General features: G+C 45.4%; 5 protein-coding genes across 5 annotated transcripts in view; 3 read left to right on the top strand and 2 right to left on the bottom strand.

The window, feature by feature from the left end:
- Window positions 1-11670: 11670 nt before the first annotated feature.
- Window positions 11671-18793, bottom strand: PDCL3 (phosducin like 3). Its single transcript, XM_063339518.1, has 6 exons — window positions 18666-18793; window positions 17113-17242; window positions 16332-16422; window positions 15511-15654; window positions 14456-14664; window positions 11671-12088 (listed from the first exon to the last, which is right to left on the bottom strand). The coding sequence occupies exons 1-6, from the start codon at window positions 18669-18671 to the stop codon at window positions 11946-11948; spliced, it is 723 nt and encodes a 240-aa protein (XP_063195588.1). The 5' UTR covers window positions 18672-18793; the 3' UTR covers window positions 11671-11945.
- Window positions 18794-23366: 4573 nt separating this feature from the next.
- LOC134517705 (histone H2A-beta, sperm-like) lies at window positions 23367-23786 on the top strand. Its single transcript, XM_063339533.1, has one exon. The coding sequence runs from the start codon at window positions 23367-23369 to the stop codon at window positions 23784-23786; it is 420 nt and encodes a 139-aa protein (XP_063195603.1).
- Window positions 23787-25794: 2008 nt separating this feature from the next.
- LOC134511984 (histone H2A, sperm-like) lies at window positions 25795-28885 on the top strand. Its single transcript, XM_063327312.1, has 2 exons — window positions 25795-25983; window positions 28460-28885. Exons 1-2 carry the CDS (start codon window positions 25795-25797, stop codon window positions 28883-28885), a joined length of 615 nt encoding a protein of 204 aa, XP_063183382.1.
- A 15515-nt stretch (window positions 28886-44400) lies between these two features.
- Window positions 44401-50980, bottom strand: NMS (neuromedin S). Its single transcript, XM_063328520.1, is given in 9 exon segments — window positions 44401-44506; window positions 44508-44538; window positions 44833-44863; window positions 45848-45889; window positions 46353-46388; window positions 49108-49167; window positions 50251-50301; window positions 50667-50722; window positions 50908-50980. Coding segments are annotated over 9 exon segments (486 nt in total).
- A 17432-nt stretch (window positions 50981-68412) lies between these two features.
- CHST10 (carbohydrate sulfotransferase 10) overlaps window positions 68413-70827 on the top strand; it is an 18873-nt gene continuing 16458 nt past the window's right edge. Inside the window, exon 1 of the mRNA XM_063339544.1 lies at window positions 68413-68783. The gene's annotated coding sequence lies outside the window, so the exon portion shown is untranslated. The remainder of the gene's footprint in view (window positions 68784-70827) is intronic.

The raw sequence follows: 70827 nt of genomic DNA on the forward strand, positions 1-70827 counted from the left end.
TATAAGGAATATCATGTTAGGACTAAGATCCTTCCTAGTCTACTTAATGAGTGATAAACACTGAAAAGCTCCTCAGTGGATTGCACACCACTGTGCATTCAGGTGGGGGATGTGAGACCACACACTGTTTCCTGAGATCTGCCACAATAGGACTGCACTTTTGCTTACAGCTGCCAGGAGCTTCAGTACGGTCTGGTTGACTCACAGTTATTGAGCATCACACAGGGCTGCACCTAGATGCGCCCTCGCCAAGTCTAAAAGTTAGTTTTTGCTACTGGGGATGGCAAGTTCTGCTGCTCTCCTGAAAATCCCTCGCACAGCGAAACAAGGGGGCAGAGTTGCAGGGGGAGAGGCAGCGGTGCCAGCTGTGTGGCAACATCCTCTCATGTGGCTCGGGTACAAGGTGGCTCGCTGCTGCTGCTGCTCTGTAGCAGCAGCTACCGAGAGGTTGGATGTCCGCAGGGACTGCGAAGAGGCTCTCATGCCTCTTCCCGGGCTGTCCATCTGATACCCAGACTGGTACCTGCAATGCCAAGCCAGGGATGACTTCCCTGAGGCTGATCAGAAAAACGAAGATCTGTGAAGGGACTTTCGCATGTTTGCATAATCAATTTGGATGGATCATTTATCAATATTCTTCTTTCAAACCAATACAAACTTTCTGGGGGTTTAGTTTCTGGGTCTTTTTTAACACCACTGACAGATATTAGCCCTCAGCTTCTTCACTCAATAAAGTTTTCTCAGTCTAGAGGTGTCTCCCCCTGGTCCAGGGTGCTCCAGGGTTACATGCTTAACCCATATAACTCACCAAGTAAAAGACATCTACTTATGTAAGCATTTCTCCAACAGAGAAGTAGACCATCCCAGAGAAAGGCATGGATGTGATCTTACCTCAGACAGGAACGATGGTTGGACTCGATGATCTTAAAGGTCCCTTCCAACCTAGACAATTCTATGACTCTATGACAATGAGGAACTGGCACACTCTAGTCCTGTGAAGACTTTCACATACCTCACACACTGGGATGGGACTCTTCTGCCACAGATCAGCTGAGCCCATTCCTCAGCCTTTACTGGATTTGGATCCAAGCTCTTTCTGGAGACTGATTTGTATGTGAGGTTTTTGCGGACAAGACGCCTGGAGCTGTGGTGACGGGTGAATAAGAAGTGCGTATGGCCAGCTATTCGTGACCAACACGGTGACAGATGCATTCTTCCTGAAAAAGAGGCTTGTGAAGTTAGTGCTACAGACACCGCGTTCGTGTGCAAGAATAGGTCAGAACGCAGGAAAACCAAGCTGCTGTCTGGTGCGTTAGCAAAAGCTGTTAGAAACCTGTGGGAAGGATTTACACATGCCTGCAGTGAGACGTATTTGAACATACAGCTGGTGTGCATATCTCACTGTGTGTATTCACAGAGACTTCAACCCCGCACGCAGCAGAATTGAGCAGCTGAGGTGCCGCTATTGATATTTCACTGAAACAAGTAGTATGTCTAAAAGTACACGGGCAGCCTGTAGCAAGGAAGGAAGGAAAGGCCCTTTTTGTGGAGAACATTGCCATCTTGTGCACGATTGCATTTACTTTGCACCTGGCATGCTTCTGAGAGGCGACACTGCAGAAGTTTCTCATCCTTCCTGCCTCTCCTGAAAACTCCAGGATGCTTGAAAGTAGCGTTTGAGCCCTTGAATGGAGAAGTCTCCCTAATTAGCATTGGCTTGTTCCAGTCCTCAAGCAATGATAACAAGATCAGAGCTGCTTTCTGAGCTACCAAATTTTTCCTTTTTATCTTGCAGAGCACTTCATTAAGTACATTTAATGAAAAAAGCCAGCTCTATCACAATGAAATCAATAAAACAGTATAAAATCAGGGCTAAAAAAGTTCTACAAAAGTCTGTTATGCTTTAACAAGTGGAATAGCATCATTTACTCACAGACTACAAGTGGAATAGCATGATTTACTTGCAGATTATCTGCAAGTGCCAGCGGCCATGCAGACACACAGTAAGTATAGCAGAGAACTCCTATACAGGAAAATTTGGCATAGATGGACAAATAGACAAAACAACAACTACCCTAGCGTAGTGACTGCCTTCACTGCAGATATAAATTACAAAAAACTCAAAACACCAATATATGGTCAGTAAACATAAATATGTATTTTCCTGGTGAGGAGTATGAGGCCCAGTGAAGCCATGGTTTTTATGTAAGGAAAAGCTGCCACAACCATAGAGAGCAGCTGATCCCATTTCCATGCCTCATCCAGCAGCACACCTCCCCTAAACCAGAGAGCGATGTATACCACTGCAGCCTGGGAGTCCTCCCGCAGAGGTATGTGAAAGATCTGGCACCTCATCCCCCATGAAATCCAGACCATTCACAGGATATGCACACTATGCTGCCTCCTTCCATACTTTTTAAATCATCACCTGCAGGTGGGCATCTCATGTAATCTCATGTCATCTCAGGGGTCAGTACTGGGACCAGTGCTGTTTAACATCTTCGTCGGCGACGTGGACAGTGGGATTGAGTGCACCCTCAGCAAGTTTGCCGACAACACCAAGCTGTGTGGCACAGTTGACACATTGGACGGAAGGGATGCCATCCAGAGGGACCTGGACAGGCTTGAGAGGTGGGCCTGTGCGAACCTCATGAAGTACAACAAGGCCAGGTGCAAGGTCCTGCACCTGGGTCATGGCAATTCCAGGCACAAATACAGGCTGGGCAGAGAATGGATTGAGAGCAGCCCTGAGGAAATGGGCTTGGGGATATTGGTTGATGAGAAGCTCAACATGAGCCGGCAATGTGCGCTCACAGCCCAGAAAGCCAACCACATCCTGGTCTGCATCAAAAGAAGCGTGGCCAGCAGGTCAAGGGAGGTGATTCTGCCCTTCTACTCTGCTCTGGTGAGACCCCATCTGGAGTACTGTGTCCAGCTCTGGGGCCCCCAACATAAGAAGGTCATGGACCTGTTGGAGTGAGTCCAGAGGAGGGCCACAAAGATGATCCAAGGGCTGGAGCACCTCTCCTATGAGGACAGGCTGAGAGAGCTGGGGTTGTTCAGCCTGGAGAAGAGAAGGCTCCGAGGAGACCTTATAGCAGCCTGCCAGTACCTAAAGGGGGCCTACAGGAGAGATGGGGAGGGACTCTTTATGAGGGAGCGTAGTGACAGGACCAGGCATAATAGTTTTAAACTGAAAAAGGGTAGATTTAGATTAGGTGTCAGGAAGAAATTCTTTACTGTGAGGGTGGTGAGACACTGGAACAGGTTGCCCAGAGAAGGCGTGGATGCCCCATCCCTGGAGGTGTTCAAGGCCAGGCTGGATGGGGCTTTGAGCAGCCTGGTCTAGTGGGAGGTGTCCCTGCCCATGGCAGGGGGGTTGGAACTACATGATCTTTAAGGTCCCTTCCAGCCCAAACCATTCTATGATTCTATGATCTCTGATCCAGGTAAGTTTTTGTCTCTTTGCCAGCAAAGTTGGGGAGTGAGCCAGTGGCTCCAAGCACTCCTTGGATCCTGGTCAGCCTGAACACCCGTCCTGCGTAGTCCCACCACCTGCTCACCCTCAGCCAGGATCCCATCTGCACTGACCACCGCACCTGGACCAGGGCATGATGCACTCTGGTCGGCACATGTTCCCCATTTGTTGAGGCAACAGAGTAAAACCCATCAGCACTGACAGGGAGCATGTAACTTCTGTGTCACGGAGGTACCCAACTCCAAGGGGTCCTTTGCACTGGGTGGGGAGGGCAACTGTTTGGCCTTTGGGGGCCCCTCTATGGCGGGAAGTTGAGCCTGCAGAATACTCTCAATTTCCCTCTGCCTGCATTCTAAGCAAGAGTAATATCTGTACCCAGCTGAGCGCCTAGATCCCCAGGGCACTGTCTACATATCAGAGCAAGGTGAACAGAGAACATCCCAGGGCATGTGTCAGGGCCCGGTTTCTTGCATGACTTCATAGGGTAATCCCACGTGCTCCATGCAGATGCGGAGTCACAGTAACAGTTGATGTGGATTTGATGTTAAAGATTTCCCCCTGGTTGAAGCCTGGAGCAAGGGAAGCATACCAGTCTTTTAGCTAGGTGGATGTCCACGTGCTTGCTGGTTGTCCTACCACCAGGAGAGGAGGAAGATGGGGAGGGAGGGGCTGTTTTGGAGAGGTGCTACCAAAGCTCTTCATCACCATTTTCTCATCAGGAACACCAGGAGATTGTAAGGCCTGAAGTATCAGCTACTAGTCAAGAAAAGGGCAAAGAGGTGTTTTCCCTCTCTTCCTCTCTTTTCTATATCTGCATTCAAAGTAGGACTGCTACCAATAAGCCAGTGATGGCATTGTTACAGAACTATTTTTAAAATTGGCCCAATATCTCTTTTACAATACAGTGCAAACGCACAGGGCAGTAGTTTGAAAATGTCAATGTAGTTAAAGGGAAAGTAACATTTGACATCTAAATGGAGAGAGAAGGCCCATCTTATCAGTTGGGCTGGATCTGTAACATATGCCAGATACCTGATGCCATCAGTGCTTAACGTCTTGTAAAACTGCATATAAACATCTCCTCTCACCTGAAAGATTCATAGCTTTTGCTGAGCTTATGCTGAAGACAGCTTATTAGTATGCAAATATTACAGCAGTGCCTTGTCCTGGCTTGAATTAGGTATGATTTTTTTTTACCAATTGATTTTACTTACTGAAAACTTGCCTGATCACTGCTCTCAATAATAGTGGCACTTACTTGCAACCTACCCCCTAACATTTCTTTATGGATCAGCGCATCCATGTTTATCTGCCCTTTTTCTTCCTATACACTGTTCTCTTTTTGGTCTGTGATTTAATGCTCTCATCCCCTCTGCTATCCTCAGTGCGGTCTCCAGCTACACACGTGAAGCCCATCCTTTGAGAACAGTCCTTCTCCTAGTGGTATCCCGCACCAAATATCCCCGAATTTTCCTCATAATGTGAGCTCTCAAATTTTTCTTTATTACCTCTACTTTTCTTCTCTACCAATGGACAGACTTCTCATTTAAGCCTCCCATCTGAGCCCCTCTGTACCTACCTGTGCCTGATGCCCTTCATGTCTTTCACTGTCTCAAGGGCTCTCCTCCTCCCTTTCTTCTCAGAGGGAGAAAGAAGACAAGAAGAAACTCTTTACACACTTCCAGGACCAGCCCTTTCATCTGAACTTGATTCACCATGCAGGATCCAATTCCCATCCTATTCCCCAGCAATATTAAATTTGCTAGCTAGATGTAACCAGAGGGAGTGCACCTCAGCTGAAGAAGTTTGGGGACATTAGCAGATGGGAAACCCAACTCCACATTTTGCATATTCCCCCGGTTTTGCTTCATCCCACCAAACTTCGCACCTTTTTACCACTGTCATTTTCTTGGTAAATAATTGGTGCCTCAGCGCTGCGACAGAGATCAATCTTTGCAAGTGTCTATTGCTGATCTTCTGCCATGGAGGTGGCCCTCACAATCACTCCTCTAATCACCTGAGGCTAGGAACAACTAAACCACAGCAAGTGAGAATCAACTTGAAAGATCCAGGACACCTCTACTTTGAGTCTTACATAACAGAAATAATCTATATATGAGCAGATAATTAATGAAGTTTCCCAACACCCCCAGACAGTCTGTACTATTTCACAGAAGGATGAACTGCAATCAGGCAAGAAGAAGAAAAGTTCAGTAGCTGGCTCTGCTGCCCTCCTTGTAAATGAAAGTATTCCCACGGGAAGAGGATGACACACGCCACAGCAGGAGTCAGGGTCACTTGTCGGGTAGGCAACAACTGTCTGGAAAAGCAGGGCTTGCTCTCGCCAGTAAATGCTGTAAATTTTCCCTCCACAAGAAGCATCTTTGTGTTTAAGCTGTTCCACACACTGGAAGAAATGTGACTTCTTATAGCAAATATAAGGCTTACAAATGTGCATAATTACATTCATCTCATTAATTGTCCATTAACATCTGTTACATGGACTGTTCTGCCTTAGATTATATAATTCCTTGCTTATTTAACATTTGACGTGTTAAATAGAAACAACCTCAGAATTACTTCATATTTTTTCTGCCATTTTTTTTATCAGACCTCAGTTCCTTCAGTCAGCTCTGTAAATTAAAATTAATCTGGTGAAAGTCCTGAAAAATTCGGCAGGGTGTCAAGAGATGAAAGTTTTAACACGTTCTATGAAAACAAGTCAGATTGTTCATCAATCTCCCACACAAGCCTAGAGAGAGTCTCTCGCTGCTTGGATTTTCTCTTCTAATGGTTCTGTCTTCCACAGGAGGGAATGAAGCCTTTCCCTGCATCACAAGAGCCATCTGCAAATAGATAGACCTAAGAAGTTCAACACTTTTTATAATTCTGTGAAGAACTAAATGCATCAATAAAATACTTTATGCCTCCTGCAATCCTTTGATGACTGAATTAGCTAAATGAGATTGAAATGAGTAGTGATTTATAATGGGCTGTAACAAGAAATGAGTTCAACTGCCTTCCAAACAATTGACAGGGAATAGATTAGTTTTAGCAATGTCGTGATTTAAAAGAATGGAGAAGGGAAAGCATTCCCCTTTGATCTCAGTGAGAGCAAAGGTTTCTTCAGACATGATCCGATCCCAACAAATATGCAGCAAAAGGGTCAGATAACGGTACTTTTTTTACCCCCTTCACAAAACAAGAGCTAGTCCAAACTAAGTTACTGACTTTCTATTAGAAGTCTCATTTCCCATTGCTACGCAGCCTGTGAAACAGGAAAGTCCCCGGATTTGCAGAGAATAACAACAAATTATTGTGAACTTGAGTTTATAATACAGGAATAAAAAGTACACCTCAACTTTCATGGGAAATGCTGTAGATCAGAGCTACTTTCTTCATGAACTCTATAAAGACAAATATTTGTGTTCAGCTGTCATGCTAGCTTCTGGTCTGACATTGTGTGCTTATTCTGTACCCCAATCCAGCAGAGCTGGAAGCACGCACTCAGCTTTCTCATAGTGAATCATCCCATCCAAGTTAAACTAATCCCAGCAGTAAGGCCAACCAAAATACCCACCTGAGCATATTTGGTAAGGGAGGTGATGGGCCAGACCCAAAGAGGAGGGAGGCAGGGCTGTGCTGAGCCCTGGGAAAGGGGGCCTGGCCAAACCAGGTACATCACAGCACAGATATTCAAAGCACACTCCTCCATTTCACCTCCTGCGATCCCAGTCCTGCAGACACTTCTGCAGGCTCCCAACCATGGTGGCATTAAGTACCTGGAGATCTTGCCCCTCCATGGCCTTGCTCTGCTTGCCCAATGCCTGGCGCTCTCTCTGTATGTGAAGTGGATGCAAAGCGTTATCCTCCAGGTTCGCTGAGTGCAGATTGTGGGTGCGAGTGGGTCTGGGTAAAAGAAAATCAGAGAGGTGACTGATCCAGACCAGGGCAGCCCGCTACAAACCTAATGTGGCTGCTCACATAACCTGGGTGAGCAGCAGACTTCAGACCTGTACTGTGAAGAAAACTCTTTTTATTAATAGCAGTTCACTTACTTTTCCTAGAATGGTTTGGGTTGGAAGGGAACTTAAAGATCATCTTGTTCCCACCCACCTCCCACTAGACCAGGCTGCTCAAAGCCCCATCCAGCCTGGCCTGGATTATGCCTTCCAAGGATGCAATTATGCCTTCCAAGGATGGGGCAGCCACAGCTTCTCTGGGCAATCTGTTCCAGTGCCTCACCACCCTCAGAGGAAAGAATTTCTTCCTAATATCTAATCTAAATCTCCCCTCTTTCAGTTTAAAACCATTACCCCTCATACTATTGCTACACTCCCTGATAAATAGTCCCTCCCCATCTTTCCTGTAGGCCTCCTTTAGGTACTGGAAGGCTGCTATAGTCTCCCCAAAGCATTCTCTTATTTCACACAAAAAACTCTAGAGTGACTGTCTACTAATGGCAAATAATTTTCCCCTGTCTATGGCCTACAGTTATTTCCCGCCCCCCCAACACCACCTGCTGGCACCGCTGCAGCGTGGGATGAGTCAGAGCTGCTTTCACAGCGGTACACAGGACAGTCCCTGGTACAAGCCTCAGCACTGTTTACAGGATCACTGCCTCCGACTTCTCCCACGATCGCTGACAGAAAGACCCTTCTCGCACCGGTGAGAAGCGAGCATTGATCTGACACTAACTACTGACAGGCTGCAAAAATATTGATAGTGCATTTCGCAACACCGCCCCAGATCTTTGCAAATGAGAGTTCAGGCTCGGCTCGTCAATTATTTTCTCCCATTATATTGCCTCATTCTGCTACGTATATTAATTGGCTGTTTGGGTTTGCTATTTAGCAGCCGGCTTCCTTCTAAGCTAAAGCTCATTCCCCTTAACTGTGTGCTCCCATAGTTTCTGCTCTGCCGAAAGGTTAAACAGATCTCATTATCTATTTCCTGCAGAGACCTAATTTCTACAAGAGGCCTTGAGCAAGGCGCTATGATTGGCAAGAAAGAGAGTAAGATTACAAGAAGCTGTTTTCACACTTAGCCAAATACCGAGAAGCACAGAGACCATTTGAAATGATGCTCCACGTGGCTTTCAGCAGCTGGGCAGAACATTCAGCCTCTTCTGGTTTTCAATTATTCTCACATCTGCCCCTTTCAGCACGGCATCTTCACATGGCATCCCCCCACGTGTCAACACGTTAAGCAGCTCAGGATAAAAGATGGTACAAGTCAAACTTTGTCTCCATTTCTCCTGAATTGTAATATTTTACTCAATGGTGGCTATTTAATGGCAAGGCAGCCCCTGCTGTAGTCCTGGCAGACAGCAGGCAGGCAGGCCAGAAGATGTAATCTCAGCCTCCCCTACCCAATCTCCTGGGCAGGCCTACTTCACTCCTTGTAAAAGAAAAACGTTACTATGACCTAGGGGTGTCGCGTCATTCACAGGCACTGGGAATCTAGTTCTCCATGGCTGAACAGCCTGAGGCAACAAGATGCCCGTACAAGCACCAGTTCCCTTTGGGAACTTAATCCTCTTGGTGTCCCCAGAGCCCACACAACCTACTAGATTCCATACAAAAGGAGAAGGCAGCTGTGGTTTTAGGACCCTGCTGGAAGAGAAAATGGTGATGGAAACAGCCCAAAGCCCTGCCTCCCCTTTATTTACCCAAGGATTTATTGCACCACACGCCAAGGGCACCAGCAATTCAATTCTCAGTTCTGCCTGAGGGGCTCAAACCTGCATGAGGGGCAGTGCCTCATCCACCAGGCATAAGCCCTTCTGGTGAGAGGCCACCATCCCATCTAAGATGGCTTACTTTGCAGATGAGGGAACAAGAATCACTTGTGACAGTGTGGACAAGAGCAAGCAGGGAGCTTTTGAGGAAGACTTGCAGAGTTTCTGGAGTAGAGGGCTTGAGCCTCCCTTGAGCACATGGAAGCACAAGCCATGTACTCTAAGCGGGGAGTCACTGGCTAAGGTCCTCGCAAGCTGGTATGGTCTGGTGAAAAAATGCACTCTGTCCTTCAGCTTTCTTTATTGATTAGCTCCAGTAGGTCTTTGGTTAGTGTCCTAGGGATGCCTGTCTGTCTTTGAAACACCAGTTCTCACTGAACAACAAGCTCTGGACAACTCTCCTCTGCCTTTAGTTATTCTGGCTCAAGGTCTTGCTGTCTGTGCTGTCCTGCGCAGGATGCAAAAGATAGAGTCAAGCACTGGGACAATTTGAGGAGTAAAGATAGAGTCAAGCACTGGGACAATTTGAGGAGTCTTCATCCCTGGCTGTTTCCAAGACCCCACAGGGCAGAGCCCTCAGCAACCCCATCCAAATGCAGCAGTCATCCTGCTTTGAGCTCATCTCCTGCTGTAATCCACAAATCATCAATGGTCTAGAAAACAGTGGAAGGGCAGCTGCAACAGTATTGCTACTCTACCTCGGCAGAGACACTGAGAGGGAGACAATAGAAGAGGGAATAATAGAAGTAAAAAAGCATCCAAAGCGTCGCCTAGTTTTTAAATTAGATTTCAAATTGAAGTTGTCACAGCAGCGATATAAGATGGATTGCAGATTCCACCTCCCCTTCCTAGAAGGTTTGATAAACTTTAAATTAAAAACAAGTTGAGAAGAGCGTGGCAGCTGCACCTGCATCAGCAATTCAGACAGCTTAACGGCAGCAGGTCTGGAGGGAGAGGCTGAGGATAGGACATCCACTCTACACAGATTTCAGAGGGCCTTATTTCAAGCTAGCTTCGGCCTAGCTCTCTGTACCAAACGCCCTTTAGGAGGTGCTCCTCTAGACAGTTTCCTCCAGAAGTCTACATGCTCAGAGGTCACTCCAAAGCACAGCTAAACGAGGGCAAACGAAAGATAAGCAAAATAAGCAGGCTTCTGTGGGGAGAAAGAGTTGTTCTCTTCCTAGATTGTGAGAACATCTAGGTAAGTATAAAAAAGCATCAGCTCTGATAGCATTTTGAACAGTCCAGTGTCAAGAGAAGGGTGGTGGTATGTACAACAATATTCAGTATTTATCAGCTTGTATTCCACTGCATTTGGCTCACTTGCTCAGTGTTAGCATTTTAGCTATTTTGTCAAAAACACACAAAAAAAAATAAAAGGGACTTAAGTGACACTCAAATCACCATTGGGATCTCAAAGAGGAAGCTCTCCCTCAGGATCTTTCAACTTCACATGAAGTTTAAGGAACAGTATGTAGTTCAAACAACAAATAACTGATTTGACTGGAGAGACAGAGTGCAGGAAACATGCTTCAAAGTTGCTATGAACTAAAACGAAACTAAAATAAAAACTGCTGCTTATTGAGCATTGCGTTCTGTACCATCCGCTCACTAAATCCATCAGCAATATAACAAAGTGTCCTTGGGGCAGCCTGGTTAGCAAAAGCTCTTGGAGCTTGTTAGCCCAAGAGCAGAAAAATTGAAAGTGTAGGTGGACATTAAATCCAACCCAAAATAAGCAAGCAGCTCTGAGTGTCAGCAGATCTACAATTAAGGTGGTATTTCAGTTCAACCTCTTCTAAGGCTCCGATTATTATCGCTGTACCTAGAAGAAGACGGAAGGCTTTAATATAGAAAGATGTCAGCTCTTCAAATATGATTTTTCTCTCCCATTTGGCAGTGGCACACCGTAGTATTGCATCAGACTTCTGATTTTGTGGAAGAAGTCAGCAATTTCACACTCGAGCACCACCATCTTTAATTTTCTTTTGTGATCAGCAGGTAAGTGTGGTGTTGGAAGCTCAGCCCCTGCAAAAGGCAAAATAGTGTTGCTAAATTAATTGGTGCATGTGAAAGGGAATTCTGGATTCAGCAAGTCCCAGGAGACACTGGTCATCACTGAGGTTTCTCTTGAGATGTGTGGCGTCCCAGCTCATGGCCTTGTGCTGGCCCTCCTGCCACCACACCTCTGCAAAGAGCCGCACGTCACCTTCAGCAGTGCCCATGTCACAGGTCACCTCCCCTAGCTCTCCAGGCTGCCCAACATTTAGGCACAGTGGGCTGACAGAAGGCCCAACTAAGTGCTACAACCAATTATGTTTAAGACCAGTATTTAGATTAGATTTACACAAGTCAAGCTTGTCAAAACCAGTGCGCTTAAGGCTGCTTCATATTTCAGATTTTTTAAAGAAGTCAGCAATTTAATAAGAAAATAACAACATGAGACCTCTGCTTCTATTGATGCCTGTATTTTAAAACTTTGAGTAGGATTTACTCAGGCTTCGTAATATAAAATGTCTTTCAGGATCCTAAGTGAAGCTGCGATAAGTTTGGGTATTTTTTTTTTTTTAAAGAAACTTTTTTAGTTTCTGGAAGTTTCTAGATAGATGGCTGTCTTGAAACACTACCCTTCCAGGGCTCGGCAAGATCTTCATGAGTGTCTCCAGTGCTCTAGGTGTGAACACTGTCCGCAAGCGTACTGTATCAATCCTGATGCAGACACAGGAGTTAGTCATCCTCTGAGTCACTCTCCCCCCTGGCTGGGACACACGCCCTGATTGAGGACATGAGCTGGTCCTGGATCTGCTTCCTGGGGTTCTCCTCGAGGTCTGTCTTGATGGCGCCCGATTCTGAAATCTTCCACTCCAATTCTGTGCAGAGGAAAATGAGAGCTATGAATGTGGGGAAGTAAACTGGTCTTTCTCCAGCTCTGACTCCTTCTGACATATGCTATCTTATTTGTATCAGTACAACGGCACCTTGCAACTCCTAATTTACCTTCAGAGGTAAAAAAGCACCTCAGATCACCACCATTCCCCACTACCCTTCCCACTCTTGCTTCCCCAGCTGACTTCTCTTATCACCCTGTCGCCAGCGCCAAAAGCAGGGCTCTGCTCTATTCCTCCCCATCCTCTTCCAGCCCCAGGGTCCCAGCCCCTGCCCTGTCTCCCGCACCCGCTGTAGCCAAGTCCTCCCCTCGCAGTCACTAGCACCGGCACAGGTTTCAGATGAGGGCGCAGAGCTCTGCAGGCCACCGCTGGCATTCCCGCTCCCTTTACAACTGGGAATGTAAACGAGGCAATTGATACAGAGCAGCATCTTTAGATAAAGCAATTCTCCTGGTGAAAGGGAATGGCACGTAAGGACGGAAAACAGGTTTGCACATCTTTCGCTGGTGAAGGAATACCGCACGTGTTACAGCTGTTTCCATCATACGTCAAGTTCATCACAGGCAGAAGAGGCAGGGAATAGATTCACCGAGGGGCAAAAAATTGTAGCAATTCCATTTACACATCTGAATTGCAGGTACTTTTCAGGGATGTACTCTGTAAACGCAATTCACCCCTTTCCCACTACGCCATGTACTGATTATTAGTTCCTTCGCAAGACAGTAAGAGACTCCACCATCAGTAGCAGGCCTATTACTATATAGACCCAAATTGGATTACTTCCCAGAAGTGGTAAGAAGTCAATATAACACATTCAATTGAAACCTTTCTCCTAGTCCTGCTGGCAACCCTATCATTAGATCTAATTTCCTTCAGACATTACAGAGTAACGAATGCAACTTCACACTTTCTTTAATCTCCAGTGGAAGTCACCTAGGCTTAGGGGAGAAGGAAGAAAGAAATGAAAGAAAGTGCAGGATTTCAATGCCCAGCTTTCTGCGAGGACTGAATTAAGTTGGCTTAGTCACCTTTGGCCCACCCCCCAATCAATTATTTACGTGCTAAAAATGGGAGAAAGCTAACCGTAGATTCTGCTTCCACTTCTCACTTCAGTGCATAATTAGGCAACCTCTGTAGTCAGGGTTAGTTGTTCTCAAATCAGCAGTCCCATTGGTGAGTTTTTCCCCTTCCGACAGTTCAGGGCAGGGGAGCGTTTTCTACAGGACACACTCAAGATATCCTGTAAACTTCAGGGGTTTTGTAAAAAAAACTCTTTGCATCCTATCCCAGTATAGGCAGTGACATCATTCAGCAGCGACCCTGAAACTCTGCCTAACTGTGGTTCACTTCAGGTTAAGATGCCCTTAAAAGTCTGGCCTTGAAAGAGCTTGAAAGCATTTGGACCAATATGCCTACTCAGAAAGCTGATGAGTATCCTTTTAACAGAAGTAAAATCCACTAGGTTGCATCCAAGTTGCATTTGCTTTCCAAGAAGAGCCTTTTTCACTGCTGACCTCTGTCTTTAAGCACTGCTGCAGGATACCATCCCGATCAACCACCTCCGAACAGCAGCTTTTACTGAAGCCATAGTGCTTCGTGACACCCGCGTCACCACCCTCATCTCCTGAAGCATCTCACGCTGACGAGGCTGCACCACCCAGCCTGCCTCCAGGCTGCTGAGATGGTCAAGGAGAAGTAGGTCTAGGGAAAACTGCAGCCTCCAGGAAAGGTAATAGCCTCTCCCCACAGAACCATGAGCCCCCTGAACCACTGAGGCGGGAGCTTAACGTGCTGCCATCTTCAGGAGATGGCAAGAGGAAAAGGAAGCAGCCCGATTTCAGGGTAGCAGCCCCATTTGGGCACAGGGGTGGGCTCTCCTGAAAGGTTAATAAGGAGCGAAGCCGGCATGTCAGGAAGGTACAACAGACAAATATATGCCATCGGCTCGAAAATGAAACAAGCAGCCCTACAATGCAATAGACAAGCATCAGTTACCAAGTGCATGGACTACCAAGTAAACGGGGGAACAATCAGTCATTCAGGTGCAAGAGCTCCAAAGAATGCGCGTGGGTACTATTTACCCTTTAATATATTCAGGAAAATTTGTTTCACCTGACACAGGGTGTGAATACTTGCACACACATAAGATAAATATCTATATGTGGGCCTACTCAGTCATTCACTGCTTCTACAAGATAGCCTTAATAACATGTTGTTGAGCCATAAAGGTGCAAAAAAAAAAATAATCTGATTTTTAATACCTCCCTTCTCCTCCTAAGCCTCCCTTCTCTCATGCCCAGCAAAGCAGTTTTGCTTTTCCTTTGGAAGACTGGAGATGCAGACACTCACCGTCCCTTGTCAGGTTCATGCCACCGAACACTAAAGGCCCAATGAACTGAGCTTTGATGTCTCCCTCCAGGTAGACAAATATCGTAGGCAGGTTCTTATCAGGGTAGTTGGGAATGCAGGTGGTAGAGATAGCCTTGATGAATTTTACATCTCTGAACTTCCTTGCAAGCCCGCTCATATGTTGATTAATTAAGGCACAGAGTGGAATTCTGTGAAGAATAGCAACAGACACGCATAAGGAAAAAATAAAAGACAAATCAGACACTAACCTGCTCCAGAAGAAAGGTCAGAAACATCAGCTCGATGAGTTATGGAAAGCCAAATGTACCAGAAGCAACAACTTCTGAATACTTGTCTTGTCCAGTATTCCACCATTCAAAAGAAATCGGCATCACTAGAGGCTTTGGTGGGTGGTGGGTTTTTTGTTTTAGGCTATCAGCAATACAACATTCCCCTGTATTACACAGAGAAACTGTTTTCTGAAGATATTTAGAAATTGCGTGATCAAAGGCAAAATAGAAAGAGAATCAGCTCCTGTAAGAAAGTATGCAAGTGACACTGAACTCCCGTGAGGCAATTAGAGACAATGAATACAATCAACTATTTCTGCCCCTTTCCAGAAAATTCTAGCAACTTATCAGACCTTTTTGACAAGTTTTTCCATCATGCTGACATGACCTTGTTCATTCCATTTTTATACCTCTAGAAACCAGGTTAAAGACACACAGTCATCCTTCTGATTCACAGCCCCTCACACTTTATCCAGAATAATTTCCAAAGCTTAGATATTTCAGTGGCAGCAGCTACCTTTATGGTAGCTGTATGACACAAATCACGCTGTGCTGTATAGACGTACAAGAAATACATTTCACGATAACATTGTTTTAGAGCTATGTTCAGCAGTCCTGAGTCAACAATAATGAAATTACTAATTCAATTTATTTTTCTGTCTTAGAACTCCAGGATCAGTTCCTGATTTTCCACAATAACTACACATTTGTCTAGAGTATCTACAGCTACAGTGAAAGGTTTAAAGATTAAAAACAAATTCTTACCCTTGTTTGTAGAGGTGCAGGACTACCCATATACCTTTTCCAGCTTTCGTAACCTCTTGAACATAATCTTTTCCCGAAATCTCCAAGACTTCCCCAAATTTATTCTTCATTTGAGCTGCTTTCATTTCTGCTAACCTTTGCTGCCTGAATAGCAAGCAACGAGAAAAAGAATTTGAGAACAGAGGCATTTTTGACAGAACAGTGCTAAAAGGAGCTGGTTGAAACCTAGACTTCACAGGCACATTATAAACTTCTTCAAAGCCCAGAGCAACAAAAGTAAGTTGACATTGTCAACAGATGCTCTTCTATTTGCATCACAAGTTAAAACCAGCAACATGCGAGAAGTACAACTATGTTTCATGAATTATGGGGTTTTTTCCTTCATTTCTGCCCTCAGCAGACATTTCTTCTGCAGATAGTACACTACCAAACTAAATGGCTAAAAACACGAGAGATGGTAGAGAGAAAGAGGTAATGGAAAACCAACACTGTAATTATGTAAATCTGCAGCACCCTAATCTCATTCATACAAAAACTGAGAAATCTTGGAAGGGATTTTCAAAGCTCTCAGAACCCCCAGCCATGCACTCAGCAGGTGCACATTATCTCTGTAAAACCGGGCTGTAGATAAAGGACACTGAATTTAAACCCAGTTATCCTATTAAAGACACTCAGAAGCTCTACAAGAGACCTGAATCACAACCCATTTTTTCTGTCATCAGGCCTAACAACATCCTTCCTCTTGTCAACAGTTTCTAACAGCACATAAAAGAAAAAACCTCCAATTTCCATTAAAGCCAGGTTCCGCATGCTGCTCTGACCTGTACATTTCAATAGCTTTCTCATCTTCCTCATTAAATTCATCTTCGTTCTCTTCTAGCTCTTCCAGAGTCATGTCCTCATAAGTTTTCACTAGAATGGAAGAAACATCAAATCAGCAAAAACCTCGTTCCGGGATTAAAACTCATCAGCTTTTATCAGTCCAACAGAATTTATTTACCTTAAGGGCAGATTACCTATGGGAAATATGGCTTTTTTGAAGCATTATTGTTACTGGATTTTTAGAAAATATTATGCGCTTTAGACATACAGATGGAAAAACGATGTAAAGTGGTCTGAGCTGAAGGCTGCCTAGATTAGCACACGAGTATCTGCACTAGCTTCCAAGTTTGGTGGCTGCAGCAAAGACATACCGAACACACACAGAGCAGGGATGCCTGGACAATGGAGAAAGGAGGAAGCATACAACAGGTAACATCACGCAATGCTTTTACTTGCACATTCACATGGCAGACTCCCTTTGCGCTATTTTATTTCAGTTTTCAAACATTTACTTCTATAAAAATACGGAGCTGACATCAAGAACAAAGCTTTCCTGTGCTGGAAGAATCCACACGTTCAGGAACGTATTTGTTTGCTTCTGTTAACAGATGATCACCCTATACAAGCAGGGGCTTTGGTATCCCTTACAGACTTGGAAAAGGGCACACTGATTTACAGGCATACAAACATTACTGCTGGCCATTTCTGTGTACATGCTTCCCCAAGGAGGTATTCCACGACTCGTCCTGGTGCTGCTGCCTGAGTTGGCTGGTCACTCACCAAGAGACTTCTGAAGGATGGCAAACTGCTCCTCTTCCTTTGCACGTTCCAGTTCCTCCAGGTTTTCCTTTGGAGGAAGGATCCCTTTCTTGCGAAGGATGTCATTCCACTCCGTGTCTTTATTTGGGTCCTAGAACAGAATAAGAAATGCATGACATGCATTCAAGGTGAACTTTACCACTTCCAGAACTTAACGCAGGCAAGTTTTTTCAAGAGACATAGCACCTTGCTCAACTGGTAACTGTCTGGATGGTGCAAGAAAGTCACAGCGTGCATCCTCCTGATGCGGAAGCTTCTCTGCAGCCCCAGACAAGTACCCTGAACAGTGATTTTATTCCATCCCACCCACAGCACATACAGGAGGTCTTGGTAGGGTACAGAAGTTTGAAGCGTTGCAACCATCACTGCAGCTCTCACAAGGTGAAAGGGGAGGAAATCAGCTGGGTGACGGGGAAGCATGCTGGACACAGTGCTCACAGAGCCTCAGAAGAACAACAGGCCACCAAATCAGCGGACACCACATTGGGACACGCTGATGAGACGACGTGCAGGCACCAGCCTTGCAGACCCAACTCTGGATATATGGGAAGTCTCCTTGGTAGACTCAAGTCAGCGTGACTACACAAGCGCTTAGAGAGAAGCGGGCACTGTCTCTGCCAGACCAGCCCATTGCTAGGGAATCGGATATAAATCTGTGCCTGGACTGTTTCTGAAAGTTAAAGAGACTTGACCGTTAAATAGTTGCAACAATCCTGCAAAACAAGGCAAAGAGGCACCCCTGGATTGTTGAACAGTTCAGTAGAAGTTTTTCCAAGTTTGATAGCTATTTTATTTTTTTAAAATACATGACAATTCAGTGATAAGCACCCGACAGGCTTATTTTGGCTCCCTACTGTCTTGATCTAAGTTCAGTTTGAGAACTGAATACACCCCCTACTGCTTTGCTATGGCTTATATCAATATAGCTTACGCTAGCTCTGTTCTTCTGTCTTCTCTAGACCAAAACACAGGACTTATGGACTACCGGGGGGAGGGGGGGGGAAATAAAAAAAGAAAATAAATACAGAAAACAAAGTAGCAGAGCAAATAGCACACCAGATTACTGTTTTGGTTTTTTTTTGGTCTCTGGCTGTGGTCATTTTTGCCTCGACACTGTACTTCACAGCATCTACCGTCGTTTACCAACATACTGATGAAGTGACAAAAACACCCACCCGCCCATCTGCTTACTACAGTACCGAAATAAATATCGTACTTGGGGAAAAAAAAAAAAAAAAAAGAAAAATCCCCAAAACAACAAATCCACCACAAAACCAAGCCATGGAGCTTCACGACGAGACCGCCACACGACAGACACCTCCGCCCCCAGAAAAGGGGATGAAACCCCCGCCGCCCCGTCCCGGCCGCTCCGGCGCTAAGGGCGGCCCACGCCATGGTGCCCGCCCGCCCCGGCGGCTGTGACCCGGCACGGCGCCCGGCCCCGGCACGGCTTCCCCCGCAGTAGCGGCCGGGTGCGCTGGGCTTCCCCCCCCCCCCCGCCCCCGGCTGCTCACCTGCATCCTGCCGGTAGGGCCGGGGCTGAGGCCGGGGCCGCGGCCCGGTCAGCAGCAGCGGCGGCGGCGGGGCTGGGCAGGGCCGGTCCCGGCGTGCGCGGCGCGGCCGGAGGAGGCGGCGCTCCCCGGCGGGGCGGGCGCAGGGCCGCTGCTGCTTCCCGTACCGCCTAATAAGGCCGGGCCAGGCAGAGCGGGCCCCGGGGAAGGTGTCTCGGTTGAGAGCAGCGGAGCCGGGAGGGGGAATCCCGCCTCGATCCCCGGGCAGGGAGCCCCGGCGAGCAGCGGGATTTAGAGACTCTTCCCCGCCTGTCCGGCCTCCCCCGGCCGGCGGCCTCGCTGCTCGCCGGCCCCCTTCTGTGGGGGTGCCTCATGGAGCAGCCCGGGGCTGTCGGAGACCAACCAGTCCCTCCGGTAGCCGTGGTGGGCAGCCGCTCGCCCCCAGGCTGCAAGCCGCCCTCCCTGCGTGCCAGCCGGGAGGGCGTTCATGCAAAGGTGGCTCATACAAGTCATGAGTCTGTACGGCCTCAGCGGGGCTCTGTGTGAGCTGCCACCCTGCCCAAAGCCCGTCTCTGCAGGGGTTTAACCCGAGTACCATTCCTGGGGAGAAGAGCCCGTACCTTCTCCCTGTACCCCTCAAACCAACATCAGCTCGGAAGCGATGCGGGATGTAAGCCATGGAGGGCAGAGGAATTCCTGCCCGGCTTCCAGGTGGCACAGCCTCCCAGCCGGCACAACCTGAGAAACCCTTCGTCATCCCCAGGCTGTGCCCTCGCCATCGGAGCTCAGCCAGGTTTGCAGCGCGGCTCTCCCCCTGCCTTGGCCCTTCTGTCATCATTCCAGCAGCACCGCCAGGGCTACAAAATCATGTCGTCTAAAAGTATCCTGCAAAACACACCCTGGAATAAGCGGAGAGCAAAACATGGTGGGGGGTTTGGAACTAGATGATCTTTAAGGTCCCTTCCAACCTAAACCATTCTGTGATTCTACGATATCAGGTCGAAAAACATGTAACGTATTCTGAAACTATTGTTTCAGAAGTTAAAAAGAAACAGTGAGCTACTTCCTAGCACCTTTCAGCGCTCCTTTCCCACCTGTGAAGCAAATAGGCAGGAAGAGAAAGCGCATCTTCTGTGGGCCAGCCCTGCTAAAACGAATCCACGGGCACCCTTGCAGTGTGGTGGCAGGGCTGTGAGCCCCTCTCCTCCTGCCCAGCTCCAGGTGGCTTGTCCTTGCTGGGTGGTGTGGCCCTGTAGGGCGCGCAGGGCGAGCAGCGTGGCCGTGAGACGTGGGATGCCAACCAGGCAGTGCGCTGAGCTGGGCATGGCCTCAGCTCCTCTCGCTCGCCAGCCAGCGTCCTGGAGCTACCGTAAACCTGAACACACAAACCAAACTGGGCACTGTCATAGAAAGACTCCCAGTGAATTGTCAGGCATAGGGAACACTTCCCTAGGAGCTTCCAAATACTGTTATTGAGTTTTGGGGCTCTCCTCTGCCTTAGTTTTAAACTGTAACTCTTTCCTTTCCACTTCATTGAGCCTCTTTTCATCTGTTTGTATTTCATACCCTGTTCTATTTCTTCGTTGGCTTCTCTCCTCATTTTTCTTTCCCTGTTCTGTTAAAAAAATAAAATAAAATAAAATAAAATAAAATAAAATAAAATAAAATAAAATAATAATCAGAACTATATTATCTATTCTTATTAGACGTAATTATCAATACTTCAAATATTGTTAGATTGGGTCATAGCCAATTCACATTACAAGAAATTTGTGTCTAGATAGTTACTTCTGTTTTGGTTTGCAGTCTGTATTAAAGCATCACTCAGCAAAGGCTGTGGAATGGATCGAGGGTGGTGACCCCAATCCATTTGGGATCATCACCCCGCTCCCTAAAAATGATGCCCTTTTGAAGAATCGGGCAGAGCTTGTGCTTTCTTCTGACAGACAGGCAGCAGAGGAGAAGGGGGAAGTGGCCCACTCCCCCCTCCCCCTCTTCTTATGCCCTAGCCCAACGGTAAGAAAGGGGGAGCCCAGCTCTGAGTCCCCAGAAAAACACCCCTACACAACCTGCCAGCAGAGCAGGCTTTAAGGGTGCGTTTGTTCTGGGCATGCAGGGAAATGACTGCGTCTCTGCTCCGCCGAGGGTCTGAAACGGAAATTCAGAAGCCCCGTTATAATGTGTTATAACATCATGGACATCCCCTTAACACCTATGTATCCCTGAGTATGCTGGGCGCTTAGCCTGTGCTACGTCTGGTTGACTGAAGGGAAGGCACAGCCACCTTTTCTGCCTCGGAATTAAAAGAAATGGATAGCTGTGCTTCGAGAGGACGTCAGTACTTATGGTGAGTTTTTGGACATGCAGAGGGTACCCCATACCTGTCTCCCAGGGCTGTGAGGTGGAGGAAGACTCAGCCTCACCCAGCTTGGACTAAATGCTCCTCTTTGTGGGTAAAGTAGCTGTATCAGTGATAGATGGAGCCACAAATGTAGGTGATGCGAGAACATTAACTCAGAAAGTAAAGGGTTATGGAATCTTCCATCAGGGCAGCATGTGAGCTGAAGATTTTGGGATCACAATTTCAGAGTCTTTTTCAGGTGCTCCAAAGTCTTTTGGCTCTGACCCCAGTTAGTACCCGGCATGGAAAACCGAAGGTGTAGCTGTCGGTGCCAGTTTTCCTGTACTAATGTTTCGTTAGAGCCTGGGCTTTCATGAGGGCCTGCTGGTTTAATAGTCATCTTCCTTGGCTGAAATGCCATTTGCACCCATGGCTCTTGTATGTTGCTGGTTGGAACCTGTTTTGAACACCAGAAAAGACAGAAAGAGCATGGTCAGAGAGCGTGCGCTCATTTTTTAAAAGGTGTTCAAAAATATTCATTTGCATGAAGCGAGATTTTTGCCCAGGTGAACTGAGAGGAACTAGCCAAGAACCCTTGGCACTAGAAGCCCTCTGTTCCCACAGTAAGCCCTGAGCCCCAGCTAGGGCAGAGAGTCACCAGAATAGGTGGCAGAAGCCCAGATCTTAGGAGCAGCCCCATCACATCACTTGGTGAGGCTTGGTCACATTGCGAACGAAACATAACTCTCTCTGCCCAAGACACATATAAAGCAATACACAGCTTCCCCCCTCCCACCCAACTAAAAATACACTGTATTTATAAAGCATGTTTCCCCTGTGTACTTTTTTTAATCAAGCTTCAGCAGGAAAGAGAGGACTGTTTTTACAGACGGTTTATGGTCAGAAATACTCCAGCCAGAGCGGGAGAGAGCTGGCAGTGCCACAGCGAGACTGAAATATAGCTGTGGCTCAGCTCTTGGAGACAGCCTGGCTTCCAGCCCCTGGAGAATTTGCTTCTAGGCATCTATAACGTATTTCTTCCTCTTCCCCCAAATCAGGGGTTAGAAGGAAGATGAACCACATGTGAGAATGACTCATTAACTGTCCAGGTGATTCACTGATGAGGAAAAAAAGTTGCTAATAAAAAGGTTCTGCCCCAGGAGCAGGGGGAAGGGTGTTGTGTGGCTTCTTTGCCTTTGAGTGCATGCTGTAGTAAAGCACAGACTAGGCTAAAAAAAAAAAATTTTTGAAGGTAATGGGATACATTTTTCATTTATAATACATAGTGAAAGATTTGGGGTTATTGTGGGCTTTAATTTATCTGAGTAATCAGAGTGTGAAAATTATTGTCTGATAACAGGGATAAGGAGTTATGGCTTGGTTTGCTTAGTTTTTATTATGTGCTGGATTTTTTTCATTTCTCCCTCCCAAATCTTATTCTGATTTTTCTTAAATATTTAAATTTCTCTATTAAAAGCTATACAAAAAAAAGCCAGATGTTAATCTAGTGATGGATGTTCCTGTATATTGCGAACAGCTGTGCTGGAAGTTAACTGTGCTACCTACATGCAGATTAGAAATGTTATTTAAATTTGTATTTTTGCCACTCTAATTGTAAAAGTACTCTAACTGGACTAGATTTCCTTAGTCTTGAGTAAATAGATGGTAATTTCTATTCTTCATTCTGCATTGTGCTGTCCAAGTTCTTCCTTTTCCTGGTGCAGAACACCTCCAGTGTTCTTATAGCAGCCAGAGAATATCCCGGGGGGAATTAACTTAGAACTCTGTATGAAAACCCCTTGGAGTATTTTGGGCACAAGATGCTGTGGGCTGCAGGAATTTTTCAATTGTTAGATTTAAAATGAAAGAAAGAACTAACTTGATAATGGAAGAAGTTAGAATACAGATTCCTCTTGAAAGAAGTGGCAGGCTTGGACCCAAATTAGCTTTAAGGCCATAGTTATGGTGTTTAAGAAAATCTTACTGAAGACGACACACTGTGCCTCAATCCCAAATACATTCCAAGCAGCAGGGAGAAGCCTCTCTTCTTTTGAGCCCTTCTTATCGACTTCAGTAAGCCTTTCTTGACAGGTTGTCAGACCACCCTGGTTTTACAAGACCTCACTCCTAAAAGGTAGGCTGTAAAAGGGTAGTAGTAGCTAAAATCTTAGCTCCGCGCTTAACAAACTGTGCTGTGTGGTGCTCTCTTTCCTCAAGAAAAGAACAACCTTTCTTCTTGATGTGGAAGAGCAGAAAGCGTAACTCGCCTTTCTGTCATCTCCTCTTGCTATCGGTTAGCTGTAGCCCAAGCACCCAGGTAATTTGAAGATCTCCAACCCTTTGTGTCTCCTTGCCTTCTCAGAATGTCTGGACATGGAAAGAAACACCCAGTGGCTGGCAAACCTGGAACTGCACTGAAGAAAACCAAATCAGCCAGGGCTGGTCTGCAGTTCCCTGTGGGTCGTGTCCACAGGCTCCTTAGAATGGGGAACTACGCTGACAGGATCAGCCCTGGTGCCGCCATCTACCTGGCTGCGGTGCTGGAGTACCTGAGTGCGGAGATGCTGGAGCTGGCGGGGAACGCTGCACAGGAAAACAAGAAAACCAGGATCCTGCCCAGGCACATCCAGCTGGCTGTGAGAAATGATGATGAGCTGAACAAGCTCTTCTCCTGTGTGACCATTGCTCAAGGAGGGGTGTTACCAAATATCCTTTCCCATCTCCTTCCCAAGAAAACCGTCAGAGATGCTGCTCCTTCTCAGCAACAACATGGTAGCCAGTGAAACTTGCTTTTCCTGGTCTGGTCTGTGCACTTATGGATGACAGTGGGACTCACTAGCACTAATTTGTATGGTTTTGCTTCTTTGTATTTTTCCTATCAATTTTAATGCGTTTTTAAGGCTTGTAATAAAGTTTCTAGAATGCAACACTTCTCCTTTCTTTTCTCATCTCCCCTTCCAGAGATGGAGGAACACAGAAAATTTCCAAAAAAAAAAAAAAAAAAAACAAAAAAAAAAAAAAAAAAAAAAACAAAACAAAACCAAAAAAACCCCCCAGAGAGTCATAGAATGGTTCTATCGGTTGGAAGGGACCTTAAAGATCATCTAGTTCCACCCCCCTGCAGCTGAGGAGGGTTGGGGCACCTCCCACCAGACCAGGCTGCTCAAAGCCCCATCCAGCCTGGCCTTGAACACTTCCAGGGATGGGGCATCTACAACTTCTCTGGGCAACCTGTTCCAGTGTCTCACCACCCTCACAGGAAAGAATTTCTTCCTAATATCACAGAATGTGTTGGGTCAGAAGGAACCTTTAAAGGACATCTAGTCCAACACCCCTGCAGTAAGCAGGGACATCTTTAACTAGATATCTAATTTAAATTTCTAAATAATCATTAATAATAAATATATAGTAATTACTAAGAAATAAAAATCTATAATAATAAATAGTATCTAATCTAAATTTCCCCTCTTTCAGTTTAAAACCATTACCCATTGTCCTATTACTCCCACTCCCTGATAAAGAGTCCCTCCCCATCTTTCCTGTAGGCCCCCTTTAGGTCTAGCATATCACCCAAATAAATTAAAAAAAAAAAATAAAAAAATCAAGGGCATGTTTGCTTTTGAAAGCATGTTACAGGTTACTGTTGTGGAGCAGGTAGAGGAGTAAAGACACATACTGCCGTTCACGTTTATGTGAACTTTTCCTCTGGCACAGATTTATAGTGCAATTAGTTCAGGTTGCTTAACTCTGCTTTAAAGTCTTACTGCTCATAAAGCTGTAGTGAACAACTTCCTCTCTTTAGACTGCTCCGACATGACGCTAAACCTCTGTCCCCTCTATCTTGTCATAACAACCATAGATATAGTTAGCTTAAAACCTGGTGCAATATTTGTGCTGTTGGTAGAGGTGACTACCTTGCTTCTGCCTATCAGTGCAGAAAAACAAAAGTCTGCAGAGCCAAACAGGCCCCCAGGCCTTTGCTGACCAGGTCATTGAAAGTCATGCCCAGGGTTTTTCTGTTCATAGTGGGTGCTGAGGTTTGCTGCTGAGCTGGAAACCAGGGATCTGCTGCGGCTGCATTAGGCTCAGTCTGCCCCCAAGGTGGTATCTCGTGTATTTCATAGCATCACACCAAGATAAGAGCTGGTTAGGACCAGCTTCCTAAACTGCAGCTGGACCATGAACATCTATTTGAATAAGATGTGCCTGTCCTGTTGAGTTTGAGCTAGCTCCTTTGTCCCCTCAAGGCACGAGGGTTTCAGGGCCTGCCGGCCAGACGTCAGAGCTGTAATGCAGCTGAGTTAATGACTTGCACCAAGCTGTGCTTACACAGAAATGGGAAGAGAAGATACCTGATGGAGCGGACGCTGTGATTTCAGGGTGGTGGGCAGCTGGAACAGTCATCGTACGCTGCTTGGTTTTCAAGAGCAATTTGATGAGGTCTTGGCAGGCCTGCAATTAACCCAGCGAAGTGAGAAAAAGTGGAGGATGCTGAAGCAATGAGAAGTTAAAATGTCTGAGAGTAGATCTTAAGCTTTGTGCATATAGCAAAGACGTGCTATATGTAACTAGCCTTGTGCTGAGTATTTACATCTATAAATGGGAAAAAAAAAGCTTTAAAGGAGGTGCATGAGAAATGAACACATGAAACTCCAATTATTTCCTCCATTCGATCATGGCAAGGGAAAGCAGGCTTGTGAATGATTATTTCTTTTGACCAAGCAAAAACCTACAGGTTCACAGTAATGGTAGAAGACTCAAGCAAGGTACTAATTCAGTGCAGTTTTAAGCATGGCGCTTACAGCACCCATTGCTAATCTGGAGAACTGCGTGTCGGTCATCATGCCGCTCCTGGATGCCAGCTGCTCCCGTGAGCCTGCTCTGCACCACACCAAACAGACCCTACAAGGCATGGCCAGTGCTCAAGGAGCATCTAGACATGCCTTCACCTGCCATTTTCTGTATGATAAAAGACGCCAGGTGAGCTGTGTGGCCTTACCTCTACTTACACCCAAAGACAGAGTTGATGTTGAAGTACTGGTCCAACTCAAAAGTCAACTATTTAAGTATTTCTTTGATCAAGAACAATCTTGTTTGCTTTCCTCTAGCCAATAGTTTGACTCTGGGACTGTTTAGTTTGAGGAAGAGGAGGCTGAGGGGAGACCTCATCGCTCTCTACAACTACTTGAAAGGCCATTGTAGAGAGGTTGGTGCTGGTCTCTTCTCACAGGTAATTAGTGATAGAACAAGAGGGAATGGCTTCAAGCTGCAACAGGGTAGGTCTAGGCTGGACACTAGGAAAAAATTCTTCACAGAAAGAGTGGTCAGACACTGGAATAGGCTGCCCAGGGAGGTGGTGGAGTCACCATCCCTGGATGTGTTTAAGACTCATTTAGATGTGGTGTTAAGGGATATGGGATATGTAAGGGAGAACTTTGTAGAGTGGAGATGATGGTTGGACTCAATGATCCCAAGGGTCTTTTCCAACCTAAATGATTCTATGACTCATTTGTAAACTAACCAGACAGCCTAGTGATCTGAAAACTCACCCCTCTGGCTTCACAGTAACACAGGGCAGGTGTCTCCTAACCCAGCTGCTTGGCAAGTTTCTGTTGGGCCAGGACTCAACTTTCCAGCACTCATGTATTGAAGAAAAAAAAAAAAAAATTCAGCTGTCACCACACCCTTGACCCTAGGAAGGACACATTATGCCTTGCAACACAGCTATGCATGACTTTGGAGTCAAATGGACTGTGTGAGAGATAAGGATGAGTCCTAGAAGAAAAAGAACCCACTGCCAGAGTTCCTGAGCTTCCCAAGGCTCTGCAGCGTGGTCACAAAACATCCCTTGCGGTGCGCTGGCACCACGAAGGACAGTGGTACAGGTCCCTGGGTTGAATTCTTGATGCCTGCAGCAAGGTGAGGTGTGCCCCCTTCCAGCTGTAATAAATGAACTGCCAATCAGAGATACTGCAGTTCTCTGAGGTAGTAAATATTAGGCTTGTTTTCAGAGATCAGCTAACAAGGTACTAAGCAGCTCTACAAGGAGTGGTAACAAATTCTCATGCTCTCAGGGACTGCACTGAATTGCTGTTGTGTTGAGACCTTGATTGTTTTTTATTTTGTGTGGCTGACTCATTGCTCACCCAGGTGGCATTAGATTGTGCAAGAGCTGGTAATGAGATGGCTACCACTGGGAAGTTTAAAAGGGAGCAGCTCTTACCAGAAGTTGTGGTTTGGGGGATTTGGGTGGTGGTGGTTGTCTTGTTGGAGAAGGAGGCTAAGGCAGTAGCCTTTTCAGGTGAGGGTTTGTGCTTAAGAAATGACAGTATGCTTTCTTTGTGCTAGATAAGCTCCTAAGTGAAATAATGGTTTTGTAAGTTCTGTGTTTGGTGTCAGGCTAATTAAGGGAGCTTTTAATTTTTTTTAGGATATTTACTTGTGTAGGCATCTTTAAAAGCTTATCTTGCTAATGCCCACAAAAATCTCCTAAAATAACTTTTTATTGTATTTTTAAGCACTTTAATTTGATGCTTGATTTAGTTCTTCCCTGCATCTGGGTAGAGCTTCTAATTACCTAAAAGCAACTAATGTTTAAAACTTAAAAACAATTCTATATACAAGGGCAGAATTTTCTTGTGTTTATTTTCCAGTTGCTTCATGTTATGCATTGAAGAGCAATGGGTACTATTCAGTACCAGAGCCTATATGTCAGTAATAAGTGATGGGGCTTGTTAGAATGGATGCGCTACCGTACAAGAAGATGGTACTTGTCCATTTGTAGTAGCCTGATGCACAGTGTGCTGAGCAGAGGAATTTCAGTGTCTGGTTTAAAGCAAGGCTTCTCTTCCCATAATTATCGTTCCTGATTGTGGCCTGTTATCTTGCAGCCATAGGTCCCCTCACATCTGGAAGACAAGATCCACTTGAAGTGGTTTCCAGTAGATGAAGTTCTCTTCTGTTGTTCTTACTTCAGATAAAGATATGAAGTTCTAGCTTTGGCTCTCACAAGGTCACTGCAGAAACTGCTTAGGTTCTTACTGGGGTAAGTTCAATGAAGCTTCCCTGCAGGGTTTCTGAGCACTTGTCACTATCTTGAAGCCTAGTTTGCTTAACCTTTCTCCTTAACAGCAGTCCTCCTTTGATACTGGGTCGAAAGACTTTGCTCCTAAGTTCTACCTTACTCTCTTGAAAAGTTTTGGAAATGTAGCCAATGGCTGACCTGTAGGTGCCTCTTGGCTGGAAACTTGTCAGACTCTCCTAGAGCAGCAGCCTGACCCATCCTCTCTTTCAAACGAAAGTAAGCAAACTTTCTGAGAGAGGAAAACTGACTTCTAAGGGCATGAGAAAGGCAGTGAAATGAGGACAAAGAAGGGACTTAAATGCTCATTTTCTCTGTCTGTTTGGTTTGGTGGTTTTGGTTTTTTTCTTTTAATTCTTTCTCTTTTTATACTAGATTGATGTTAGAATGTCTGAACATGGGAAGAAAACCACAAAGCTCCTCCTTGTGCCAAAGAGAACCAAATCAGCCAGGGCTGGTCTGCAGTTCCCTGTGGGTCGTGTCCACAGGCTCCTTAGAATGGGGAACTACGCTGACAGGATCAGCCCTGGTGCCGCCATCTACCTGGCTGCGGTGCTGGAGTACCTGAGTGCGGAGATCCTGGAGCTGGCGGGGAACGCTGCACAGGAAAACAAGAAAACCAGGATCCTGCCCAGGCACATCCAGCTGGCTGTGAGAAATGATGATGAGCTGAACAAGCTGCTCTTCTGCGTGACCATTGCTCAAGGAGGGGTGTTACCTAATGTTCTTCCCGAACTTTCTCCTAAGAAGACCACCTCGCTTAAACCGCCCCACAAAAATGTCCAGTTGCAGGAGTTCTAGCTGACCACAGCGCTCCTGACCTTGTGGTGTTAACACTGGCTTTCTCCACAGCTCAGCATTTTTCATGCTGGTTGGCATTTTTAGTCTAAGTCTGTGTACCTTTGCGCATGTCTGATGAGCTGCTAAAGACAGGGTTGCTAGTTAGGTTTCCCGAGCTATGTCCTTCAAAAGAAAAAAAGTCAACAGACTACTTCTATGAATAAATAAGCGTGCAAAGGACTCGTCCATCTTATTCCCTTCTATAAAATATTTGATGCACCAAACAGCAGATTTTCTTTGGCAGTGCAGTTACCTAAGGAAACCTGGTCTATGGTCTTTAAAGCTTGTGTCTCCAAGTGTGTGGCTGGAATCTCCTTATTCGGTATGTGTAGAAGTCTGCTTCATCTCACCACTTCAGACCTCATCATGGGCACAGTTAACTATTCAGGGTAAGTGGATGCATCTGAGAAACTTAAGCTGCACTGCCTTATAATGATGGTAAAGCTGATGATTTATCTTCTCTAATGCTTGGATACAGCGGTAGGGCTGTGCTGTAACTTCAGAGTGTCACTCCACACACCTTGGTCCAAAGATGATGTTGGAATTGTCCTCTGAGTTTCTGCATTGATGGAGTGCAATCCAAGGACTCTTCTAAAGATGGTATATAAAACTTGCCAGTGCTGAGCCTTAAAGATCTTCTAGAAACTCTTCTTAAAAATTAATGCAAATATAACTTCTACCTCTCTGGTAGAACCTTTTTAGCTGCTCTGAGGCTTTTTCCATAAGGATCCAGATCAAGGAGACCTGTGCATTAAAAGGCAATCCAAGGCCTTCCCCAAGACCTTTCAAAACTCTTTATCTTCCACCTATGCAGCTTGAGAGGCTACCTAAGCATTGCTAGTGTTGCAATCCAGCGTGCAAATCTATGGTGGACGCACGCTAGTATTAATTGCTTGCTGTGCTGCAAAAGATCTTGTTTAACAGCTTCACCAGCAGGATGCCACTCAAATTTAAGAGCTTTATAAGTACATTATTAGGTGTTCAAATTATTCTATTCATAACACAAAACAAGAAGGCCCTAGTGTCCACCAGCTTCAGATCTATTAATCCAGCCAGATAAAAAGCCTATTTAGAGAACTGCCTCAAGACTGAACCCACCAGCCTAAGGTGTGGGAGCCTCTGTTTCCCATATCTGCCCTGCAGTAATCTGTATTATGTACATAGTAACCTGTACTCTCTTGTGTAACTCGAATATCTCCCTGGTTGTTTTTTGGCCTTGTGAGAATTTGGCCTTTTTGAAGAATGGGCTGCAGAGAGTTCACCCCTTTGTATAGGCAGGCTAGAAAATGTAAACAAAGGGCAAGAAGTCAGGGAATAAGGTAGGACTGCAGCCAGAGGACCTCTTGTATGTGAAGCCTCTAGCATGTGTGTAAACTGAAAATACCCACCAGGGGCCTTGCTATGAGAATGCGAAGAGAGGAGAGTGTTGGTATTGGGTCAGTCCCAATGTAGCTGGATTCTATAGGCACTGAAGATGTCATTTATAGTGTAGATAGTAGACAAACGTTGTTTTAAGGGCAGCCATTGCTATCTGTGTAAACATGGCAACTTTTGGCTAGAGATCTAGAGGGTGAAACAGTGCTGACCTGCACCATAAACCAAACTCTCCAAGCTGCTGGCTGGGAAAGCAAGAGCAGCTCCTTGGGGGGCTGCTGCATGTTTTTCTACAGCAGCTTCAATCAACGCTGACTGTACGAGCTGTGTCTGAATAAAAACAGTCCCCTGTTTCCTGTCAGGCTGATGGTTACGTTTCACACTGTGTTGGCTCAGAGGCTTGCTCCTGCCTGTCCCAGCCAGCTGCCCACAGCACGGGTGCCCTGCAGCAGCATGGGCTTGTGCAGCCCCTGCTGTGCTGCACCGTTTTGCTGGGCCAACACAGCTGCTTACGGCACCTGCTGCAAGCCAGGCTGCTGCTGGGATCATATTTTTTTTTTTCTTTCCTCTTTAAAAAGCAAAACTCACATCAAACTACTTGTGTGTGCCTTTTTCACAGTGGTGCTGGCACAACTCAAGGGTTTGTATGGGGGCAGCAAGAAGAGACCGTGGGTGGGATGATGGCTGGAGCTGCTGAGGCAGAGATTGTCTCCAGTGTCCCCATGGTGTGGGCTGTGACTGTGAAGCCCCATGGGAATTTCAAAGGTCTGTGCCTGGAGCGAAGCTGTATCACACCAGGTACATGAGTTGAGATGACCCATGGAAGAGGAGGTTTCAGCAAACCCCTACGCCTATAGGAAAAATTACCCAAAAAAAAGGGGGAAAATGAATGGAGACCTTTCCCCAAGTCTCAGCTTTTCTGCAGAGGAAGCAAAGCTTGATGCTGGCTTGTGTAAGGAATTGCCACCTTTCTTGAGGAGGTGTATGGCCTGTGCTCGCACAAGCTGGCCAAGAGGTGCTGCTGCCGCCCAGGGTATGGGACTCAGCCTGAGACCCAGTCAGAGGGAAAGTAGCCATCAGGGTGGTGCTTGTTGGTCTCTCTGTCTTCGATGACAAATAACTGATTTAATACATCTTATATGGAAGTCATCTAGCTTTACCAGGAAGCTTACGTAGGTTTAAGCATGACTGCAGGGTAGCTGGCAAGCTCAAGGCATCCCGTTGCTCCAGAAGCAGCAAACTTGGGAAGATGTGGTCTGTCACAGCTGAGTGCCCCATAGGTGCCCTGGGGTCTGCAGCTCACGCCTGCTAAACTGCAAGGAGGGGAGAGGCATCACCTTTGGCAGCGGCTCACCCTCGTTTTCTTGGCAAAACTCAACAGATGAGAACAAACTGGAGGAATACTGGAACAGGGTGGGGGCACGGGGCACTGACAGGGAGAGCCACCTGGAAAGAGCATCCCCAGAGTACACGTGAGTCCCAGCACCTATCGTACAGCTCTGCTCTGTCTCTTGTAATTAGAGCTGACCTATAGACATACTGCTTCCCGAAACACGCCTTGCTGTTGCTCTCCTGGCCTCTGTGCCCACTACTACAGCTTTTCTGTTGCGTTTCTAAATGTAGAACCACCAGTGCATTCATTTCTGCTTTTTTGTGAATTCTCAAGACAATTGAAAAGACAATGCCCAACTATATTAATATAGGGGAACTCATTAATTCTCCCAATTCTGTTTCTCTCCTGCAGCTGTGAAGCATCTTTTGTCTTTCTTTTGAAGATACACACACTTACAATATTATGCGTGCTTCAATGGGGTACTTTCAATCTTTTAATAAAAAAATCCATTGTTGGTTTAAATACATAATAAAACATATATTCAGTCTTCTTGTGCATCCTCAGCCCTGTTCATTACCGGGTCGTGCATTACTCTACCCCAAATAAATACCCTGATAATATATGAAGCACGAGATTTGTGAAGGCTGTCCTAGCAGCTGGGTCAGACTCTGCTCCTGTTTCCACCACTGCTGCCGGCTCCACTTCTTTCCCAGTCTCTCTTCCTCAGCTCACCTTGCTGTCACAACTTATGTGCTTCCTTGACTTCAGGGGGCAAATTGCTTATTAACTAGCTAAATGTTTGTTGACTGTTTTGAGGGTGTTGAGTGTTAGAACTACTGGAAATGGTTGCTTTGTTTATACGAGCAGCTCATTAGGCTCCCAGACAAGGGGTTATGTGAAAAGAGTGCGTGGGAGAGAATGGCACAACCGTTTCCAGTATTGCAATAAAAAGTGTACTCTTTCCAGCTTGCTCCAACTGCCCATGCAGCTTTCTTTGCAGTGCTGTGCGTAGCATCTGTGAGAGTATTTTTGCCAGCAGTATCACGGTGGGGTTTCTTAATTGTTCTACCCAAAAAAAGGACAAGTTCGCTTAAACTCAGCTAGTAACCATTTTAACATTTATTACGCCTGCAGTAACTCGGCAGCTGGGGAGAGGAGTCAGTCATGCTCTTAGAAATGTGTAGCTTAGGAACCAGCAAAACGTGCAAGCTGACCCTGCGTTATCTCCGTGCTCTGATCTCCCTTGAAAGCAGGGAATGGGGGACATGGTCACTAGGCTGATTTTAAATGCATTTGTCAAAGTGGCAGACCCAGGAAGAGCATTGACTGCATAAACTTGCTAGCTGCACCCTTTGGCAGAGTGCAAGCTCTCTAACTGCCAAACCGAGGAAGGCGCACACGTGTTCTCAAACATCGCCTGGTCTGGGCTTCTCTTTGTGCAATTTAGGTGTCTTCCTATACATGCCCCTTGGTCCAGGAGGTTTTCATGAAGCTGCCTAAGACTCAGATTGGCCACTATACTTTCTTTCAGACTTGCTGCTGCCAGCCCAAGGCATTAGCAAGCTCTGTTGCCGACAGCCTGCTCTGGAGCTCTCTTATCCCTGCACCTTGCTTTGCACCATGTATTGAATCTAGAGCTCTGAACTCCCACTAAGGCAGTTGCCAAAGCATTGCCTTTGGAAGCTGGTGAGGGGTCTGGAGCACAAGTCTCATGAGGAGCGGCTGAGGGAGCTGGGGTTGTTCAGCCTGGAGAAAAGGAGGCTGAGGGGAGACCTTATCGCTCTCTGCAACTACCTGAAAGGAGGCTGTAGCCAGGTGGGGGTCGGTCTCTTCTCCCAAGTAACAGGCAATAGGAAAAGTGGAAATGGCCTCAGGTTGCACCAGGGGGAGGTTTAGACTGGATATTAGGAAAAATTTTTACACTGAAAGGGTTATTAAGCATTGGAACAGGCTGCCCAGGGAAGTGGTTGAGGCACCATCCCTGGAGGTATTTAAAAGATGTGTAGATGTGGTGCTTAGGGACGGTTTAGTGGTGGTTTTGTCAGTGTTAGGTTGATGGTTGGACTCAATGATCTTAAAGGTCCCTCCCAACCGAGACGATTCTATGATTCTAAGGTCTCATGGTAAGCCAAGGTACCATGCAGAGGCAGCGCAGCAACCGAAGGAGGAGCCTGACTCTTTTACTCAGCGGTTACGTAAATTGACAGGGACACTGACATTTCTTTTTTCCTTTTTTTCCCAATTTCTAGTCCTGTTGTGATCTCAGCCCATGAGTACACTTCTAGATATCATGCCATGTAGCAATAAAAGGCAGAGTCAACAGGCCTACCTTGCATAGTGCACAACATCAGAGAATTTCAAGTTAGTAACCTGAAAATAGCTCTTCTTCATCTTCAAGAGGAGAAACTTGGCTCTTTGTCCTTGTAGCATGCGCTGAATCCAGGGCACTGGTTAAGCTGGAATTAATGACACAAAGGAGCAAACAGTGAGGGGCTGTGTCAAGCTGTCACAGCACTTGGCTGACTTTTTCTTTTGAAACTGAGATACAGCTGAGTCTTTCAGACAAGCCCAGAAGACAGTGAAGATTGCTGCTTGAACTGGGAAACAGCTCTTTTTGTGAGCTTCTCTTTTCATTCAAACATCATGCAGTTGCTTGATGAGGCTTAAATCATCCTTGGCTAGCTGAATTCATCAAGGAAGGTGCTCACTGCTGTCAGGGCACACAAACATAGCCCATGAATCTGTCAGGGAAACATTAAGCATCTGTCACTCATCCTGATCCTTCTCCCTTCCCAAGTTTTAACATCCGTACTTATTTCAGATTTAATTTTCCCTTTTTGATCTCCCCTTTCAGGGTCATTGTAACACATCAGATAACACACCTGGGACCCAACTTGTACCCTGCTCACTGGGACACCATTCAGTAGTATACCTGGGAAGTTTGCCTCAATGTGCTTCCTTACCAGTCTGGGAGCTTTTTTTCTACGTGTTATCACGTGAGCCGGAGTCTCACTATGACTTAGGTTTAAATCTCCTTGTATTGGTGGAGATGCACTGGCGTGAAACCGTTCTGAGATGTGGATCATGGCCTGCTTCTGGCTGAGCACTTCCCTTGTGCCTCCTGGTGGGTATAAAGGGCTGTCTTCCACGAGAAGACAATGGCAGCAATACTAAATCCTGTTAAATTAAACCCTGTGAAGAACTGAGTGCTTCACCACCATTTAATACTGCCAATTGAAGCATTCTTATGAAAAATTCGTAAGAATTTTATGAATTGTCTTAGAGACAAGAGGTACTCCTCTTGTCTCTAAGCTGTTTCTTTTTGAAGATTGCTCTCTCTTCGGATAGACCTAGTCTTCCTCCCTCTGAAATCATGGCAAAAGATCCAGAAACTGGTGAAACCCTGTTTCTTCTTTTAACACAGATGACAAATTCAGTACTGGTCCATGGTAGAAATGAGTATGCAAGTAAGAACTTAAGAAGAGGTCTACTCCCCCTTCTACCCTCTGTAATCCATCTCTTCCTTCATGGAGCCATAAATTTTTGTAATTGTCATTTTTGTAATTTTTGAAAAAGCAAAACGACACTTCCACATCCAGGGGCTTTTAAGTTACTTTCACTACATTAACAATCTACAGTTTCCCTCAAAGGAAACTTGCTCTGGTACCTGCTTCACAGCATGTTCCTCCTCAGGGCATACCCTTTGCCTCCTTTGTCTGTACCAGGGCACTCTGTGCCAGGGCAAATGGAGGAGGAAGGGCTAAAGGAGAAGTTGTTGTTGGGAGAAACAGGGCTGAAGTGGTGAGAAACTATGAAATAGAAGAACAGAGATGAAAATGCTGTAAAAATAGAAAGAGATACGTAGCCAGTGAAGGAAAGAGCGGCATAAATATCAGCAGGAAGTGAACATAAAATTTATTGTGTGAAGTAGCATTTCATGATAGAATAAAGCAAAACAAAGAATAATTCCCTTCATGGCAGGAATTACTGGGTGATGTTCTTTCGTTTATGGTATAAAGGTTGTCAAGCGAGATGAATGTCAGGGTACTTTCCAGCCGTTCTGGCTGTGCATTTATACCTGCTGTCCCATCACCTACTCAACAGGACCACTGATATTTTCCAGACATATTGTTCCTTCCACGGCACTTGTTAAAAGTGAACGCAGCTCATTAAGCTTCATCCCAGCCCTGGCAGGGGCCACCAAGAGATCAAACGTCTGTTGCTGAAGAGGAAACAAACACAGTTATGACACTTCACTGCTGCCTTGTAACACATCAGCAGAGAAATGATAGATACTCAGAAACCCAAGGATAGAACAATGAGAAAAGTTTTTTTTTCCATCAGAGGTGTTACTGGTCTGGATGGGATGAATGCAGAACTGGGCTTTGGCACCTGGTTTTGCAAAACATACACTGAGGAGTACTTAAATATTTACTGGAGCAGGGCTAATTACACTGATAAATAACGATGCATTACAGTAATAGGATAACAGCTTTTATTTGAGGATAATTTTAAATCTCAGGGTAAATTCTCTCATTTGATTGGAAGGCAAACTCTGGGAACAAATACGAGTAGTCTATTACAGTAATTAATACCATTATTTATTCTAGACATAGTAATTGGGAACAAATTCAGACAAATATCCAGATCATCAACATTTGGCTTCATTAGAAGGTCGGGGTTTTGTCCAGGTTGATTAATAGAACTCTTGAGGATTTTGAAGCTATTTCTGAACAGAAATGAACGGGGTATCACAGCAAAACTTTGAGGCTAAGTAACCATGCCCTTGTTTCACAAAGGGGGAAGCTGAGTCAGGTGGAAAGGTGCCATTTCAGTAGGGCACATGCTTCACTTCGTACCCACATAACCCTGTTCAACGAAGCACTTGGTAAGTATGGAAACCATGCCCTTAAGTGGTTCAGTGAAATGTAGGGCTACCATTATATATCAAGAGAGCCAGAACTAGAGCTCAGACATCCAATTCCCCATTTTATGCACTCCCTACTCAGCTGCCTTACTCCCTTCAGTTTTTGGCCTTTCTCCTAAGAAAACAGCAGTTGTGTCAGCACACCATTTGCTTGCTAATCCATCTGTCCTCATCTATTAACTTCTGCATCTGCTGAGCAGTTCTAGGCAAATATGATAGAGAACTGAAACCACAAGTTGATTCCTACCAGTTACATGGCAATAGGTAGCTCTGTAAAAGATAGAGCTCCAATGTATGCCCTGACAGAAATAAGGGCCACAGAATGAAAGTATACTAATGAAATTATAATAAGAACTATCTTTCATTAAATACAATATAGGAGATCCTCCTTGAAGCACAAATCTGATTGATAGAAATAACTTTGCTGGTTCCGTTGATCACAGAAGTGCTCATTAACTTTGGTAAAACAAGACATTAATTGCATGGTAGTTTTGCCCATGACCAGTTCTCTCATATCCCATGCTACAGATTTCAGCTTAGGTGTGGTCACCTCTAGCTGGGGCTGGTTTGTGACTTAGTTGTTAAGCAAAGCAATGAAAAATTTCAAAACACAGCTTCTCTGGCACCTCTCTTGTTACCAATTCTGCAAAACCCATTTATCTTGATGTAGCATTACTTTCCTAACTCAATTGTGGTATGGTGCAATTGTCTGTCAAGGAAAATGAATGTTTCCAATAACACGCATTAGAAAATGTGTGTACAGGGTACTCCACAATTCAATGAAGCTGTGGGCAGATGGAAGCATGGAGATGAAATGATGCCTGGAAAAGCTCTTTTGCTTCTACCTGCCTCAAGGACTGATGCTGCTGATGGATGTCTCAGTTGTGCGCAGTGCCTGCAGTTCACTCTGTGCTGAGATTTGTGTGTTTGTAAGCTTGCCATCTCCTGTCACCTTCGCTTATTTCATAAGGAAAGGGAACATCCCAAATTGCAGCCTCGGCGAGCTTTGTCCAGGTGAGTACGAAGTCTGAACTCATGCCTTACCCGAGTGAGGAGCGGACCAAGCACAGGGCACCATCGGCCGCTGCTCGGCAGAGCCGCTTCCAGCATCACAAATTTCATATTGGCGTTGCCCTCTGCTGACCGGTCCCAATATTGCAATGCTGAACACCCTTGGCCTCTTGGAAGTCAAGCGCAGGCTCCACCGCAAGTCACAAAACAGTGACTTTGGGTTATCTTAGATTCTACATAGTCTGTGGAACTCTACGAGACTATACACAGCTGTGGAAATGAAGGAAAAGATGTGGTATAAGACCACCAAGTTATAATCAAAGGCTATTTTTGGTGTTTATTTATGTAGCAGTCTCTGGTGTAGTCCCCGGAGAGGCCAAGACGCCCAGCAGGATGGGTGGCTGCAGCACGTCCTTGCACTCCAGGGTCATGAGAGGAAATATGAGCCCGGTCCTACGCTGAACGAGGCTCCTGGATTTTGTTACTTTTCTGATGGGTCACGCATGATTGCCGGTCCTTTGTGCTCTGAGGTCGGTTCATGTGTGTTCTGCATTCTTGCCGTTTTTGTTGGAAGTTCTAGTCCATATTTAGGTCTTTTGCTGGTTGATGTTTAGATAGCTACACTCTAGAAGCATGCATTTATGTGCATGCGTGTCCCCCCCATGCAGTAATTCAACAGATATTACCTGAAATGCTGTATAGAAACCTCTGGGTGCAGAGGCTTTGGTGGTAAAGATATTAAAAACTTTTTTCATTCAAGTTTGCCGTATGTTCTCCTTCAGACTTTCTCTATTGATCTCACAGCAGGTTTAAGGCTAATACATAGATGGTATTTGGTGTACGAGGTTCTTTTCCCCAGAGAAATGTCAAAATTTTAGATGGTGAATCATAACCAGCTATGAGATTAGTCATATTTTTGTTCCTGCACCGCGGAAAAAGCAGATCCAGAAATGACTGGAGAAGAAGACTTGGGCAGCTACTTCTAGTTGTTCAGTGCAGAAATCAATCAGGGTGATAGATGTATAGATTAAGACAGTTTGTGCAGTCTAAGCCGGTCAAACACATGCTTTTCATGTGTTTAATAAGGTAGAGGGGTGGCAATTGCAATGCAAGTTGTCTGGAACAGATAAGACAAGTCTTCAGAGCTGTCTCCGCATCAGCATCTGTCTTGGCTGCCAGTAGAGATCCTGCAGTCACTGCTCAACTCTAAGACCCCAGCAAAGAAATCAACAGTTTGTTGCTGTGTTTAGAATAATGAGCATATCTATCTTGTAGCTGGAGTCCATTCGGCAGCTTCACGTGCACTAGGAAAGCGGGAACAGAGCACTGCCAGCTTTTGGACAGCCTGTCAAGCAGCTGCCTATCATCTGCCCAACTGGCTGTGTTAAGCAAATGGTTTTAAATCTCCAGCAGGTCAATTTGCAATTTCTGCAGCTCCTCCTGTCCCATTACCTGCTGAGAACTGTGAAGATGGGACAAGCAGTCAGCTGATGTGGTTTTAGTTCCTAGATGGTATTTCATGTCATGCCTACATGGCAGCTATCTCACTGGCCATTTGTCAGTCCTCATGGTCAGTCATCTCAATCCTCTCGTCACATCTTCAAAGAACTCCGGTTTGTGTGCAGTCTGAGTTTGCAGGTCACAAATGGGCTTTTCCGTTTTTTCAGTGACACATATGTTTCCTTTTCCGTGCTGGCATGTTTTCTCTCATTTTACACAAGTGTTCCAGAAGCAAAGACAATATCCTTCCCAGGGCTGCCCTGCAGCTCCGGGCACATACAGCTCTGGGAGTCAAGTGCCACTTGTCACAGCTGTTAGTGTGACAAGTGTGATCAAAAGGTAAAAGTATGGAAAGTATAAGTGCTGGGCTCTCTAAGACTGAATCTTCCACTTCTCCAGAAGCAGCCAGAGCAACTTCTATCTGAAGTATGCTAGATATTCAGCAAAACAATGGTACTAATCTTTCATTAAATGAAACATAATTAGGAGTAAACATTGCACCATGGTGTAACACTAACGAGAGAAAATGCTGCTTGCAGTTATTTCAGAGCTGAGACTTTTGTAACTTAGAGTCCAAGTGAGGTGTCAGAGAATTTTTATGACGAAGAAAAGGTAACTTTGCCAACCAGTCAGTGCTTCATTCTCCTGATTGTCAGATTTAATGTGAATCCTTCTTCATTTTAATCTTACCTCTCCCGGCAGTATCCATCCATGGGCATGGTGGATACTGCCAGGAGTGGTAAGCTTAAAATGAAGCAATTTATCATTCCCCTCTTCAAACTTTCCTTCTTGCAAAGCAACCTCACTTCATTCAGCGTCCCAACTTTCCTTAACCTCTGCCTTTCCTCTCTGCTGGGCCCTCTACTGTTGGTCCTCCTCTTTCTTCTCCAGTGCTACTCTGTATGTGAAGTCTTCCCTACAATCAGTAGCGCGACACCTCCCACGCCAGAGTCTCTGCAGCTTCTTATTCATTCCACATCATATTTTTGTGTTCTCCCCAACCCTGTGCTATTTGACTGTCTACAGTTACCCATCCCCTTTGCTGCAAAGCTGCAACTGGTTATTCTTCAGCACGTGTGATACCTTCCTTTCATCCTCAGCGAGCCCTACGTATTTTTTCCAGATGTATCTTTGCCAAGACCATGCTGAATGCCGACTCTGTCCTCCAGCACTTGCCGTCCCTCCCAGCTTGCCGTCACCTGGAGATTTAGTAAGTGTGCTCTTCCCTGTGGGAGCCGAGAGGGGAGTGAGGCTGCCCGAGGCACCCCAGCACGACGGGACCGGAGAAAGTGAAGTAAAGCGCCAAGAGGTTTTTCTTCTAGTGCTTCGTGCTCTGGCTCTTCGGTGAGCGGCACGTCGTGAGGTTGGGGGGCACATTTCCAGGTCCCTCGCTGTGCGCTCTGCTGAGCAATGCCTGGCCGAGCCCAGCTCCAGCAGCCCAGGTTTTTAAGGCAGGGGGTCCTGGGCCAGCCTAAAGTGAATTGCGAGGCAAGGTAGGCGGCACGAAGGTGTGCACTCCTGAACGCTCCTGCCTTTGTCTCTAACCGCTTGCCCTAAGCTACGGCAACTGGTTTCAGAAGTTGATTGTTAGGAAAAAAAATCCCCTTTGCCACTTAAATGTATGGCCTCTCAGTGTAATTGAGTCTCCCTCCTTGCTCCTTTTTATTATAAGAGGATGAATAAGTATCGGATTTACTCTTCTAAACACACTCAATACTTTGTATACCTCATCATGTCACTATTTCTCTCTTCTCTGGCTGGCAACGAGAACGGAGCTTTCACTTCTTTTTCTTGCAGAAATCTTTCTGGGCTTCTAATTGTTTTTGTCACCTGTGTCTGCACTCCTCAATTTCTGCTGTGGGTTTTGCAATAGGATACTCAGAAAGAGTTTCAGGCCAGGGATGACCTTTACATTTCAATATTATTAATCTCTCCTGTTGCACAGGTGACATTTGTGTTGCTCCAGGGAGCAGAGGTTTCCACTGAGCAGTGAACAAGAGCTCTCCTGTCCATTTTACAGAGGAGCCACAGTTACTACAGAAATATGGCCGAGGGACCTAAGCCAGTTCCTCACCTGCAAATTACCACCTATTTATCAGTCTTATTTAACCAGTTTCAAGGACCAAATGGATGTTACTCTTGAAACATGCTGTGGGTGGAGGAAGCCACTGCTGATCATGAGAGCACGGCAGGAGTATGGAATAGTATTGCTGTGGGTTAAACCCAACCGGCAGCTCAGCCCCATGCAGCCGCTCCTCACTCCCTCAGTGGGATGGGGGAGAGAATCGGAAGGGTAAAAGTGAGAAAACTCATGCGTTGAGATAAAGACAGACTAATAGGTAAAGCAAAGCAGAACAAGGGAAAAATTCACTGCTTCCTATCGGCAGGCAGGTGTTCGGCCACCACCAGGAAAGCAGGGCCCCATCATGCTTAATGGTGATTTGGGAAGACAAACGTCACCACTCTGAATGTCCCCCCTTTCTCCTTCTTCCCCCCGCTTCTATTACTAAGCACAACGTCATACGGTATGGAATATCCCTTTGGTCAGTTGGAGTCAGCTGTCCCGGCTGTTTCCCCTCCCAGCTCCTTGTGCACCCCCAGCCTGCTCGCTGGTGGGGTGGCAAACAGAAAAGGCCTCGAGGCTGTGCAAGCACTGCTCAGCAATAGCTAAAACATCCCTGTGTTATCCACAGTGTTTTGGTCACAGATCCAAAAGAGCACCATACTAGCCACTATGAAGAAAATTAACTCTGTCCCAGTGAAAACCAGTACAAATGTTTATGCAGAACTGAGCAAAACTTGATACTGTTCAGCTTCGGTCTCTGAGATGAAACAGGCCAGAAGTGCCATTGCTGTGCTTTTGTATCATTATCTTGTATTTATTTGTATTTTCACAGTGCGTCCCCACCACTTGCATTTGGCTTAACTGTTTCCTCCAGAGAGGCTGAACCCTCCTCCAGGCTGAACCAGCCCAGTTACCCCTGCATCTCCTCATGGGGTAAGTGTTCCAGTCCCCCACTACCTTGGAATCCCTTCATGAGCTCCCTTCAGCTTGTCCATGTCTTTCCTGTATTGTGGGACCCAAAACTGGGTGGTCTGCCCTAGATGTGGTCTAACAATTGCCAAATAACTCACCATTTCCCTCTATCTACCAGCCAAACTTCAGTTAGTATAGCCCAAATCCAGTCAAAAATTCCTAAAAAAGCCCCAAAATCAAACCCTACAGGTTTCTCAGGGTTTGATTTTAAAGATAGAAGAGTTCCTAAATCCAGTTCACGTGTGGCTGTAACAGCATAACTGAGATGGTACCATGCCATGGTACTAGGATGGAGTAGCCAAGGAAGGGCTTGAGGAAGCCAAGGCTGTGGGGACACTGTGTTGAGGAATCCCAAGCTGGTGTGTATCGCCAGAGCCTGGCTTTTACTATGATCTTTTCTTCCTAAGGAAATAACTGCTTAGTACTTACAGTTTTCTGCCCATAAACGTCTCCACCTACCAAAACGCATCGCCCCACTCCATACAGTGCAAGCACAATGGGCTGCATCACAGGTTTAAACGTATGACTTCAGTAAAAAGGGCAGATGTTCAGAACGTCTCTCAGAAGTGACTCGTTTGTGCTTTGTGATAGCCAGTAAGGCAATGCTGAAAAAATACATCATCCGATCAAATAGTGCCTGTGTGTAACCACAGCACATTTCACTTCTTTCAAAGTGCTTTGGATTCATCAGTTATCATACTCGACCCCTTAGTTATTCAAAATAAGAATTATATAATTAAAATGTCCGTGAGACATCTTATCATGCTGTTTCGGATGCATATTCTAAAATGCTGGGGAAATATATGAATCTAGTCAAAAGGGCAAGCTTATCATTCATGACCCTATTAAAGAAGATGTTATAAAACGCACTGTTGGATTTGAAAATTATATTCAGATGATTGATTTCCTTTGATTGCAGTTGGAAACAGGCAATGCTACACTACAACCCAATGAAAGCTAGTACCTGCTTCAATAAAAAAAGGACACAAAGAAGAATTAATCATTGCAAGTTTATTACATGGAACAGCAAATTCCAGACAACTGAGTCACATAACAGATGACCAGTGCAACGGGAAGTCTCTTTTCTTTGCATAAACCAAGTCATCAAGCTGGTAAATTGACCCACGAACTTCATATTCCATGGTATTCTGAAACAAATTAACACAATATCACATTTTATGTTGAGATGGTTGGTCTGAATATGACTTGGCATTCAGTTATGTATGTTTGGTCCTCCTCAAAGTTAGAAATGAAGTAGCTTCAAATTCTAGCACCGGAAGATTAAGATGGAGGAGAGTTTGGAAGTTTGGATAAGAAGTGCCCAGCTCTGTTATTTGTACTCAAACACGAATTCTCTCTCCTCACACAGTTCTCTTTCCACCATATCCTAACTCACTCCACTGTCCGTCTTTTATGGTTTGGAGGCATGGCGTGCATCTTGCAGATGGGCTGGCTGTGGATAGAATTTACTGCTATGTATAATGCTAGGGTATCATTATAGAGCAGTGGCTTCTACACTAGCCATTTAATGAGATCTGTTGGATAGGATAGCAACTCTGCTAATAGCAGAGTACTTCACACAGAGTACTGTGAAGCAAGTTCACTCTAATTGTTTTTGAACCATTTTGCCCAAAAACAATAGGGACTCTCTGTTTGGCTTTTCCTAGTGGCTGTCAGCTTCGGCTTCCAGTTTTTCTAAACAGACCTGGGCAGCACTACCTGTCCCTACAGGTTTCATAGCTATGAAACATTTCCTGCACACATGTGTACCTAACAACACAAGAACAGCTGCTCTGGATCAACCAGAGATCCATCTAGCTCCTTGTCTTCCTTTGATCATGAGAAGCAAAGGACACCCAGGGCAGTGCCTAAGACCAGAGCAAGCAAGTAACAATGCTGCTCTACAACACTCTCCCAAGTCTTTGGTTCCTTTCTTTCTGAAATGGTTTAATCCTGAATATACAGCAAAAGTATTCTTTGTTTGCATTTTCTTTGCAGCTTTTCTTTCCTATCCTACTTCCATCCCAAAGAAAACCCTAACAGTCAACAGCTGGGAGTAATTCTTATGTTGCAAGCAGAAAATGTCGATCTGTTATTGTGGGGTAAAAGACCAGAAGAAGAGAGACTGACAGAGGGGACACATATACATTGTCCAGTTCCCATGAAAGTTCACTAAGAGCTTTAATAGACACTTTCAGAGATGGACACGTGAGTGTTAGGTGATATTATTCGATCTCACTCTCTTCCTTCCTTAGATCTGCTCTTTCTAGTTAATGTTTACCCCAAAACAGGTCCTAATTCTGATGCGAGGGTGACTTCCACCTGCATGCAGAGATCTGTGTTAGTGGGCTCTCCGGTAGGATTAGGTGACTGAAGGTCACTTGGAGAAGAGAGAAGTCTAGCTTTTGTGTTCCAAGTACAATTTACACCCTCTGTTTTTAAACTTTATAATTTTTGTACCATTTCTATCATTTTGCAGAGGATGAAAGCTCCTCCTTACTCAACCTTAAAGAGAGAAGGAAACAATCCTTTTTTCAAGGGCATACAGTGTAAGTCTCCAAGCATGAAAAAAAATGCATTTCTGCCCAGACACCTCCTAGTGACCATATGAAACATCCACGTGGGTACTAGGTTTGTAACACTTCTCAGTAATTCCTTCTGTCATGAGGATCATTAATATTGAAAAAAATAGAACAAATTCTTGTCACTTTTGGCTGTCTACTTACCACTGCCGTCAATAGTTCTTCCGTTTCGAGGCTGAAAAATACAGTAATTAGATGGTTGTGCAGAAATATTAGATTCCATATAAAGCACACCAAAATACATCTTCCATCATGCAGAGAGAGCACATAAGGCTACAATAAAATTTCCTTTAAAGGGACATGTCAAATACCAAGGGATCCACGCAGGGTGGGTTTTGCCTTTGAATCTGAGAAATATTCATCCAGTCTCTGTCCAAACAGCTAAACAATCTGATTTTAATTCTTTAAATACTAAGGGTCTTGGTCCCAGTTCATTGGGGTACTATGTAGATGCCTAAGAAAGAACAAATACCAGCACTGAAAGTACCTGGTTGGACACACCTGAAGTAAGCTAAAATGTAAATGACAGCTGAACTGGGACTTTGGTTACCTGCTACGACCTACTTCATAACTTTTTTTTAACCTGTTGAAGATATTCCTAAAAACTAGTTCGGTGTTAATCACAGAGTGTGTCTAAACCAGCATGTTCTGCATTAGACCATGCCAAAGTTCAGCAAGCCAATGGGTGAAAAACATGAGAGAAGTGATGATGATGTCCATAATTTTGCTTTGGCTTTTCACCCTGTTATGGAATGTGCCATCCCTTAACCGGCCAGACCTTTCAGACCAAGTGGACATTCAGCTCATGCACGTTTTATCTGGTGAATTTAGTATCGGTGCATCTCAGCAGCCTCAGAGATACAAGCCACGTACTACTTTTGGTTTTGGATGATTTGACTCAAGATAAAAACATTTGCAGAGTCGCCTCTTCAAATAAAAAAGTGTTTAATCCTTTACTACCCCAGATCTCATTATCTTGTAATCATTTAGTTGAACCAGACGTTTTTAAGCAAATGGGTCCCTAAGCTTTCAAGCAAGCAATATTTGGCCTCTACTCAAAACCAGTGCAGCAAGAATTTGTGAAGGGAAACAGCTGCTTGTCTATGGATATATAGCATTGTCTGTAATTCAGAATCTTTAAAAAGTAAAATTCAGATACCCTGAAAAGGAAAAAAGGCCGTCCCAGAGCCCCATGACTATCCTGTGAAAAAAACAAAGAAGAAACCACAAACAGTAACAAAATACTTCAACTCAGTTCCATAGATCTGTTGACAAGTTTCGGTGTCATTCCATCAGAATATCAATAATTCAGTGCCTTTTTCAGCAGCATGCAAGCAAGATGTTGATAGTCCCCACTGCCCATTCATCTGGAATGCTGATTAAAAATTAATACCCAAAAGGCATTGTCAAGAACTATCCATTCTGTCTAGTGTAAATATACTAAATTACCATAATTAAAGATTCACGGGCTTTGGAAAAAAAAAATGTATAAAAGCTTTACACATGGTGGATTGCTTTGCAGAAGCAGGGTCAGCACAGTTCACTTCCCAACCACTGAAAAAAAACAAGCTCAGTTTAAAAAAAAAAAAAAAGGCAGCAAAAGATATAGGGAAAGGGCCATAGTTCCCCGTCCATCGCTACTCGATGCCCTCGCATTTACGTACCTTCTTTGTAAACTTTGCAGCAGCAATCTGTGATTCCTGCAAGCGGACAGTGTAAGTTAATCAAGATGCTGTCGTTTCTTTGGTTTGTTACAGTAATCCTCCATCACCGATAATACTCCACCTCCACCCCATGTGAGAAGGGAGAAAATATTACACATCACAGCCACAAGAGCAGCAGCAAACGAATCTTTTGAAAGACTGATTTTAAATCTTGCCTTAACCGGCATTACCCTATTCGTTACCATCGTTCTACGCGCTTCCCTCACCGTACGGCAAAGCACAGCCGTGCTCTGGGAGGTAAAGCAGAGCTCCAGCAGCTCCATTCCTCAGGCTTGAATTGTACCGATAGCTCTTACCTTGTTAAAATGTGGCTGCTCTCCACCTTTCAGACTGCCCTTGGTTTTAACCCAGGCACGACAGCTGGTTTTAAGCTGGTTTTTCTTTCCCCTGCACCCCTTATGCTTCAGGAAATTGCTCATTTTTCTACTCAGCCTTACATCAAGGAATAGAAACCTCCCTGTGACTTCCCGGCAGCAGACTGAGCTTGGAGTCTAACAAACCTCTGTACATCTGGTTTTGGGAGCCCTCCTGCCGGTGGCAGGGCTGCCTGATCCCTCTGTGCGCCACAGCCCCCCCTTACATCAGTGAACGGGTTTAGCTACCTGGGGCGGGCTTGGAAAAACCAGCACATTGAATGAGCGAGGATGTGAAGACAAGGGAGGAGAACACAGGAAAAGCATGCGGATGGGAAACTGGAGAGGAGAGATGTAAAAATGACAAAACACACAAGCAAGGAAGAGGGAATCAAGATTCAGGGTACGAGATGAGGATTTCGTCTTGTTAAACTTTTCTTGGTTCAAGCCTCGAGGCAATGATTTATAGAGCAACGGACCTCAACTTACAGGGCTATGAAATACTATGGAAGAAAAAAGCGCTTGCTTGATCAAGGTGCTTTAAAGGATGCAAAGGTGGAGGCTACAACAAAGAGATACTGTGAACGCTGGCTTTATTCCCAGATGACGATTGCATACCGATCAAAGAGAGACTGACCCATGACTTACCCTGCAGTTTCAAATATCCTAGCTAATTCACAACAGATTAAAGTTTACTATGTGGAAGAAACATGGTAAAACCAGAGCTTCCAAACAGTGTGTTGGCTTGACTTTAGGATGGAAATTTCAAATTCCTATGGAGGTGATTGTGGTGTTGCTGGGTTTAGATATCTAGTCCTTTTTGATTCCTTTGAAAGTGCCACTTGCAAGATTTACCCAAAGACCAGACATCGAAACTAGTCTGTTAGCTCTCCCAAAAGATTTTAAGTTCCCCAGATGGAGTTCAAGTCCCATTAATGCTAAAATTGCCACTGACTTTGCCTTTTATAGTGCTGAGGCACCGCTGCTTCTCTTGAAACACCATCTATCTTCTCTACATAATCTATAAATGTGATTGAATCAAAATGTTTTTAGAAATCCACACAAATACAGGGTCACACAGAAAGTTGGAAGTCCAGCTGAAATCAGTAGGATTTCCTAACTGTTTTATTGGGTGTAATACATATAGACTTGTGTTTGCAGCGTCTTCTCAAGATTCCTCAGGGCTGAGAAAGCACAACTTCATGTTATAAGAGATGTGACCAGCTGGGGAGAAATCTGTACTTTTTGCATTGCTCTTTTCTTCCATATCTCACATTTAGATTTGATCTACCACTTAATCAGTCATGTCTCTTGAAAGGATATTGTATAAGATCCAGATACCAATTTTGAGGATGCATAACAGAGGGAGAGTTTTCTTGCAAAGTTAGTACCTAAAATAGTAACCAGGAATAGGGCTCCATTCAAAGGACTTGATGATTTTTGGATGTCCCCTCACTAGCTAAGCTGCCGAAGTATAGGAATCAATACTGAACTCAAAACATTTATTAGACATTTAAGACTGAAACGCTAGAATTTTTTATACAATCAACTTCTGTACTGTAGAGCTTCATGGCTGCTTTAGGAAAGCATGCTTGGAATTATAATAAGCTAAAGACACTGGCAAGAAGAGATATTGAAATACGCGTCAAAATACTTTTCTATTATTGTCTTGAAGGCTCTACTCATGATTTCAAAAACCAAAGGACTCAAACTCACAAGTAAATTCGCCTTTTTAACATACCCAAAGGCTGAGTGAATTTTATTGGAAGGGCTCTTAATAAACTGGTGATAATAAAAAAGTGATATAATGCAGAACTGACATTGAGTTAGGTCCAATGACTGCACCAATGAGGAAGAGCTATACTCAATAACGCCTCAACTGAATCTTTCGGATCTGACTCAGAAATCCAAAAAACAAGCTCAAGTAAAGTATTAAAATCAGCAAAGCAAGTCATACGCCTCCATGTTCAGCATGAAGCATTCAGTGTGCTTTTGATCCGAAGTTGCATATATTTTTAGCATATTTAACCCTCTATTATTCAAAGGCGAAGGTCAGGTTAAAATACTGACCGCATCTGTAAGCGGATGTTTTGGTTCTTGAGCTCTGAATTGGTGAAAACACAGCAGTTTGATATATAATTTAATGGAGTTAAGAATTACATGCAAACTACTAAGGAGAAAAAAAAAATTATATACTCTCCTACATCTCCTAAACCATGATGATACTAGATTATACATTATTGTTTGGAGAGAAATGTCAAGAAGTTAGTTTTGGAGGGGTTGTTTTTTAAGTTTAAGGAGGGAGGGGACGCTTTGAAGTAAAAGAAGCAATTACACCTTACCTCATTTGTATGCATACTGTTGAATATGGAATAACAAAGATCCAAAACAGTGCTGGAGATCTGCAAAACCAAATAGAGCTTTAATATATTCACTGGGAGGATGTGGTGTACGTGGTTTGACAGAGAACAGGCTTGATTCTGATCCCAGCACAAGTTGAACACAGTTCCACTAAAACCACTGAGAGCAGGGCAAGACTTACTGAAGCTACTATGAGCTGAGAGACTAGTAATTTGTATGAGGAGACCGCACACAATACTACTAATGGCTACAATATACTCCTTTGCTATAGAGACCTAAATCAGCCTCTTCTATTTAAAATACATTTGCTAAGTGTCCTACAAATGGGTCTGGGTTTTGGCGTATTTAATCTACACTCAATTTTATCTATATGCATTTCAGTCAGTACTATAATCTTTAACATACTGAAATACATTGTTCCATACTCACTGCCACAAGACAAGGGTTTGCCGATGTATGCAATCACATTGGACAAGAAATAACTACAGCTCCAAAGGAAGTAAAACGGAAGACACCTGAACGACTGGCTCTGGGAACTATTTTCCATCAGTCTTGCTTTACAAAACTGAAAGATTTCCAAAAGGAAAAAAAAAATCAGCACAAAATGCTGAAAAATTACAGGTAATTTCTGATCCTACAAAGATTTTTTCCCCTCTTTGAAAATGAAAATGACCCTTGGGCTCAGTATAAAACGCAGCGGGGCTGGTCTTTCAAAGTTACTCAGTAGTCTAAAGTGTTTGCAAGCTCCTGGCCAGACGCCACAGCAGAAGCGAGTGGTGAAACCTCCCCCCCGCTCCCCTTGAGCACCATCCACCCACCACCGCAGAGCCGGGACCAGCCAGGATCCTGTCTGGGACTCCGACAGCGCCGACCAGCACTTGTTGCTTCAGTGCTGGCTCCTGCTGTGATGGGAAGAAAATTACATTTTTTCCTTCATCTAGGCCCGGGTTAGCTCTGCAGGGAGGAGAGCATACACCAGCAAACTTGCTCTGCTCTCCAGAGCCGCTGGCTCTCCAGAGGAGGCTCTGCCACCTGCAGCCACCGATGCTGAGGGTTACACGGGGCAATGAGTGTGTCTGACAGAGAGTCCCAGCAGATCAAACAGATTACCAAAGCCAATTTACCTGGGGTTGATTAGACAGTTCCATCCACTGACTGAAGCACAGCGCCAGTTGCTTTGAAAAGTAAAGATCAGACATTAACAGCGGGGCTTTCACAATTTGGGACCTTCATTTGAGCCCAGGGAGCCAGGACTGGCCGGTTACTAGCCCGCCTGGCGTTTGCTGACCCCGGTATCCTACTCCGGATCTCATCCCTGCCCGTACCTGCCCCATCCACCTCCCCGGCGCAGCGAAGGGCTTCAGCTCCCCTACCCCCTTTACCGCCCCCCCCAGGGATTCCACAGGAGATTTCCAGCCGGTTACCAATTTCCTACCTCATTTTCCTGTCTCGTTTCCCACCTCCCTCGGTCAGCCCCGGGGCTCTGCCCCGCACCTCCACCGCGCCCCGCTTTCCGACGGGGAAGGCAAAGGGGACATACCTGGCTTTTGGGTAGGTCCACGCCGTCCCTGTAGCGCGAGAAAGGCTGGGGGAACCCTGCGGGGACACGCGGGGGGTGGGGGGGGGGGAACGACACGGCTGTGCCGAGATGCTGCGGGGCGCCGCGGAGCCCAGCCCCGACGGCGCCCCTCGAGGGGAGCCGACCCTTTCCAAGGTTTGGGGGTCCGCTTGTGAGCGTGTCCGTCCCTCCCCCCCCTCCCCGTGCTGGGGGCGGGACGTACCTGAGCCCCGCGGGAGGGCGCAGAGGCAGCAGGCGGCCAGCAGCCAGGGCAGGGCGGGCGGCGGCAGGGGCATGGCGGGGCGGTGAGCGGGCGAGCGGACGGACCGGCCACCTTTATGGGTCCGCACCGAGCCCGGGCCGCCGCCGCCCAGCCAATGGGCGCCGGGGCGGACCCGCGCACCCCTCCCGCTCCCGCCGCCCCTCGACCCGCGCATCGCTCCCGCCGCCCCCCGCCGTCCCCGGCCGCCGGACCCGCGAATCGCTGCCGCTCTCGCCGCACCCCCGCGACCCGCGGACCCCTCCCCATCCCACCGCCCCCCGTCGCCGGACCCGCACATCCCTCCCGCCGCGTCCCCCGTCGGCTCCGCACACGGCTCCCCGCCGCCGCCGCCCCGGCCCTGCCCGGCCCACCGTGACCACGAAACCCCCCCTCTCCGCCGGCGGCAGAGCCAGCGTTCGGCTCCCCGGGGTCCTGCGGTCGGCAACCCATTTGGAAAGCTCCGTCAAAGCTGTTTTTCCAGACGGGGTGGCTTCAGGGCAGAAGGGAGGGAAGGGGAGCGGAGGCTGCGCCGAGCAGAAGCGACGGAGCCGCCGCGATTTGCCTCTTAAACAGAATACTCAGTTTTGCAGCAGGGCTTACTGCATCTCCGGAAAATATTTCTCCTTGAGGCAGGTTGGTTAATAAAGTTTGCCTTCTAATTAGAAAGGATGTGAACTTTCATATCAAAGAAGTCCAGACCCATCTTGTTATATTTACCTTCGTGTGAAATAAGGAAAGCCATTCACCTCTTACTTCATTTCATAGTAGGTATGGGTGTAGGCATACATCTGCTCATAACAGAAAGGCAATCCTCTGTTCCTCCTGGTTTAATCATTGTGTTCAACTGTGGAAAATGCTTCCCGGTTTTCTCTGGGCTAGTTCTAAGGGCGATTCTTTCTGATCAGATCGGAGATGGAGAAAGTCAGAGTCCTCCGAACCTCTTTTTTAGGGACTTTGGGCCTGCTGAAGCAAGTACATACCCAGTTGCCCAACTTCTCACATAAGTAGTAGAGATGTTTGGGAGGCAATGGCTCCATGTGGGATATAAGACATAAAAAGCTGCAGAAGGTTATTATTGGCACAGCAGCCCAATGGCACGGCTCCCTCAATGGCTGTGCTGCACACTAAAAGGATGACGGCAGGACTGTTCCTGGTGGGAGCATCTCAGCATCTCAGAGCAGTCAGAGAGGAGACGCACCTGCTCTCTCACAGAGAAGAAAAGGGGAGCCAGACTTCATGTGACTTCGTCAGCTCCACAGCTGTGTGTCCTGAGTACGTAAAGAGGCACAGGAGCAGCTGAGTGACCCCAGCACCATTAGTTCACCCTTTGTTCCTACCCCCTGGGAGAGGTAGCCGTCTTTGCCTCATCACAGCCCTTTGGGTGCAATAATCTGAGCGGGGAGCTGTCAGGAGAGGTCAGACGTTGCTATAGCAGGCACTCAGCTGCCAGCCGCTCACTTGTCTTGGCTGGAAATGGGAGTTTCAAGGCAGGATAGTATTCAAAGAGATTATTCCCTCTGACTGTAGAAATTTTACCCTTTGTGGGAGCTAAAGCAGATTGCAGTGAGTTTTGTGATGATGTTTTTTCGTAGCAAATCCTCCCAGGTTTTCAGTAACAAGGAGATGCAGGGTTCCAGGAAGCCCATACCCCTTTTCCACGGTGTCCCTGCTTTCTGTCCAAGCCTGCGCAATCCTGGAGTGAAAGTGTTTGTTAAATTTTCTCAGGAAAGGAGGATGCCATTTTATTTTTGATGGCAGCAAGAAGCAGGTTCCCATTTGATGTCATTTCATTTAAGCCAACGTGGTCACAGAAATGTGAAAGCAGAGCCCCGCTAGTGTGAGCTGGGCCCATCAAAGGTAGACAGTAAAATGGTAGAAGATTGTTCTGAAGACGCTCTGAAGGATTTCACATTTTCATATTAACTATCTTCTTTCTGTCTTTTGACACTGTACTTTAACCAAACTGAAAATTGCTATTCACCAACAGTGTTTCTGTTGCCACGCTTGTTGCAGATTTTGCACCCAAATGGCTCCCATGCTGCAGAAACACGGGATCTCACAGAGCCATTCTAGATTCAGTGTTTGTTACTATCTTTTTGAATAGCAGCATATGTGATACCGATCCTTTTAAATCCTCATTATTTGCTACATTTTCAAGTAGGATACTATTAATTGGTTACCAAGTTGCTAGTGATTATTCACTGTAATGGGAGGTGGTTCTCTGGCTTTCCCTGTCTGCTAAAAAAGACGGAGTTTGCTGCTTTCTTTCTCAGGCTACTCATTATCTACCTAAACTCCCACTTCTGTCCCACACAGCCTGTCAAATAATCATCCTTTTCAAAGTATTTAAATATGTCTGAGTTTAGGAGTGGGATTTTTTTTCAATAGCGTAGGGAAAGAGGTGCGTGATCATTTTGTGTGGGTAAAATCTCTCTCTCCCTGACGTAAAATACTGGATGCTACCTGAACCTATCCTTCCTCCTTCTCATGCACAGTAAAGGATCTGGTGCTATATTTCACCCTTCCCCAGTGAGTACCTTAAATGTACTCTGTGCTTTCCTTCAGCAAATGTTGCCTTTGTATTGGTCCCATGAAGCCCGTGGAGTTACTGATTTGCTTCAAGTGAGGCTTATACTTAAAGATGAGGTAAAAATGAAGTCATACAATTCCCATTAAAAAAATCAGTACAGCTTATTACCAAACTGAAAATAGTATTTTATCAATGACTATGCAGTATGAGGGAAGAATGGGGAAAAGTGTTTAAAAGTAAAATTTCAAATAGATGAGTGTGTCATATTATGAACCCATTCGCCTTCCTTATATCAGAACCTTCTTTGCTACTGTACGTTTCATTTCATAGGTGTTAGCTAAGGTGCAGCTCCGCCAATGGATATATTAACACCAAGCCGCATTAATGAGCCATACTTTTACTGCACAAATGAAATTCCTGCTTTAAGGTCCTGGGCTTCCTGCGTGCAGAGAGAGAAATAGGTTAAGAGTTTCAGTGCCCACAGTGATTCACAACCGATTTGAAAATGAAGCTTTGGTGGGGGGTCAGTGAGAAACAAGAGGATTTTTTATGGTGAGCCAGGAGGCTTGGCATATATTTAGCAACAGCAATATTATGGCACCCATAATTTTAGAATAAAACATGCTGTGATCAATAAATGAAGAATAATAAGAAAATTTGGCTTCAACAGGCATAAGGGTGAAGGGCTGCCTCCTTTTTGTAAATGATCTCTGCAACGAAATCAGCGGGTTATCGCAGGCAGCGAGGACAGAGTTGGCAAAACGTTGCCATCGTGCAGTTCCCAAGTGCATCCCAACTGGCTGCTGCTGCTCCCGCATGCCTCTCGCCCTCTGCAGCTCGGCAGCGCTTGGTATAAAGCCTTATCCTGCTCTGAGGGCTTCGTATACCTAACCCACGACCCGCTTGGAATGATGAGAAAAGCTGCAGAAATTGGAGGGTATTCATTAGGCAAACCTGCCATAAAGCCTGCAGACATCTCCCAGTACTCATCTTCTATTAAATATGACAGTGCCTATTTATGCTGAATACAAGGGTGTGTTTAATGTGGTTTTAGTCAACATTCATTTACTCTTCCACCACAGACGGGTGGTCCAAACAGTGAGAGATCATCTCGTTTTTGTTTTCGCATGGGCAAGTGTTACGTCCCACTCTCAGGAAAGAGGCGGGCAAGTGACTCAGATTCGTAAATCCCCAACAGCGCAGACTAAGGTGAGATAAACCTCAAGGTCCGTACACAAACATTTATTAGTTTCCCAAAATGATTAGTATAGGTCTTAACAAGTCCACGATAATTGGTTAGGTGTACGACAAATTATGGCAAGTGGTGGGGTATACATCGTGCTAGTTAACAATGGATATACAACAACATATGACAAGCAGTACTTAAGGTCATTACTTAACAACTATAACCATTAATTACTCTAATTGCTACTTAACAATTCTAAGAGAAAAGAGAAACCAAGGGATAGAGAAAAGAAAAGATAGAGGGGAAAAGATAAAGATGAAGGGTTCACCAATCCCAGTTCCAGCCTTGAGCCATCCAAAACCGGGGGGGGTGGGGGGGGCAGATATGGAAAAAAAGCAATGCACTTATCGGACACAATGGCCTTGAGAACTGAGAACTAGGAAGCTCACCACGTGAGTGGCTTCACAAGACAGTTCTCCCACACTTTCAGGCACCAGAAGTGTTACCTTTATCGGTTCTTTGAAGGCCAGGCCTGCATTATTTATTTCCTCGCGAGTGTTTGAGGCATTCCGTTGGAGGCTTGGAGGGCCTTCTGCCCCTTGTCAGGGAATTTACAGTCCGTCTCTTACAGCAAGGCTCCACTCAGCACTCAAGGCCCAAACCACGCTTTACCAGCACACGTCACACTTTTGTAAAATTGACATCTAGTATTGGTGTTGATCTGGTTGTCAGAATGTCAAATAAGTACAGAACAGTTAATTTTATGCTTTTGTTTGTAGTTGGATTGCTATACGTTACAGCTATAAAGCCATGGTCTTGAAGCTGAGTAGGCCAGCGAGTAAATCAGTAAAAGGGGATCAGTAAAAGCATGCCCCATAGGGTAGGAGTTCAAAGACAAGAAACTAACCAAGAACGTCAAAATGGAATGGGGAAGCTAGGGAACTAGACCAGGAATCTCAATGTTTGCATTCTTTTGGATAGTTTCTTGGCTAATCTCTTCGCTAAATGTGATTTTATGTCTGCTACGTTCAGCCAGAGAAGTGGAAAATCCTCTGAAATGAAGTAATTTGCACCTACCAGGTTGTGCTGTATGGAAACATACAGTACTGTGGCAATGGACTATAGTGGGCTGAAAGTTCATTATAGTTAGTACACTTCAAGGCATTTGAAAAGGCCTTCAATTTGGAATTTTCACTTGGCTTAATTTAATAGGTGTTTCCCAGTTGGACGGGGAAGTAGTATGCTGTTCTGCTTAGGCAAACGGTGGGATAGCTCGATCAATACCCATGGTTGAGCTTTCATCAAGGATTTATCCAGAATGATTGGTTCCTAGCTTCTTAGCTCGTGTCCTACCAAAAATTTCCAGGTGGTGTCCCAGGCAAATACTGGAGTGGCTGACAATTAGCATCCCCAGCTGAAGAGATCTGATTTTAATAGCTAGATTATAATGCTGACACTCATTCATCCATGCCTCCTAAATCCGAATTATTTAATTCGTAGCTTTAATTTTCTTTGACCATAGTTATACATAAATCATAATTTTGTATCTGTAGAAGGATTATCACAGTCTGTGGTAATGGATACCTTACACTGATTACTAGAGTTAAGGATATAGGGTAACATGTATACCATACATCTCAGATTTCGGGCAAATACCCACATCCTAAATCAATCTCCATTAGTATATGTGAAGAGAATGTGTTAAAATAAATGTTCGTCTCACCAAGAGCTGGCTACAGGGACAACTGATACAGGGACAATATTTATTGCCCAACCAAGTTTCTTCAAACACCACTCACTCTAAACCCACCACCCAGACAAGAAACCGCCAGACTACATTAATCCATTTCAGCATCATACGACCCACCAACCCTGTGTTGGTGGTACTGATCATTACCTGCCTGACTTTAGGACCATACACAAAACCCAGCCCACTTAGGAAGCTGTGTAAATAACTGGGAGCTCAGGTCTCTGGACTCTCCAACTTACGCGCCTATGGCTGAGTGAGGAGCAAGGACTTTAACCCAAAGCTTTGCTTCCCTTAGCCATACTTAGCAGCACTTAACTCCTGTCAGAGATCGGAGTCGAGTGCCATTCAAAATGAGTAAGTACTCAAACACTGTCACTTACAATTATTGCTGCAGATACCTGTATTTTTCTTGTTGAAGTAATTTGACTCATTTAATATGAAAGCAATTAATTTTCTCAAGTTGTTTCAGGTCGAATGTATTTATACAGAATTTTCCTGGCATTGAAAATGAACTGATTGCTTCCCTGACGTGTTAAATTTCATCTGTATGAACGCTTGTATGTCTTCTGACTCCTGACAGCTGTTAAGACTTGAGCTAACTTTTATTCTGCTCTTTGGCCAAAGTGGTTACGCCTGGACACTCACTGGCCTGAGTGTTTTCTTATCTCATTAGATTATATCACTCGGCAAAAGCTTTACTGTAGCAAAAAGCAGAAACTTTTCAGCTTTTAAAACATGTTGTTGGCCTGAAAATATTGGAACTGTAAGTTTCATGGAAATGGCCGCTCCTGAGTCTATCAATCAGACCAGACTGGCAAACAACAATACACTAACAGTCCTTAATAAGAAGTCTGCTTATTCTATTTGAATTTGGGTCCAAAAGTGCCTGTCGGTAGTGATGCCTCCCCTGTAGCCTCTGCTGAGAAGTGCGTCTCACCCTCAGCAGCTGTTTCTCTCCACACCTGAGCCCTGGCGCCCTCCATGCACAGAGCACAGACCTCCCACCCCTAAGGTGGATCACGAAAGATCTGCCTGGTCTGCCTGTAAGCAGCTCGCCGGAAGGGTCACTGGCAAACAAAACGCAGGCTTTCCTCTGGAGGGGACTCCAGTTAAATGTCTTTTTAAAGCTTTTAATCTCTTCCTCAAATAAATTTGAATGCAGTTTTTTAAATTGTTGTCCTTTCCCAAAGGTCTGTTTGCAGAAGCACAGTGGCTTTTGTTATAGGCATGGAATTAAGGACTCTGTCTTACAGAATTTGGCTCCATTAATGCCCTATTTACACATTATCTTCTTGAGTGGTTCCATGTAGGCCAAACCTTGAACTGAGAGGGCTCTCCCTGCTTGGGGGAGGAGTCCATGAACAAGCCCTTCTGCTCACTTTGGTCTCTGCTCTGGGGACTGCGTGTTGCTGAGCCCCTGCTGAGCCCAACAGGGACCAAAGTTTCCAGTCAAAGATCCAGACCCAGTGTTAAACATAAATGCCCAGAAGAGTTCCCCTAAAGTGACACAGTGGCCAGACAAGACAAATGAGTGAGAATGATAATGTGGTGGCAGGAATACAGGCATTTTGTAGCTCCTATCACCCATCTGCATTTACTTTCTCTTCTTTATAACTATTTCTTGCCAGCAAAATGTTGTTTGGGGAATGCTCTTGTGGACCACGCTTGGCAAAGTGGCCTGGTAAGAAATGAGTGTGAATTTCAACAACATGTGTGAGCGGAGTGCCAGAAACCACCTGGGAGGGTGTTTGCTCAAACTGGTGCTGCTAAAAAGGAAGACGACCATCAGCAGGATTTAACAGTAGCCAGGGAATTGGAGTCTTTTGAAACAAAGGAGTGAGTTTGAAAAGTACAAAAGATGCACCAAAATTTGTAGCAGAGGGTAGTGCCCTGGGGATGGGAACAGAGCAGGGTCTGGCAGTGCCGGGGGTGGCCCTGCCCAGCACAGAGGGTGCAGCATCCATGTGGGATGGGGGACACAGCCGGCACCCAGCGGGGTGACCCAGTGGGTCCAGTGCAGCGGGACCCACAGGGCTTCCTCAGTGGCGATGGGGGTCCCGGGGATGTCAGGAGCGGCGGGGGGGGCACAGACATGGGAGCAGCCACATCCCCCAAAGGAGAGGTGGGCAAGGAGGGGAGCCCCACACCCAGAGCGGGGTGAGCACTTGTCACTCCCTATGTGGGATTTGAACTTTTGGGGAATTAGTTATAGAAGGGTGTTATAAAAATTGGAGGAGTTCAATAACTGTTTGTGAGTGTCTACTGATGTAGTTTATCTGTTGGTATTGATCTTGAATATATTATTCACTGATTGCTGGTTAATTATGTGCCGTTCATTAATCAATAAACCTCTTCTATCTTGATTTGGTTTAAACTCTGTGAACTGAGCAGTTTTTCCCTGTGACAGTTACACACATGAACATCCCTCAGAACTAGCAACAGTGTGTGTGCAATGCAATGAGGTGAGCTTTCTTTTCCCTTCTATAGTAACACATTGTGAGACTGCATCTTGTTTGTCTGTCTTAAATGGCAACTGCTGCACTTCCTGCTGGCTTGGAAGGCTCTGAAATAAAGGAGGAATTATTCCAAAGCCAAAAAAGAAGGGGGGAAAAATTGAGAGAGAATAAGCATGTTTTGAGAGAAACAATGATGAAGAACGGAGAGGAGAGCTAGGTGTCTCAGAGCTAGTCCACAGAGAAAACCAAGTTCTGACTCGGCAGAGGAGTGCTCTATTCCTCATATTCTGTCAAACCTAGTACCTGCCTGTCTCAGCCCTACTGCCAGAAACAAGCAGAGGCTGGAGCCTCTCCATCATTCTTGTCTGCAAGTAACTGGAGAAGACAGACCTTCCTCCACAGTATAATTTGCTGTAAGACACCACACTTAAAAACAAGCAGAGTACTCAGGGTTTTTGCCTGGAAAGACTGAATTGCTGAAGAAGGAAGAAAAGCCAAAACTCAGAAAGAAAACAGGTAGCCACGTCAATGGTTATTGCAGACACCTTCTCCTAGCTACATCTCACTGGGAAGAGGTTTTAGCAGAGATGACACATTGGGACTGCATCTCATCACTTGTTAATATAAAAAGATACAGTGCAATCGTGCAGGTGAATCCTGTTTGGTTTATCACTGCTAACCTCAGAGATTTGAGATGGTTAGAGGTATGTGACTGTCATGGAGTCATATGAAACTGGAGAGCATGTTGTGCTTGTTTAGTTGGATGAATAGTCCTGAGACAGGAAAATTAATTATATCCAATTTAAATTTTCTTTTTATTTCTGCTGACAAAGTTATCATATGTATTCCTGGCCAGCAATACAGTGTCTAAAGAAGATAGTGATTAATGGAAGAGTGAGGAGGGCTGTAAAATTAAAACCCAATTCATCTATGAGTAAGATATACGAGTACAACATTAAAGAAGTCAATAAAGACTATATTAAAGCTTCATGATGCATAATAAAATTTCAAAAACAAGTTCTAGAGAGTATATTGGATATATTTCCAAAATCAAAGCTATCAATTGAAAAATATTTTTAAATGTCCTCTGTTCTACCCATGAAACATGTTTGTGTATACAATTTCTGCTGGTTTTACATTAAAGAAAACCAACACATTCACTTTACAATGTAGCCTGACAGGTTCTAGTCATTTGCTGAGGTTTCGGCACATAACAATGATGCTGCTACAGTCCATGATCTTCCTTGCCGCTCTGAAGGCAGCGCTGAAGTAAGTTCAACATCAAATTACCATTAACAAGCATTTTTTTAAAGCAGCTTTATTTTCACCATGGAATAAATAATGTGTTTCACTTATCCAGTTGTGGAAGCCTAGTGAAAAAAAGAATTTGTGCTGGGGGAAGAAGGAGTTGGGTAAGATTAAACCTGCATGCAGGTTAACCTCGTGTTGACTACAGTGTGACAATAAAATAAAGAAAGAAGCAATCAAGCAGAGATCCCTGCCTTCTGTTCGGACAAAACATAGCCAAAATTAATTTCCCCCATTCTAACTCCAGCAACATCATTGAAAGAACAACAGAAACTGATTTGACCCAATAACTTCTGTCATGATCGCATTTAGACAACAACAGTGCTAGGCACAACCTAGCACCATGAGTTATCCAAGAGAACGAAGCCCAGTGCGTTGCTGTTGTTATCATTCCTGGAGAACAAAATAATCTGCTCTCTTTGCATTGCCTGGACCAACGAGTCACTGCTCAGTGACATGGTTTCCTTAATGAAGTGAATGCTCAGGGAAGCTGCATGTAAATTAGGAAATGAGGATGTCGCAACAAAGCACATGCGAACTGCTCTGGTGCTTTTTTCAAAGCGGGGAAAGCCTGTTAGATAAACGATGTCAAAAATAAAAAGACAGAATGTCTAGAGGGAATTGTAAGTGGGTGGGTGGATGGATGGCAGCCTCCTTCTTTTCTGGGGATACAAATTAAAGTAAAGACAGTGTCGCTGGGGAAACGTGCCTAAATGGTGTGATGTTTCCAAATGCATGGCTGGGGTGTCCCTTATGCTAAAAAAAAGGAATAGTTGTGATTCTGTAAGAATCACAGGGCCTGAAGATGGACAGGGGACCTGGTGCCCTGCAACAAGAGCTGATAGCCTAAGTAGGGGATAGGTTTAGCTCTGAATGGTCAAAAAATTTGTATTCAATAACAGTTTATGATGTTAGATTGCAAGAGAAGGAATGCTTAATAGACCGGATCTGGGGTATCCACAATATTTATAAAGAAACTGGGTAGACACTGAGAAGAGCGTTGTGTTCGTAGGATTTGTGCTCTGAGATGGTATCCTGGACCACTGAAAACAAACACTTTTTGTGATAATACTTAGTTCACATTTGAAAATGGCGTTTTTGCTTTGCCTGGTCATTTTTTAATTCATTTCATCACTTTGAGTTCAACTGTAGGTTTTGCAATTGAGAGCAACATCAGCTGAAAAAACACATCCTACATTTTTTGAACACTGCAGCGACAGATATAAAGCATAGCCTAACACGTTAAACAACAATGGCTTTTTTCTTTGTTTGAAGTATAATATTAAGACTGGCACCTTCAGTATTGCTATTTATCAAATACCAATTGCAATGACAACTGTGACTTCTTCATTTAACTGTGTGCTTTGTAACTGAGTATCTTATAATGCTTCTGAGAGACTGTCTATGAACACAGATTTCATTTCACTAACCCTCTTTCATTTGAGTTGAATACATAGCAAGAAGATGTAAAATCATTCTCCTTCTTTTTGAATGAAGAAATTCCTGGGGATAAGCCATGATGTTTCTCATGGTTGATCTATCATGGCTGGTCCTGACATAAGGTTTGATGAATGGCTGATGATGATGCAGTTCCAAAACATCAACTGCTCTTAGGGTGAGATGAATAAATGGAGAAGTTGGTTGACGTCCATCAGTTATACTTGAGGACATGTCAAGGCTTTATACTAAATGTTGAAACCATCTTATAATTTTAAGCCTTTTCCTTGCAGTGAGGCTGAAAGCAGTCATAAAACTTTCTACATTTACCCAACCCCTCATATTTTCACCTTGGTGGCGGTTGCCACAATCTGTTAAAATACACTCATTTTAAAAATGGGACTTTTCAAATAGACAGTCTCCCATGTGTTCTTGCCTTAGTGAGAACAAGATTTTATTGTTGCAGACCAAGACTGGCTGTGCATTAATATCTTGGAAACATTAAGCTGAAGGAAATAAAAATTTGCCACACAAAGTCAAGGTAAAGCTAGAAGATCTTGCGGGCCCCGTGCCTGTTTTTCAAGGACAAGAAACTTCAACATAAGTTTCAGTGGCTGAAGAATCCTGTTGACCTCTGTGTTACAAATTCAAAGGCCACATTCTTTGAAAAAATTCAACTTCTCCCCCTTAACTCTTCCTCCTATCCCCATTTCTGTCTACATGTTGACCGTGGAAGTTCCCTATCCCTTTTTTTCTTTTTAATATTTTAGCACGTGAACATGCATGGTGAGTTCAAGGGCGTATGGTAACAGCTCACATTCGGGAAGGCAGCAGAATAATCCCCTAAAAACACAAGGAATTTCCACCTTGTGTTTCTCTTTTTCTTTTTAAATAAAGAATCAAGGAAACTATGGACTAGGCTCCAGATTCTGAAAGGAAAAAAAAAAAAGAGGCTTTTAATTGCCATTGTAAACAGTCAGACATAAATAGCTCTTGGTTGAGAGGTCCTAGCTGGAGAACCACACGCTGAGGTAAGGCACGAGGGCTGCACCATGCAGGAGGACATGGGCCCTGGGGAGTGACTGCCCATGGCCAGAGCACAAACTGCCTTTGCACTACTGCCTTGTCTGGGAGGACGTGCCAAGAAGGGCTGTGAAGTCCCAACTCCGGCAGACTTGAATTCCCGAGTTCGGCTTGTAAAGCGATGCCTGTCGTTTTAGGCATCCAAACTTACATTCCTTAGAATTTCTGGCACGAATGTTTTTTTATTGCCTTCACAAGAGTGGTGCTGTTCCCAGCTAATTATCGGGCTACTGGGACATGGCAAACAAATGTTCAAATTTCTCCTGATAAATACCACATCTGCCAAGTCCCAAGAGCCAGCCCCAACCAGCAAGTTATAAATTATTTGAAGCACTCGATGTCCCCGTGAAAGCTGTTCCCCTTAATGTAAAACACTCTGATCCTACACACATTCATTAGCAAATGGGACCCCGGTTCTGTGCCTCCCTCCACCTCTCTTTTTCTCTTCTCACGTGCTCGTGACCCAAGTTACCCCTCAATTGTCTCTGCTTGCCCCCAAACTGGTCAGTTTTCTAATATAATCAAGCAGAAGACAACAGCTTTCCCGACCCTTGCTACAGCAGCACTACTGGTATCAGATTGGTCAGAAATTGTGTCTTCTGCTTAGCACAGTCCTTATGTGTTTCTTTAACATTTGAGAGTGTGATTTCAAACACTGGCAAGGTAAAGCATTGGCTCAGAGTAGCACAGCTGCCTCCACCCAATACTACCTTTTGAGAAACAATGACAAAAAAATCTGAAAAACCTGTCTCGTTTCTTTACCTGTGCCCAGAGCAGCCCTGGTACTCCGTGTCTGCGCGTTGCCAATCTTGCAACTCCTGTTGAGGCACGACATGGCAGGGGCATGAGCCGCTTGCCCTCATTGGAGCCTAAGTCACAGGTGCGATGGTGAGCGCCGTGCTTGCAGTGTCACAGCAACTTTGGCACCTGGAAATAGCCTGGAACTAATGAGTCCTATGGTGGATGCAGCAGGCGGATTTAAGACTCATCTCTTGCCAGTTTGACTCTGCCAGACACAGAGAGAAAGGAAAGTTGGTAAATCCAGCTATCTGATTCAGGCCATGGGGGAAGGGGAGGGATAAAAGAGAGTGGCAGGTTACTTTGAAGTGAAGTAAAGTAATTTGGTTTGAATACTAATTGATTCAGCCAATTGTCCAAATTTCTCTACTTGGGAAAACATCCATAACTGGGACTTAAAACTCAATTGTTATTTCTGATTTTTGTTTAAAGAATTGACTTATCTTGCTACGATGACGTGATAATTTGCTTGTTGGCTGCACTCATTTTATGACCTATATAATTAATTTTGAATGATTGAGTTCAATTTTAATTGACATTGATTTGATAATTAAATGTAGTTCTTAGTTATTCTAGCCCAGTCCTGGCAACATTTTCATCTTGTTGCTGTTAATAAACCCCACAAAGCTGTTTTCCCTTTTAAGCTACCAGCTCAGACTAAGTGTTTTAAGAATATAAGGTAAACTAGATGCTTCAGCTGATAACCTACTTACCTCAGTCTAAACTTCTTGTCCCCTACTCAGAAGGCAATAAATGGTGTAACGACATACAAAAGATTTATCAATTTCCAAGCTATTTATCATGAAATAAAACTTGCTTCTACCCTGAAATAAAAAGTAGACTTAAACTTCAACCGAAAACAAGTCTCATTTGCTGCTTATGGACCTGATCTTGTCAGTACTACAGACAGTCTGATTTTGCTGCAGATACCAGCCCTAAGCCCCCCCAGTCCGTCCACACACGCCTCAGTCTTTCCTATACATCACAGCTATTTTAGACATGCACTTTATAGTTCACTCCTTGCTAAAGTTATTTTAGATAAAAAATAATCCAAGAAGTATATAATACTTTATGTATTCTATTTAGACCATACTAGTAAATCCTGCATCTGTATGAGGCTGTACGCCCCTGTATTGCTCAGCCTGAGTTTGCTGCAGTGTCTCCTAATGACTGTAGAGGCCACAAGGTATTCTATATGTTCTGTTTTATATCGACCAGATCCACATTTAAACCAGCTCGCTCCAGTTCCAGAAAGAGACAGAATCAGGGTTGGAACTAGATGACCTTTAAGGTCTCTTCCAACCCAAACCATTCTATGATTCTATGAAGATGACACCGTAATAAATGTATTACATGCCAGAGGTGCTATGTCTGATGAGTTGCAAAGCAAGGTGCTTGTACACAAGAGATCTCCTTTGGTGATGTGCTATGCCTCAGAAATGCAGCCATGAAGCAGAACAGTGATTTCTCTGATAACGGCATTGTGCTAGGAAAAGCATGCATTCCTGCTGCTTTAAATAAGATTTATTCTTCCTGAGTACTCGATGCTGAACAGGTGACTTGTCTTAAGGTCAGCTCTTATGGAGGCAAGGCACGACTAAAAGGGCTACCAAGACTAATCCTAGTAATTGGCGTTGGATTAAAACCTGAAATAACAGCAAAGAGCAAAAAATAGTTTAACAATATGTGCAAACCTATGCTTCTGCTGAATGGGACGAGCATAGAAGGTCAAGGAAAATGAGGGTGCTTTCAGTGTGATTAGGCTTGTTGTGTTCAAATGTGAACTGCAGGATGGATGATTACTTATCTTGTCCAAGACAGGGGCTCATTTAAACGTTTCAGTATGCTTAAACTCTATTTAGAATTAACTCATACCGAGGGCAGTCAAGACAGCTTGCCACCGACAGATAGTAATTTCTTAAAAAGCTTGAATGTGCTCTCGCAGTTCAGATGTCCAACGCCACACCTGGTCCTCCTGACCAGCCCAGCTGCAAATGCTGATCTTTTGCAATAAGACTCTTCCAGGAGAAATGTCAAACCTGGGATAAAGATACACAAGAGCTATTAGAACATAAAAACTTTTTTAATGGCATAAACATTGAACATGTTATTAAGATGAAATTTTCCAGTTTAGACCCACGTCCTTAGAGAAAAATGGGTGCATCGCTTCCGTTGGTTTCAGAAGCATATCTCTGAGGAAGCCACAGTCACTCCAGAACGTATCAGAGAGAGGAGGGTGACTTTTCACCAGCACAATTGTCCTTTATATTGGTCTGGCAGTGTGAGCATTCTCTAGTATTAAAAAGAACTTACTTAGACTCAAATGTTGATTTTGCTGCCTATTTAAAGCATTAAACCCCACTATAGTTTAGTGTTATTAGTAGCAAGAATCCTGTTGGCCTGAACTAGCAACTGTATAATCCGACTGTACAGTTGCCTATGCAACACGTTCTTCAACTTCATCAGACACTTTCAGGCCCAATTACTGACAACAAAGCTTATTAACTGTGCTTAGTTTGGAAAATTGGTTCCTTTTATACTGGATTAATTATTATACATGTCAGTAACAACATACTTGAAAGGTTAAAATACTTGGGCTGAGCCTGATAATCTGGCAGGAATTGCTTCCGCAGCTGGAGACCACTTATTAATAAATCTGTGCATGGCTGCAATTGTCGTCGTCACTCTGAAGCCTGAAGAAAGAAGGAACTTTCTCGCCTCTGCAAGACTCAGACTGGTGACAGCCACAGATTTCTAATGTGCTTTGCCAACAAGGTAACTATCACTATCACCGTTTCTACTTCACAGGTAGAGGAAGGGAGGCACAAGGATATACCCAGGGTGCTGGTACAAACAAACATAGAGTCAGGCACCGAACTTGGGTTTCTCATTACTGTTTTTTGGCCCCTGGTTCCCAGTGAGATCTACATTTCTGCTGCTTCACTGGTAGCTAGCAGTCATCAGCAGAGCACTGAACGTGTGGCTGTTAACACATTTGTATTAGCCTCTTCTGCTCCACAGCATCCATACCAATGACAGCAACCTTGGGCTTCCTTGGTCAGGCTCCAGCACAGCGCACCACGGTAGTCACGTCTGGAAAGGACAAAATACTGCTCTAACAAGGAGCAGTGCTGCCACTTGGTCATTCAATGAAGCATCTAATGTAGAACAGAGTCCTTCTACCTGCGACTCAAGATTGGATATCATGCAAGTTACATGCACATCTGTATCAGTGAGTCTTGGACTCAGGCTCCATACAGTGATGCAGACTATAAAATGAGAGGTTTGGAAGTACATGAGGCGAATGTTTAAGTTAAGGTTGCCTGTTCCAATCTACGTTTCTCTCCCTTGTTCTAGAAGAGGCACTAGTTTAAACTTGCTTGTATCAGTTTTGATTTGGGCTCTAATAAATTTACAATATATTTTTTAGCTGTGAAAGCATTTTAAACTCTACTTCCATTGGATTGTTTTCATTAATTGGTAACTGGACACACAGAGACAGACAGAAACTTCTACAATGCCATCTCTTCTGAATTTGTCCTGTCTTGAACTGTTGGCCCTCATCCTGCAGCAAGGGTTTAGGGCATGACTTTATTAGGGTTCAAGCCTGCATGGCAAATCAATTTCAAGCGACTGGACGCTATTTAGGTATTTACTTTATTCACACAATCCCATCATTGGCAATTTTGTCTTCTATTCTCCACACAGGACCTCATAGGAGAACCAGGGTGAAGTGCTGCGTAGCATGAATTGCAAGTCTGCTGCAGAGGGGGCCAACCCTGCATAGTGTGGGCACCAGACCAGCTGTCCTGGCATTTAGGGATCGTTCCCTGAGGGCTAAAAATCCACTTGTATTTCTCAGACATGTTTTCTTCCTTGTGTGGCTTTGGGGACTCCCACGTCTTCCATCACCGAGCTCAAAATTATCCTGTTTGTGTGGACAGAACATAGAAACTGTGGAAACTCTGTTACCAAGGTCAGAACATATTTGGGAAGAAGATGCAGAGATGGAAGGAGAGATGAAGGCTGGAAGCGAGGGCTTCTCACGCAGCATGCCTATATGACTAGTTTGGGCTGATCAACAAGACTGTCTGTGGGTAATTATTCACCTGAAAGATGGGATTTCCCTGTGCCCCCCACTCAATTTACCAGTTCCCAAGGGTCAAATCAATTTTGGTAGCCAGACACAAGAGGATACACCACAGGACAGTTTCTGTGCTGGCTAACCAGGGCAAATATTTTGGGGTCAGGTGATAAAGCCCGTCCTTTGTGTTCCATCACCTGATTTCATACTGGAGGACGTGTCCCCAGCGCCTCAGTGTTCAATGAGCTTTAAAACAGGGTGGCTTTGCTCGAGCATCGCCCCCTCCTCCAGGGACCATCCAGAGGGCCCTGCTCCACCGTTTGCGCTTCATTTCTGCAGAGTTTAGGAGTTTAGGAACCACCACCTCGGTGCTGCCACGTGTCCCTACAGCCACACACGGCCATACGTACCCACAACCAGTTGTTTCAATAGCTGTTAAAAACAGGCCCATCACCAGCTCCGGGGTCTGGATGGGATCTGTGGGTATTGGAGTCCTGCAGGTGCACAGAAATCGCATTTTCAGCCTTTTTTTTTTTTTTTTTTTTGGAAAGATGAGCGTTAGAGACCTATTAGAAACATTTTTAACAGTAAAAAGAAACAAACAAACAAACAAATCCAACCAAAAAACCCCGAACACACGCATACACGTGTATATACGTGAGCCCCCCTGCGCGCTGGCCGTGGGCCCTGCCCAAAATCACCAGCCACCCTGCCAAAACTGGAAGCCACCGGGTGGGCGGCGGTGGGGAAGCGGGGGCCGAGGCCGACCCTCCGGGGCGAGGCGGGGCGGGGAGCCCAGCCCGCCCCCCGCCTTCTCTCCTTCCATCCCTCCCTCCCGCCTCCGGGCGGCCGGGCGCGGCGCTGCGTCTCCTCGGGTCCGAGCCGAGCCGTCGTCGCGGCGGCCTTCACCTTCCCCTCCTTCCCGGCGGCGGGGCTGGGGGCGCGGCCGAGGCCGAGGCCTTGCCCGCGGCGGGAGGAAATGGAGGCGGCGGCAGGGCCAGGCGGCGGCAGCAGGGGCTGAGCGGGGGCGGGGAGGCGCTGGCACCGCCGCCCGCAGCCGGGCGGGGGGTTATGCAGCAGCGGCGGCAGCAGCAGCCGGGGCCGCCTGAGCGGGCCGGCCGCGCCGCCGTGTGAGGCGGGCCCCCGGCGGGAGTGGCGCCTCGCCGCTGGGGGCCGAGGCTGCGGGGAGCGGCGCTGGAGGGCCGGTAAGCCGGGGAAGGGGCGCTGCGAGGGAGGCCCGGTACCCCGGGGCGGGGCCGGGGAGGGCCGCGGCGGGCGGGGGCGGGGGGGAGGCCTGGCAGCCGGCAGCCGCCGGAGAGAAGAGGCTCCTCCGGCCGGCCGGTCGGGCGAGGCAGGCGGATGTTGTCTCTACCTGCCGGGGGTGAGGGGGAGCCCGCCCTGCTTCTCTCTCCGGAACGGGGAAAGTTTACCCCTGTTCATCCCCGGTCGGTGCAGCCGCAGCCCGGCTTTGCCTCGACTCATCCCGTACCGGTCAGACCGCGGCCGTGCCCCCTCCTCTGGCGGGGACCCCTCTGTTGTTACCCGCCTTGGGCAGTGAATGGAGCCCCCAGGAAGCCCCAGTGCTGGGGAAAGAGGAGCCGCTGCCGTTCCCAGCCGTTGACCGAGTCGGACCCGGTGTCCGGCCGGCGGGGCTGGGGGGGGCAGGCAGGGTCCCGGGGCCGGCCGGGGGACCGTGGAGTGGGGCCGGGCAGAGCCTGCCCCCGGGCTGAGGTGGGTTTTACCTCCCAGGGGCTGCTGTGGCCGCCGTGGTTGGTTTTCTTGCTCTGACAGGTGAATTATGCCTGTGCTCCGGGAGGGCTCCGCGCTCCAGCGGTAGCTGGAAGGGCAGGGACATAGGCCTGTTCGTGCCAAAGAGGGAGGTGAAAGGTTTAGGAAAGAACCAGCTTTCAGAAATGCCCGTTATCGTGAAGGTACATTATAACATTTAGTAACACCACACAACTTACCAAAGGAGCACATGGTAGATTTTTGTCCAAAATATATTTTTTTCTAAAAGTGTAATAAATTGTCCAGATCTCTTCAACTTTAAGATAACACAAAGGAAGCCTTGATGAAAATGGATTAGGTGTCCCAGCGAGCTGTTGTTTGGCCTTTGTTACCAGTTCCATTTCAAATTACATCATTAGTCATGTGCCGATGGGCAAGCAGTTGGTAGCTGGGGACTACTGGCGTGCCGCTGTCGCTCAGGAGGCGTGCAGGGACTGTCCTGCCAAGGAGCCCCTGTCCAAGCAGCATAAGCTGCAGAGCAGGGGCCGTGCACTGAGTTTTAATGTTGTTTAAACCTTCTGCGCTTTGTCCCATCATTCACATGAAGACAGCAGTCTTCCGCAAAGTACGAGAGGTTTTTTTTTCAGGTGACGTGTTATTCACAGGCCACGGGTCAAGCCTGCCACGCTTTGCGTCCTCATCTTTGGTTTCTGTTTTTGTATGAGTGTCTGTTTGCAATCGCATTTTTTTCTCATGCAAAACTGGCATCTGGCTGATCTGAGGGTTATGTGACTGTTTGTCTTGGGGTAAGTAGCCCAGGGAGGGAAGGACAGAGGAACAGATGGATGGAGAGAGGGGTTTTGGAGGATCTCATGCTCCTAAAAGTTGTAGAATTACAGTAAGAAGGAGTAACCTGAAAAATCCTTGCGTATTTCATTGTGAGAAAATGGACTAAATCTTCAACAGTTTTCTTGTTTTTCCTACTTGTAAAGAAAAAATGGTTTAGGCAAGAAGAAGTAAAAGACACATTTGGAAGCTGGACTATTAAAGAGAAAAAAACAGAAGCTAGTACATGTATTCACTAGAAAAATAAGTAACAGGAGAGGCAACAGAAATGCAGTAAGATTGGAGATGTAACAGGAAGTGCGATTACCCTATGTGAAAACAATAAAAATATTAAAGAAGAAGCTAGAGAAAGGGAAACAATGTAAACACGTTTTTTAAAAACATTACTGGTTGTTGCATTTAAGTGAGCATAATGGCTGAATTGTTCCTGCCTACAATTTTGATCAGTCCTGCTTCTTGAGATAGGTAATGAGCTGCTGATAGAGATGTAGTTTTGTTTAGGATGCTAGAAGTAACAGTGCCAGCCATTGCAATTACGCTACGACAAATCCTTTGACAAGACTCATACATCGATGAGTATGGTTGCAGATTTGCTGTGCACATAAAAAAGGGAGTAGACAAAACTGCTTAATATTTTCCTCTCAGCTTGGATGTATTGAAGGGTAATGGTGGTTG

Source organism: Chroicocephalus ridibundus, chromosome 1 (genome assembly GCF_963924245.1).
Source record: "Chroicocephalus ridibundus chromosome 1, bChrRid1.1, whole genome shotgun sequence".
NCBI classification, from domain to species: domain Eukaryota; kingdom Metazoa; phylum Chordata; class Aves; order Charadriiformes; family Laridae; genus Chroicocephalus; species Chroicocephalus ridibundus.

Excerpts from the sequence above, each read along its gene's own strand:
- PDCL3 (XM_063339518.1), bottom strand. Across the intron at positions 16,423-17,112 it reads CATCCTTCAGAAGTCTCTTG|TGAAAACTTATGAGGACATG; the intron begins GTGAGTGACCAG and ends CTTCCATTCTAG. Across the intron at positions 14,665-15,510 it reads CTGCACCTCTACAAACAAGG|AATTCCACTCTGTGCCTTAA; the intron begins GTAAGAATTTGT and ends TATTCTTCACAG.
- LOC134511984 (XM_063327312.1), top strand. The coding sequence starts at position 25,795 with ATGGCGCTTACAGCACCCATTGCTAATCTGGAGAACTGCGTGTCGGTC. Across the intron at positions 25,984-28,459 it reads TGTATGATAAAAGACGCCAG|ATTGATGTTAGAATGTCTGA; the intron begins GTGAGCTGTGTG and ends TTTTTATACTAG.
- LOC134517705 (XM_063339533.1), top strand. The coding sequence starts at position 23,367 with ATGTCTGGACATGGAAAGAAACACCCAGTGGCTGGCAAACCTGGAACT.